At 37.4% G+C, this 72,089-nt stretch overlaps 1 protein-coding gene and 1 pseudogene across 1 annotated transcript; one reads left to right on the forward strand and one right to left on the reverse strand.

Annotated features, from left to right (window-relative positions):
• Positions 1 to 29,272: 29,272 nt before the first annotated feature.
• LOC121993506 lies at positions 29,273 to 29,415 on the reverse strand (annotated as a pseudogene).
• Positions 29,416 to 31,852: 2,437 nt separating this feature from the next.
• Positions 31,853 to 48,296, forward strand: LOC121992360 (uncharacterized protein At2g24330-like). Its single transcript, XM_042546679.1, has 5 exons — positions 31,853 to 32,276; positions 44,167 to 44,311; positions 45,623 to 45,732; positions 47,284 to 47,692; positions 47,814 to 48,296. Exons 1-5 carry the CDS (start codon positions 32,013 to 32,015, stop codon positions 48,056 to 48,058), a joined length of 1,173 nt encoding a protein of 390 aa, XP_042402613.1. The 5' UTR covers positions 31,853 to 32,012; the 3' UTR covers positions 48,059 to 48,296.
• The last annotated feature ends 23,793 nt before the right edge of the window (positions 48,297 to 72,089 follow it).

Raw genomic sequence — 72,089 nt, forward strand, 5'->3', positions numbered from 1 at the left:
TATAGGTTATTATTCGGTTTATTGAACTAGCATACATTACAGGGAAAGAAGAGTGCAAAAAGTGTTGGGATTTTCTGGCCGCAAAAACCGCTTTTTCGCGTTGCGGAAACCCCAAATCTCCCATGCCACCGGATCCGTTCAAAGTTTATAAAAAAAAATTTCATGTACGAGTTTACTAAAGCCTAGATCTACATTAGGAGAAGGAATTTACCCTCGATACAATGCCCTTCGCAATCCCGCTCGTCCAACGGTTCGCCAGATCTCGAGATCGTCAAGTGTACGATCCTCTAGAAGTATCCACATGAACAAACTAGGTGGAGAAGACCAAACAAAGGTGTGCTAGCACCTTAGATGGTTCGGCCAAGGAGGAGGAGAGGGAGAGCAAGAAGAGAGGAAGAAGATGGAATGAATTGGCTTGAATGAAAATTAACTCATCATTCCACCATAAGTGGCCGGCCACAATTGTAACCCCCATTCCATTTAATGTGGCCGGCCATTAAAAAGGGGATTTGTAACCTCCATGAGGTGGCACACACATGTGCTAAACATGATGATGTGTAACACCATTATTGGCCACTTAATGCCAACTCACAAATGAGGTGGCATATAGTCAAGTCAAACTTGACTTTTCCTCTTCCTCTCAAGTCAAGTCAAACTTGACATTATAACTCCCATGGTTAATCAAATCCAACCATTTGATTCAAGCCAATTTAATATAATGGATCTAATTCATTTAATTAAATTGATTCAATGAGTCATAATCTAAATTAGACTCATTGAACACATGAATCAACTTGAGTCCAACTCAATTAGTTCAATTAGGATTACTCTTAATCCAATTTGATTCATCACATGAATCTAATCCTCTTGGTTCATCATATGAACCTAATCTCCATCTAATTATCCTTTGTGTGTGACCCTATAGGTTCTTGTAACGTTGGCAATGCTTCTAAACCCATTTAGAAGCATAAGTAATGAGCGGTATTTAGCAACACATCATTACTACCCAAGTTACAAGAATGTTGAGATCCAATATCACCTTGTGACTACTAATTGTGACTCTTCACAATATATGACAAGTGTCATTCTATCCTAGACATCTATATTGATAAATATGAGGCATAGACCGTGTCATCCTCTAATCAATCTAAATCTTGAACTCCAAGTAGACTTACTTGATCAAATGAGCTTAATATCTCATATTGACTCATTTGGGCATGACCATGCACTTAGTGGTCTCACTCTATCAAGAATATCGATGTCACTCCGGTCATATAGGAGGGATAGATCCCATCTACATCACTCACATCCCTCTACATAATTCGTTACATACCCAGTAATCGCCTTTATAGTCCACCCAGTTACGGGTGACGTTTGACGAAACCAAAGTACATAACTCCTTATGTAGGGAACCATGGTGACTTCAGGTCCAAGGACTAGTAGTCATACTAATAGCCACATGAGAAAGTATATGACACTGATATAACGATCCATGATACTTTCTCATGGCGGGTCATTCAGTATACATTCTCCAATGCATACCCATGTGTCAACTTGATATCTCCATATCCATGACTTGTGAGATCAAGTCATCGAGTTGACCTACATGCTAGTCTCGTCGCATTAACATTGTCCCTGAATGTTAATACTTGACTAGGAATGATTAAAAGTAGTGTTCCCTATATCATCTCACTATCGGTTTAATTAACCGATTGATATAGGTAAGAACCCTCTACTCACGGACGCTATTATACTTTGTTATTTCGCACCAATACAAGTAAGCATAATAACCAAAACAAATGCCTTTATTTATATATACAAGAATATGATACAATGAGTCCATACAACAATCATCAAATGATTGACTCTAGGGCTCTAACTAACAATCTCCCACTAGCAATAGTGCCAATCAATGTTGGCTGGTTCCTAACATCGCAAATCAATGTAGGCTGGAGATTGCCTTTATTTATATATACTAGCAATAGTGCCAATCAATGTAGGCTGGTTTCTAACATCGCAGATCAATGTTAGGACCAACCCTAGAGTTAGGAACCAAGGCTAACTCTAGGGCTGAAAGTATAATGATTGCCTTTATTTATATATACAAGAATATGTTATTTGGCACCCTGACTGTGATCGATAATCATCCTGGTCGGTCTGGAAGCTGGCATCACTATAACCCTTTATAGCTAGCTCGTCATCGCCTCCATATATCAAGAAATATTCTTTAGTCCTTCTTAAGTACTTAAGAATAATCTTGACTGCTATCCAGTGACTTTCACCTAAATCTGACTGGTATCTGCTCATCATGCTTAAAGCATACGAGACATCAGGACGAGTACATAGCATGTCATACATGATAGATCCTATGGCTAAGGCATAAGGGATCTGATCCATGCGGTCTCTCTCCTCTCTAGAAGAGGGACCTTGAGTCTTCGAAAGACTCACGCCATGTGACATCGGCAGAAATCCCTTCTTGGAGTTTTGCATGGCAAACCAAAGGAGTACCTTGTCAATATATGTATTCTGACTTAGGCCAAGCAACCTCTTAGATCTATCTCTATAGATCTGTATCCCTATAATGCGAAATGCTTCACCTAAGTCCTTCATTGAGAAACAACTCCCTAGCCAAGTCTTGACAGACTGCAGCAAAGGGATGTCACCCCCAATGAGTAGTATGTCATCCACATACAATATAAGGAAGACAACTGTGTTCCCTATAACCTTCTTGTAGACACAAGGTTCATCTTCGTTCTTGATGAAACCAAACTGTTTGATTGCATCATCGAATCAAAGATTCCAGCTCCGAGAAGCTTGCTTTAGTCCATAAATGGACCTATGCAGCTTGCATACTCTGCTAGTATGCTGTGGATCTACAAAACCCTCAGGTTGTGTCATGTACACATCCTCGAGCAGGTTTCTATTCAGAAATACGGTTTTGACATCCATCTGACATATCTCATAGTCATGGTATGCTGCAATAGCAAGCATGATCCGAATGGACTTAAACATCGCTATTGGAGAAAAGGTTTCATCATAGTCAATACCATGAATTTGCTTGAAACCTTTAGCTACCAAGCGACCCTTATAAATAAGTCCATCCATGTCAGTCTTTCTCTTAAAGACTCACTTACACCCAATGGGTTTGACCCCTTCAGGTGGATCAACCAAAATTCATACTTAGTTAGTGTACATGGATTCCATCTCGGATCTCATGGCTTCTAGCCATTTCTCGGAATCTGGTCGCATCACAACTTTCTGATAGGAGGTGGGCTCATCCTCTATGAGCACAACGTCATCATGGTCAGACAAGAGAAATGAATATCTCTCAGGCTGATGACGTACCCTATCAGACCTGCGAAGAGGTATGTCTACTTGAACTGGTTGTTCCTCAACTCTTTATGGAACAACATCATCCACAACACTTTGTGGTTCCAGTTCAACTTCCATCGAGGCTTTAGTGCTATGGTCCGCATCTTGAACTTCTTCAAGATCGAACGTACTCCCACTAGTCTTTCTAGAAACAAAGTCCCTTTCTAGAATGCCCCCAGTCTTTGCCACAACTACCTTGTGCTGACTGGGAATGTAGAAGTAATATCCCTTAGTTTCCTTGGGATATCCAATGAAATAGCACTTGTCAGATTTGGGTCCCAATTTATCCGAGACTTGACGTCGAATGTAAGCCTCACAACCCCAAATCCTCATAAAAGACACCTAGGCATCTCTCCCAGTCCATATCCTATATGGTGTCTTTATTACAGCCTTAGATGGAACTCGGTTGAGAATGAAAACTGTTGTATCTAGAGCATAGCCCCAAAGAAATGTAGGAAGATCTGTGTGACTCATCATAGACCGTACCATATCTAATAGAGTACGGTTCCTCCTTTTGGATACACCATTCTACTGTGGTGTTCCAAGAGGAGTGAGTTCGGATAGAATCCCACACTCAGCTAGATAGTCACGAAACTCATGGCTAAAGTATTCTCCACCTCGATCTGATCGAAGTATCTTAATACTCTTGCCAAGCTGGTTCTGTACTTCATTCTTGAATTCTTTGAACTTTTCAAAGGATTCAGACTTATGTGTCATTAAGTACACATAACCATATCTACTGAAGTCATCAGTAAATGTGATGAAGTACCTATAACTGCCTCTAGCAGCGACATTGAAAGGGCCACATACATCACTATGTATAAGTCCTAACAAATCAGTCGCTCTTTCGCTGTGCCCACTAAAGAGAGTCTTGGTCATCTTGCCTAGTAGGCATGACTCGCACGTCTCATAAGATTCAAAATCAAATGAGTCCAGTAAACCATCCTTATAGAGCTGGGATAAGCGCTGGTCATTTATATGACCTAAGCGACAGTGCCAGAGATAGGTTTGGTTTATGTCATTTGACTTGAACCTCTTGGTATTTATGTTATAGATAGGGCTTTCAAGGTCTAGAATGTAGAGTCCGTTCATCGGAAGTGCACTACAATAGAACATATCTTTTAAATAAACAGAACAACATTTGTCCTTTATTATAAAAGAGAAACCTTTCTTGTCCAAACAAGAAACTAAAATTATGTTCTTAGTTAAAGCAGACACATAACAATATTCATCTAATTCTAATACAAGCCCAGAGGGCAGAGATAGAAAATAAGTCCCTACAGCAACAGCAGCAACCCGTGCTCCATTGCCTACGCGTAGGTCCACCTCGCCCTTCGTCAATGCCCTACTATTTCTCAGCGCCTGCACATTAGTACAAATGTGAGAAGCACATCTGGTATCTAATACCCATGATGAAGAAATAGATAGATTGACTTCTATAACATATATACCTGAAGTGGAAGTCTCACTTCGCTTCTTCTTAAGATCTTCCAGGTACATCTTGCAGTTCCTCTCCCAGTGCCCGGTCTGACCGCAGTGGAAGCAGTTAGCATCCTTGGCGACCCCTCATTTAGGCTTTAGTTCTTTGCTTTTTCCCTTGGCTTGGGACTTTCCTTTTCCTTTGGGCTTGCCCTTGCCCTTATGTTTCTGAACCATCAGAACAGAGTGGGGCTTAACCTTCTTAAGGTTCAGCTCGGGCAGTGGCTTGTCAATTTCATTAATGTTGTAGTTTAGAACGAATTGACTATAGCTATCCGGCAAGGATTGCAAGATCAGGTCAGTGGCCAGCTCTTGGCCAAGTGGGAACCCCAATCTCTGTAGGTTTTCTATGTACCCAATCATCTTGAGTACATATGGACCTGCGGGAGCCCCATCTGACATCTTGCACTGAAATAGTGCCCTTGAGATCTCAAATCTCTCGTGTCGTGCTTGTCCTTGATACAGTTGACGAAGATGTTCAACCATATCGTTAGCACCCATCAACTCATGTTGCTTCTGAAGCTCAGAGTTCATGGTCACGAGCATTAGACAGGACACATCTAATGCGTCATCTTGATGCTTCTTATAAGCATTTTTGTCAGCTCGCGTGGCAGTGGCAGGAGGAGCCTCCGGAATATGCTGCTCCAGGACGTACAGTTTCCTTTTCTGAGTGAGAATGATTCTCAGGTTCCTGTACCAGTCCAGGAAGTTTGCTCCGTTGAGCTTGTCCTTCTCAAGGACAGAACGCAGGGAGAAAGAGTTCGTATTCGACGTCATGACAATCTACAACAGAAATAAAAGAAGAAAGTAAATATCATATTCTTTTTATCATTTAATTTGGCCTTTAATTAAATGATACTCCTACTGAATTCTATAACTCATGTGGGATAAAATCCACATCATACTAACCCTTGAGTTAGCTTTGGCTAATACGCCCAAGATTTAGTATGATCGGTAGGTAACGATTTACCAATTACATCTCTATGCAACTCTTGTTTATAGGATCATTATCCGCAGTTATATTAAAACTTGAGTTAGCTTTGGCTAATACACTCAAGAATTAATATAAATGTGATTTATGTCCTATCTTTCCAACCGTTGGAAGAATGCCTACAATTAAACTCGATTTAACTAGTTGTACTCAATCAAATTGAGTCTCTACTCACCCATGCGTTGATAGGCGGGACGAAGATTGTCCCTCCGTACTCAATCAAAATAATGTCTGGTCGACTCGCAGTTAGGTATAATAGACTTCCTATCGCACTTCGATAGTATTTCAAATCTACTGGTTTACATTCTAAATCTGAGTCAATTTTAGCATTTGTAGCCATTGGTGTATTAATTATTTTTGAGTTCTCCATGCCAAATTTTCTAACAATTATATTCCTTAGCATATTTAGTTTGATAAATATAAATTCCATCTTTAGTTTGCTTAATCTGTAAACCTAAGAAAAAAATTAAGTTCTCCTACCAGACTCATTTCGAATTCATTTTCCATTAGTTTGGTGAATTCTTTTAGAAATTTAGAGTTTGTGGAACCGAAAATAATATCGTTGACATAAATTTAGGCTATAAAAATATCATTTTCTAAGGTTTTTACGAAAAGGGTTGGGTCTATTTGATCTTAGTTAAATCCTTTTGATAGTAGATAATTGGACAGACGTTCATACCAAGCCCTAGGTGCTTGTTTTAGTCCGTATAGGGCATTTTTTAATCTAAAGATATAATTTGGTTGTTCTAAGTCCTCAAATCCTGGGGGTTGATCTACATATACCTCTTCTTTAATAAATCCATTTAAAAATGTGGATTTTACGTCCATTTGAAATAACTTGAATCCTTTATGTGCTGCATAGGCCAACAACATCCTAATGGATTCAAGTCTTGCTACAGGGGCATAGGTCTCATCATAGTCTAATCCTTCTACTTTACTAAACACTTTAGCTACTAACCTAGCTTTGTTTCTAACTATTTCACCTTGATCATTTAATTTGTTTCTAAAAACCCATTTAGTGTCAATTATGGACTTGTTAACGGGTTTAGGCACTAATTCCCAGACCTGATTTCTTTCAAATTGGGCTAATTCTTCTTGCATTGCTAGGGTCCAATCTGGGTCTGGTAGGGCTTCTTCTATGGTTTTGGGTTCGATTTTTGAAATCAGGGCTATTTGACTCTGGTTTCTATAAGATGATCTAGTTCTGACTCCTATAGTTGGGTCACCCAAAATTTGGTCAGATGGGTGATTTGTGCTTGTTCTAGTTGGTCGTATATCATTTGAGTTAGTGATTTGTTCTTCAGATTCAATAAGTTCAGGTTGAATTTTGTCATCTTCTCTGTTGATTGGGTTAATATTTTCTGTATTTTCATTTTTATTTATTGTGTTGGATAATTTATTTTCTTCATCAAATATTATATTTATTGTTTCTTCTACTTTTAGGGTATTTTTGTTATACACTCTATATGCTCTACTGGTTGTTGAATACCCTAAAAATATTCCCGGGGTTGTTTTTGATGTAAATTTCCCTAAGTAGTCTTTAGTGTTCAAGATGAAGACTTTACACTCAAATACTTTTAAATAGTTTAAGTTGGGAATTTTATTATAATAAATTTCATAGGGTGTTTTATTTTGAAATTTGTTAATTAAAATCCTATTTTGAATGTAACATGCTGTACTAACTGCTTCAGCCCAGAATTGATTAGATAGTTTATGTTCGTTTAACATGGCTCTAGTAGCTTCTTGTAGGGTTCTGTTTTTACGTTCTACTAAATCATTTTGTTGAGGGGTCCTAGGGCAGGAGTATTCATGTTTGTACCCATTTATTTCACAAAATTCAGTAAAGTTGTGATTCTCAAATTCTCCTCCATGGTCACTTCTTATTCTTTTAATTTTAGTGTCTTTTTCATTTTCTATTAATTTACAAAAATTACAAAAGACTTCAAAGGTTTCATCTTTTGTCTTTAGAAATTTTACCCAGGTGAACCTGGAGTAGTCATTGATTATAACTAAGCAATACTGGTTCTTGCTTAGTGACTTAGCTCCATGTGAATCAAATAGGTCTAGGTGAAGGAGCTCAAGTAAAGAGTTGGTTCTATCTAGATTGGTTGACTTATGGGTTGACTTGGTTTGTTTTCCTTGTTGACAAGGATGGCATATTGTATTTTCTAGGTTTCTTAATTTAGGCAATCCTCTAACTAAGCCATTTTGACTCATTTTCGAGATGAGTCTAATATGAGTGTGACCCAGTCTTCTGTGCCACAATTTGGTTTCCTCTTGTTGTGTCAAGAGACACTTTATCGAGGGTGTGGGTAGGTCAATGGTGTAGATATTATTTTTTCTAAGTCCCTTAAGCGTGATTTCAGGGTTTTCAATATTTTTAACCAAGCATCCAGAATTATCAAAGGTAACTAAGTATCAGTTATCACACAATTGGCTTATACTTAATAGATTAAAATTAAAATTTTCAACCAATAAAACTTTTTGAATTATGAAATCGGAACTAAGTTCGATATTACCTTTTCCGATTACTTTCAGTTTTCCATCGTTGCTGAATGCAACTGATCCTAGGTTCTTTAGTTTTAGCTTAGTGAACTTCAACCTATCTCCAGTCATATGTCTGGAGCATCCACTGTCCAACATCCATTGATCCAATTCAGAGGGGTTTGTCCCTTCGGAAACGGATGCGGATCCGTGGTTCTCTCGGACTCGGCTTCCGATTCGTCCTCGCTTTCAGATTCGTTGGTGTAGTCCCGGGCTGTCAATGCGATAAAATTCGTCTGCTCGAGTTCTTCGTTGTCGGATTCCTCGGAAGAAGACTCGCCCCATGTTGCCTTCAAGGCCTTCTTCCTTTTTGGTTTCTTTGGATCCTTTTGGTTCGGGCAGTTTGCCTTGATGTGCCCCTTCTGATTGCACCCGTAGCAGGTCACTTCGAATTTGACCTTTGAGCTTGGTTGGGCTTCTTTGGACTGGATGGCCTTTCTGACATCTTTTTTGTTGAAGTCCTTCTTTTTGTAGAGTTTCTTTACCAGGTTACTATTTCGGTTGTAAGCTCGTCGTCATATTCTGAATCTGGTTCTTCTTCCGACTCGGTTCGGTTCTGCGCTTTATCTTTGATTCGCGCATTCTCCCTGTTCCTGCAACCAAAGCCAACCCTTTCTCGGTCGGGCGTGCATTAATCTATTCATGAAGTTCGAATTCTGCAAAAAGTTCATCTAACTTAATAGTAGACAGGTCCTTAGAAACCTTGTAGGCATCTACCATGGATGCCCACAAGGTGTTCCTTGGAAAGGCGTTTAAGGAGTACCTTATGATGTCTCGGTTATCTACCTTCTGTCCAATTGCATGAAGACCGTTGAGTAGATCTTGAATCTGGGCGTGGAGTTGGGCAACTGTCTCACCTTCCTGTAGTTTGATATTAAATAATTTATTGAAGATTAGGTCTCTTTTACTTACTTTGGTGTCGGACGTTCCTTCGTGAAGTTCAATGAGCTTCTCCCACAGCTCCTTGGCACTATTGAAGGGGCCAACGCGGTTAAGTTCTTCTTTTGATAGGCCACACTGGAGGGTGCAGGTCGCCTTGGCGTTAGCTTCCACCTTCTTAATCAGAGATGCGTCCCAGTCCTCATATGGTAGTGGCTTGCCGGCGCTATCAGTTGGTAGTTGGAGTCATGTTTTGACGATCATCCAGACTTTAAAATGAGTCTGGAGATATGCCTCCATCCAACCCTTCCAGTACCCGAAGTCGTCTCCGGTAAATAGCAGGGGGCGGGCTGTACTGTAGCCTTCTTGAAGGGCCATTTTAGACCAACCATGAAGAAAATAAACAACAAGAAAATTCCAAGACTTGGTCCTGGATTAGTAGTGCGGGAAGTGAAAAAAAATAGAACACGAACTCGGGTGGTGTTGCACCAACCTCGAGCAAAAAATCGAATTACAAAAAAATGGATTGGAAAATGGTAAGAGTACCGATTCCAATCGACTCCTAAAACTAGAAAATGCCACGAAAGATGCTTGATTGGTGGTTGTACCAGATCAAAGCTACCCCGCTCTGATATCAATTGTTGGATCGAAAGCGCTAGGGGGGGGGGCGGTGAATAATGCTCGTGACTTTCACAATTGATTTCAGAATCATAAAAGTAAATGCAGCGGAAAAGAAATAACACAAACACAGAAGACACGAGGAGTTACTTCGTTCTGAGCCTATCTCAACTCCTACTCGAAGGCCCGCGGTCGTTGACCGCTTTCGGTGGGCAACAACTATATAGCGCAAATCTTTACAAATAGATGAGTACAAGTATGAGCTTAAAAAGAAAGATTATACCGACAAAATACAATATATTAAGAGTGGTCACTGATTGTCGGAGCAGCAGGGCGTTGTTGAAGCATACGGAGCAGCACAATAGAGCGCAGGAGATCTTCTGTTCGAGAGTTGTACTGAAGCTGCACCTCGAGGCCTCCTTTTATAGCTCTGCAAAGTCTGATCCAGATCCCTAAGCTTCGGGATCAAGTTTGACCCGACGTGGATCGGTCGACCGATCCCAAGGTTCGGTCGACCGATCAGGCGATCTCCTCGTATCTGATCTGCCCGATCCTCTCGCTCTGCTTCGATCCGGTCAAACTCTATCCGAGGTTAGGTCAACCGATACACAGGTTCGGTCAATCGATCAGCTGTTCTGACTCAACCCAGTCAGCCTGATCCAGTCGACACCTAACCCAGGTTCGGTCGACCGATCCCCTGGTCGAGCCCGGTCCAACCTCTGGAGATATGATCTGCTGGCTTGTGGGTTCGGTCGACTGATCCCAAGGTTCGGTCAACCGATCCCGGTCACTTCTAACTCTGCACAAAAACATTAGTCTCCTGCAAAACAGAGTTAGAACACAATAGATAATATATAAACAAATAAACTGACAGCCTTCGGACTGTCTGAGTCTGACTTCGGGTTTCCGACCGAAAACTCTAGGTCGACTCGACGCCTACTGTTCCCTCTACGGGGAACGCGTCCTCACCTACTCCACTCAGGAGATTTATCTTTTGCCAGTGCGATCCTCCAGATCGACTGGACTTTTGCTCGGCGTTCGATGCCTCCAGACTTTTTGTTGGACGCCCGCTTCCCGACCCGTCCAGTCTTCCACCTGGTTCACGACATCAGGATTTTCCACCTAGGGTTACCACCCCCTAGGACTTTTGCCTGAAGCACTCGACCTGCCAAGACTTTTCGCATAGGGTTACCACTCCCTATGACCTAGGGTTACCACCCCCTAGGGTTTTTCCCTTGCCTAACCGCACCTAGGACTTTCCTGAGACACTCAATCATACACATTAGATAACAATTAAACTTAACTTTGAATCCCTTTGCCATTATCAAAACTTGAGTTCGATCGTCGGATGCTTCCCGCACCAACAATCTTTTCTTGCTGCTGTAATTCTGGAATTGAGTAGCTAATTACTTTAGTTTGTTGTGACATAAATTTTGTTTTGCTTCTTGCATATGTGAAGCAATATCAGAATCCAGAATATGTGGACCATTTGAGATTCTATTGCTACGATTCTGAATTTACTGGAAGTTTCAATCAGTATTCAATATATTGGATTGAAGATTGGTGTTGCGTGATCCATGAATCTTAATCTTGAAAGAGAATTCGAGTTATTGTATTAAAATTGATGTGCTGATTTCAGAAGTTGCTGAAACTGCATAGTTTTACTACATTGCTGGAAATTAGAGGCTGCTGTAAGCAGAATTTTAAAGCTAAAGTTTGAATTCTGGAAGTGCATAGCTGTTAAACAACTAAGGAAGGTTGTATCTTTAATGTTTAAGCTAATGTGGCAATTCAGTATCTGAAAAGAAGTAGTCAAGACAACATTATGTGAAAACGTGTGCATCAAAATTCTATACTGATACAAAATCAGGACAGTAATGAAATGGAACAGGAATTGAAGCTGATTTTCTGAATTCAATGCTTAACTGAGAAGTTTTGGATATATGCTTTTAAGAAGATTTAGTTTTATATCTCAGTAAGTGTTATATCCGTGCTGTCATTTGAAATTAACTTGAAGAAGTGCAGGAATTCAGAGATTTGTATATTCAACAGTGATAAAAAAATGCTGAAAACTTTATGAATTTGAGGCAGTTTTACAGTTTTGCTATTTTTGAATTTAATGCTGGAAATTTGATTTCTGAATTTGGTTAGTTGGTTCAAGAGCTAAGTGATGGAATCTGAAGAATCAGAAACAGAGAAAGGAAGAAAAAGTAAATTCTGCAGAAAGAAAGAAAAAAAAACAATGGCTAGAGGTGTTTCAACTTGGATTGATTGGAGTTGTATTGCCCGAGACGACCAATGCTTTAAGTGTGGGGGAGGGAATTATTCTTCATGATTTGAGATTATTTTTGAGCTTCCAAATGCTGGAATGGAAGTGTAAGAGCTGGAAAAAAAATAGTGAAAATAGAAAAAAAAAAAACAGAGAAGAGGAAATGACAAGATAAAAGAGTATCAAAGTTGGAGATTGAGTATCAAGATTCTTTGTTAGCCATCAAATTGAAGGAGAGGTTAGCTTGATGTTTTGAATTGGTAACGACAAATGGTATTCATCTCTTTTTACATCAAATTGGTCAACTCATCAAGTATATTCCTCCAATACTCTTATTTTCTCATTTACTTCACTAAATTCTTTTCTTTTGCCATTTCATCTACTTTCATTGTTCTTTTTGATTCCATTTCAATTCTTGTTGATAAATCCTTTTGATTCATGTATGCTATGTTTATAGTGGTGGAGAATTAGAAAATAAGCAAGCTTATGGTAGTGAAATGTTGTGAGTGACATTGAGTGAGCTCCACTAATATGCATTTTTGAGTGTGAGGGCTAGAATAGGTGAATCCCTTATGAGATTGCAACTTGCTTAATTTTTCAATTGGATTGAAACTACCATACCTACTGATTATTGTTTGGATTGTATTCATGATTGTTTGTGATCTTTAAGATGACCTTAGTTAAATTCTTTTTACTATCTTCTAAGTATTGCTAGGAAATTTGTGTGGAGATGATTTTTAGTTTTCTTGACTTGAACGGGACGTCCAAGATTAAGTGTGGGGGATTTGATAACCATGATTTTGGCTATATTATCTTGATTCATAATTCATGTTTTTAATGATATTTTCATAGCTTAAAGTCATATTTACTCTATATTTCATAATTTTATTTTATCTTGGACTTAATTGTAAATTAGCCAATAATCATGGTATTTGATGCTAATATTTGTTTATTATTTTGTAGGCATCAAAAGGGTCATGGACCCAATCAGATCAAGTCACATTTGGGCTCAAATCAAGGGCTAATCAAGTCGATCAAGCCTTGGAGTGTTTTGGACCGTCCATTGAAGATCAAACATATCTGGGCCATCCGTTGAAGATCCGGCTCATCCAACTTAATGAGGAGTAGATCTGGACTGTAGATGAAGATCAGTGCTTTTGGATCATGTTTTAGGCGATTTTCTACCGTTGATTAAGTTTCGAGAGTTCTAGACCGTTGGATTAGTTTTGAGGAGGATTTAAATACCGCGAGAAGCTACAGTGCAGATTGGGCTCGGCGAGATCGCGATTTTGCTACAGTGTTCTTCTTCCTTCTTCCGCGACGTCGAGACTCCATTCCCGATTCCAGATCCAGCTTCTTCTTCTTCAACGACGACGATCTCCAACTGCCGACGTTCATCCTCCGAGGGCAGAGAGCGGTAGAGGGAGGTTTCTCAGACGCGATTCAGATTCTGTTCCACCGCCGTAATCCTGATCGGGGAGGTTTCCGATCATCGATCTCCGTATCCAACTGAGCTCAGAGGGAGGTTTCTTTGAGTTTCAGATCTTCTTCCGACTTCCATTCCACAGCTAAACTGGTTCGATCTGATCAATCACATTAGTTTTGGCAAAACACAGAATCGAGCTCTTTTTTTCGGCTGGTGAGATTATCAGACGGTTGTGAGCTTAAGGGGAGGTTTCCAAGGGCTGTGAGCATCCTCTGGTGATAATTGGAAGCTTGGTCGATTGTAGTTTGATGCTTGAGGGGAGGTTTCCGATGGCATCTTCTGTTTCACAGCAGGTTGAGAGGAAGTTGAGTTCGGGATTTGGTTGTGGAATGTTAGGGTTTAGTTTTCTTTGTTTTGTATTTGAATTGTTCATGTTCATGCTCAGATCCTCAGATCTGATACTTTCTTTTGCAATTTCAATTTCTGTTTGAGATTTTGTGTTTCCGATTTCAATTCCTTGCTTACCACCCCGACTCTAGATCTAGTTTCTATTAAGTTTTGTAATACTGATACTATTAGTTTGTAGGTTTTTGTGATCTAGTTAGTAATCCTTTGCTCTTATTTAGATCTTGTACTTGTGATCTTGCTTTAATGAAGACTGATAAACTCTAGCTATGATTGTTACCTCTGTTCATTGTAATTGAGATTGGGCTTTTGAGTTTAATTGTTTAATTAGATTGTAATTGTAAATTGGATGATATGTAGGCACCTACAAGTTTGATTGAACCTTTGAGTTTATTTGTTACTATGGTTAAGAATAGAAAATATGGAATTGAATTGTTTGATTCAATGGTGCATTAGAATCTAAATTTAATTGATGCTAATTTGATGAAATGGAGGTGATAATGTTTAGAGGGGATCAACATTACTTGAATCTAATCTTGATCTTATTATAAGAACTCAATTTGAATTGCAAGTTAAATGGAAGTGCTAGTTTGACCTTGATTATGTAATAACTCAATTTGTATCGATTCTAGGATATGCACACATTCACTAGTTCACCTTGGAAAAAAAATATGACTTGGGACTCCTTATTACACGTGTTTCATTTAGTTTATTTGAGTTCCTGATTTTTATTAATTTGATGTGTCACGTGACATGCAAATGGCCAACACCACTAAGTAACAAGGATAAGGACAAAGGAAAGAAGCCTGTCCAAACAAATAAGTACAAGACTTTAAAGGCGACATGAGGCGAAATGTCATCTGAATTAGAAGTTGAGGCATTCTCCGGGCTTGCGTTGATGGCAAGTCAACAAGATGAATACAAAGAAATCTCTTCTGAAATGAGCATCGATGAAGGGGGAGCAATATTGGAAGAAAGCAGCAGTTCAGGGGGAGTCACGGACAACGAGATCGATAAGGTAAGTCATGTACGATCTCTCCCACCTGACAAATTGTTTAAGTTTGTAAAATTATTAACAAAAGATTGTTGCAAACTTGAATAAGAAATTAAAAATTAAAAATTAATTTTAGCAAAATCTTGCCCATTAGAAGAGTTTGACAAAATAAAATTAGAAAATGATATTTTTCAAAAAAAAATAAGCAACTTAAAAAATCATGCATGCTCATATAATACAAGTTTTAGAAAGTTCAATAACCTAAATTGGTATTTTAGATACCATAAAGGACAAATTAAAAATATTCTAAAGAAATATATCTCTAAGAAATACCTAATTAATCCAATTGGTTGGAACCTATATTGGGTTCCCAAGTTTTGTCTTACTTAAACTTTGTTTAGACTTAGAACTTTCAACAAGAAAATTAAACGTTTAATTTCCTTATGCGGCTTTGTCTAGAAGTGGTGATCTAATAACCAAGAAGGTCTAGTGCCTCATCACAGTCTGGAAGCCAAATATTAAAATAAAATATTTAATTAACTAACAGATAAAGTATTAAAATTGAAATTAGATAATGCTTTGAATAGTTATTCATTTTTTTTTTTGCAAATCTATCTTTCTTTAGAAATTTTTTTAACTTAGAAATTGTTTAAAAATATATTTTACTTAGAAATTTTTTTTACTTAGAATTTTTTTACTTTATCAAAATTTCTATAAAAATTAATTCTTGAAAATTTTCTTTAAACTGAGAAAAATTTTCATTAGAAAATGTTTCTAAAATTATTGCATTGTTAGTGCTATCAAAATTGTTATCAATATTTCCAAAATTAGAGTTTACTTAGACATTTTTTTTACTTGAAAGTTTTTTTAATCAAAATATTTTTTAAAAATTGTTTTCAAAATTTTAAAAATTGATAAGTTTTTTCAAAATTATTTATCAAAATTACCCTTAGATTTTTTCTTTATACCCTATTTTTTTATGTGATCAAAGGGGGAGAATGAAAATATTAAGTCTAGGGGGAGGTACCTTAAAACTAAATTTCCTACTTTTTGTGCTTTATTACAAAATTTATTTTTTCTTTAACTTTATTTATTTACCTTAGCTTAACTTGACTTGCTCACAACAAAAAGGGAGAGATTGTTGGAACCCCAAGGTTGTTTTGATGTGATCAAACAAGTTAAGTTAGGTCATGTTGGTTTTTGATCCCTGTGTCTAAGTGTGCAGGAGCATAGAAGCACAGGAAGTTGAGCGAAAGACGCAGTTAGTGAGAAGGACGACACAGGAGAGAGCCGATGCACTCGATGCGTCTGAGGGATGAGGTGTCGCGGAAGAGTACACCGACGGACGAGAAGAACGTACGCGACGTTCGAGGGACGAGAAGCCGGAGTGGAAGTCTACTCGAGGAGAAGGCCGAAATTAAGTTCGGGTGAGCCTTATTTCAGTTTGCTGAAATCACCCAAGCAAACATAGTTGGAGTGGAAGACCTGGATCGAGGCGAGCAGCACCGGAGCAGAGGATCCGAATCGAAAAAAAGTCAACAGGGTTGACTTTGAGAGTCCGAGCGCCCGGAACCCAAACTTTATCACCATTGATGTGGACGTTGACCATTGCGTCGGGGATATATTTCTATCCCACTCCAGGGCCAGGCGCCTGGAACGCTTCCAGGCACCCCGACCAAGGTTATAAATACAGCCTTGGTCCAGAAGCTTTATATCAACAAGTATTCTTGCAACAACACTTGTACACGCTCTAGTTTTATTTAGCTTCTAATTTTTTGTGCTTACACTGCTGTAAAGAGGCTTCTCCACCTGAAGGAGAGTTAGTGCATTTCACTTCCTTGGATTAACAACCTCCCCGGTTGTAACCAAGTAATTCAGGTGCCTCTTTCTTTTTAGTTCATTTTCTATTCTATCTTTATGCAAGTGTTCTTTTAAGTCCGAGAAGGGGTTGTCTTTATTTTTGCAAGGCTATTCAATCCCCCTTCTAGCCGGCCAATGGTCCCAACAAATTTAACCCTAGGTTCATGTCTCAATCAACTCCCACTTAGTAGATATTCTAAATAGGCTTTTCCTAATCCCATAAATCCATCCCCTTCAAACGTGTCATACAGACTCTATTTAAATCTTGATTTTTTTTTAAAAAATTCCAATAAGGTTATTACTCCAGTAACAATTATTATTAAATTTACCATATCTTACACCTATCCTTGGCCAACCGTTGTGATGCGGATAAAGTTTTATCTACATCCAAGTGCTCGGAGTCATTCCAGGCATCCCGAGCAACTCGACCAACAGGCTATAAATAGAGCTTTTGTCTCAGTAGTTGAAACAACACACTTGGTACTTAAAATTCTATTCTGTTTTCACTTCTGAGTGTTATTCTCGTGTACGAGGCTTCTCCACCTTCGACGTTTTGTTTGAGATGGAGATTGTCTTACTGAGTTTAATTTTCTTGAAGTAGCAATCCCCTGATTGCCAACCAAGTAAACGATGTGTCTTATACTCATTCTTGTTGTTCTATTTATTACTTTTAATTAAGTGTGTAATTATGAAGCTTGATTGTTTGAGAAAGGTGTTTGTTTAATTTTATTATGTAGGGTAATTTACCCCCTATTGTCGGCCACCAGGGGACCGACAATTGGTATTAGAGCAAGGATGCTTCAGAAGGAAATATAAAGGAGGTCTGCCCAGAACTCGAAAAGAAAAAAGAAAAGAGGCCTAAGCAAAATAAGCACAAGAATCTCAAGGCCACTTGGGACGAAAGCTCATCACTCGAGTCAGAAATAGAAGCATACTTCGGACTAGCACTGATGGCTAGCCACAAAGGATAAAGCACCTCAAAAGCCAACATCGATGAAGGGGGAGCTACTTCGGACGAATATAGCGAAACAGGGGGAGAATCAAGCTTCAGATCCGATATGGTAAGTGAGGTTTGCCTCTTACCACCTGATCAACTGTATTTCAATATTAAATCAATGGCAAAATCAATGTGTAAATTAAAATCTAAAAATAAAAATTTAAAAGGAAAATTTAGAAATAAAAATAATCATGGTAAAATCTGGCTTAATAGAAGATCTTGAAAATTTTAAAATTGAAAATGCTAATTTAAAAGAATAAGTAAAAAATTTAAAAAATTCTGCATGCTCAAATTTTAAATATTCTCAAGGGTTAAATTTGTATTATACACTTCAAAAGAGTCAAATTAGAAAAGTAACAAAAATAAACATTCGTAGAAAATTCTTAATTAATCTAGTAGGAAGAAACCTATATTAGGTTTCAAAGTCATGCTTAGTTTAAAATAAATTTCCTATTATGATAAAATAAATTTCTTCGTATAATTTCAGTTTAAAATAAATTAGTTGTTAATTTTTCTGAAAAAGAGGATCTTATTTCCAATGTGTAAAAAAAAATTCAAAAATTTTTTTCCGTTGTATTATTTTTCAAATATTATAGTTTTCAATTTAAAAATATTTCACAGAGTTATTTTTATAAAATTTAATTTTTGATAAAAACTTAGGGGGCGTTTGGTTCTTTCCTAGGAATAGGAATCGGAATGGGAATCATTGTATTGTGGAATGGGAATGGGTATGAGCATGGATATCACTCTTAAAAGCAATGTTTGGTTAGTTACATATTTTCTATCGGAATAAATCAAAATTTCCTTTTTTACCCTTAAAAGAAAATAAGAGAAAAAAATTAGATGTGAGAGAAAGATGAATGTGAGAGAAAAATATGATGAAAGAGAATGATGAGAGAGAAAGTCTCATGAGAGAGAAAGTGTGATGAGAAAGAATGAAGAGAGAGAAAGTGTGCTGAGAGAAAATGAGAAAAAAGAGTGTGATAGGAGAGAGCATGATGAGAGAAGATGAGAGAGCAAATATGATGTGAGAGAAAGTATGATGGGAGAGGATGAAGAGAGAGAAAATGTAATGTGAAAAATGAGGAGAGAGTGATTGATGAGAGAGAAAGTATGATGAGAGAGAAAATGTGATGAGAAAAAAAGAGAACAGTGAGTGATGGGAGAGATTAAAGAGAGAGAAAGTATGATGAGAGAGAAAGTGTGTTGAGGGGAAAAAAGGAGGGAGTGTGACAAGAGAGATTGAGGAGAGAGAAAGTATGATGAGAGAGAAAGTATGATGAGAGAAAAAGAAGGAAGAGAGTGCAATGGAAGAGATTGAGTAGAGAGAAAGTATGATGAGAGAAAAAGTATGATGAGAGAGAAAGTGTGATGAGAAAAAAAAGGAAAGAGAGTGTGATAGGAGAGATTAAGGAGAGAGAAAGTGTATGATAAAATGATGAGAGAGAAAATATGATGAGAGAGAACAAGGAGAGAGAAGTGATATGAAAGAAAAAATAAATAAATAAATATATTTTGATATTTGATATTAAGGGAGAAAATTTTAGTTTTAGGTCAAGGGTATTTTTGGAATAAGGGAATATTTTGATTGATGAAAATAGGGTAATGAGTCATTGAAGGGGAGGTACATGGGAATGAGTTATTACCCAATTTCAAGGATTCATTCCCTTATTTGCATTCCTATTCCTATAATCCAAACATTAACAATGACAATCAATGATTCCCATTCCCATTCCCTACTCCTATTCCCCTAAACCAAACGCCCCCTTAATTTTTTTAAAAAATTAAAACTTAAATTTTCATTAACTTAAAAATTTATGTTAAAAATTAAAAATTAAATATTTTAACTTAAAAAATTTATTAAAACCCAAAAAAAAAATGTGGAGTCAAAAACCAAGGGCGGGCGCCCCTGGTATACGGACCCGAGGCGCCCGGAGGGGATCCGGGCGCCCCGCCCCACTTGACCCCGAGCGCCCGGAACAGGTCCGGGCGAGCGCCCGGACTCCCCTATATATAGGGGGACAGGGCGCCCCCTTCCTTTGCACCTCCAAGCTTTCGTTCAAGCTTTCTCCAAGCTTTATTGTGAAAGCATTCAAAATTAAAAAATTTTCTCATTCTACGGTTAATACACGGTCGCGAATCAACCGAGGTCGTCAGTTCTAAAATTATTTTAGCAATGGCTCCTCGGTAAAACTCTTGTCTTCTATTTAAAGTTTATTATTGCCTGTTTATTTTCTTTAATTAGTATTATTTTATTATATAATTTAGGAAACGTTCTAAATCTGGTGTTGGGCCCTCTACTCCCAGTGTTGATCCTAGGTTTCCCACAGATGAGCTTAGGATTAAGTTTGAGTCAACCATCTACATAGCCATTAGGACCAAATGTATAGATAAAGCGTTCTTTTTATGCTCTTGCATTCCAGCTATAGAGGCCATCAACCACTACAACCTTCAGAACCTTGTTGAATGTACTAGCTCAGTAAACATAAGTTTGTGTGTAGAATTTTATAACAACCTAGTAAAAGTAGACGACTTTACCTATACTACTAGGGCAGCTGGGACTGATATCACGTTGTCCCCCACTGCCATCAGAGAGTTTTTGGAGTTACGAGAGTCTACCTGTCCCTTTCAGTGATATCCTCCCAAGGAGCTACCCTTTGGAGATCCCTACTCGTATATCACTCTTGATACGATTTATTCGTATTTTTTCGGGGGCGAGCGAGTACCCACAGTGACCCAGTTTAGGTCAGTTACCCTTCGAGTCCAGAACTACGTCTTTTATAGGGTCTTAGTCTTTTGCATTCTACCACTGAGCACTCGCGACATCGCGATGATGTGCCCATTCCATTCCTTTCTCCTCTATGCTCTGTGTCATAGGCTAGATATTGACATTAGCCTGCATATCTTTTCCACCATCATTTACTCGGTCGGATATGTGACGAGTGGGCGAGTTCATATGCCCTACTGTCACATTCTGACAGCAGATATGTCCTCTTTGGGCATTGATGTCACCAGAGGTGACATCCGCTATATGACCAAGTTTGACATTATAGGAGCTAGGAACTTTTCCTAGCTAGTATTCATATAGATGATGAGGGTATCATGACCTGGCAGAGGGAGGCATAGCACCAGCCGGACCCAGACACACAGCAGGAGGAGGCCGATGAGTTCTTTCTCGCACTCTTCCCTGACAAGGCCGCTCCTGCCCCAGCACCAGCTCGAGCCCCACGTTCCACTCCTCGCACTCTAGCCGATCGAGTATCCGGGCTAGAGAGAGCCATGTCGAGTCTCCAGCACGAGTCCTCTGAGTTCCACCGAGATATACGACGAGAGGTCTCCGATCTCCGACGAGAGGTGCGACAGGAGGTCTCTGATTTACGGCGAGATGTGCGGCAGGAGATCTCTGACCTACGACGAAACCTACGAGAGGACGACCGGGCTCGTCACACTGAGATATTGGCACTGCTTCGGTCGATGGGTTCCGGACCACCCCCGTCATCGTCTCAGTAGTCGTGATTATTACGCAGCGTTGTTATGACACTATTACAACTTTTTATAGTACATATTCTATTAATCTTCATTTTCAGATCTGATTGGTCATACTCTAATTTAATAGACTAGGATTTTCAAAATTCTAATCTGTTTTAAATTCTAGGTTAAATTTGTTGTCATTTGTTTTAAAACCTTCCAACTATTAGAATTTCAAAACAACTTTAGCCTTAGACTAGAAAAATCCCCTTAGAAATCATGTTCCCCCAGGACTAGTATTTGAGCATCTCACCAACACCCTAAGATTACCTTGCTTGTGATTGACAAACTTAGAAAGGGGTGAGATGTATAGGCCAATTGCTTGGACTTAAGATGCTTATGTCAGTACATCGATATAAGTCTGGGCGTTAAATACAAAACCTACATTAATCAAGTTAAGTTATTCAGCTTAGTCAACCACTAACTGATCACAATAAACTTAACTTGACTAACCAAGTGAAAGCTGTCATCTTCTGATAGTCAGTAAGTAACTAATTGGTTAGACAGCTATTTTAGATGTCAGGTTTAGGGGGAGGATTAATTAGTCTCATATTTATTTTTCCTTTACTAAAATTAGTTTTCGAAAAATACTTTCTTAAAAATATTTTAAATTTATTTAACAAATCTGACTTATCTTTATAAAATCTAATAAACTTGGTCTTGAAAATCTTACTTTTGTAAAATTATCTTTATAAACTTATGTTTAAAAAGGTATTCTAACTCTACAAGCTTATTCTGAAAATTTCAATAATTGGATCTAGCTTTAAAGTTTGATTTGAAAATTAAATTTCACTTCATTTTGAAAATCTGGATTTTGTAAACTTAGACTTGATAAATAAATTTTTTAAGTAGATTTTCAAACTTAATTTTGAAATTTTGATTTTGAAAACTCATGTTTGTAAAGAATTCCAAGTTGACACTTATTTTGAAAATTCAATTTCTTGAAACTTGGATACTTATGTTTGAAAATTAGACTTATACTTGAAAATTAGCTTTTAAAAAAAAATTTACTCAAAGTATACTAAGTTATTTTTCAAAACTTAGTTATGTTACAAAAATTACTATGTGGTGAAATTTAAAACTCCTCCAAGTTAACCTGACATCATTTCCTACATTTTTTTTTATGTATTCTGTATATTTAAAGGTTTAAATTATATCCTTGTTTGATGAATGCCAAAGGGGGAGGGATAGGTAGTTAAGTTAGAAAAATAAAATAAAATTAAAAACTAACTTAAAACTTCATGCTAGAACAAAATGTTTAACCTTTTTACTCGCATACTTTTACTAACTTAACCAGGTTGTCATTCCATCAAAAAGGGGGAGATTGTTGGTGCGGTTAGCACTAACGGTCTAACTCGGGTTTTGATGAATGACAAATTGGATTAAGTTAGGTTTGTTGTGATCTAACACTCTGACCGAGTGTGCAGACGAAGTCCAAACAGGTCGACGGGCTGACCGGATGTCTGGTAAGAAGTCCAACTAGGTCGACGGGCTGACTGGATAGCTGGCGAGAAGTCCAAGCGGGTCGACGGGCTGACCAGACGCTTGGCAAGAAGTCCAGACGGGTCGAAGGGTTGACCGGACGTCTGGCAGGTAAGTGAAGATAAGTCACTTGAAGGGAGTGACTGTGAGGACGCGTTCCCGGGAAGGGGAAATTAGGCGTCGATCCGGCTTAGATCCATTTCGGATCTCTAAGTTGAGATCGTGACTAGATTCCGGTCTCGGAAAGACGGAATCTAAGTCATACTTTTTATGTCAAACTTATGAACTGTGCTAACACTCTGTTTTGCAGGATATACACTATCTATTCACCTCGGACTAACCTTGTCTTGCAAGAAAGCTGGTTTTTGGAGAAAGGTGGTCCGGGCGCCCGGAAGGGATCTGGGCGCCCGGGAGGTGATTTTTATCTAGATCACGCGTCGCCACGTGGAGCTCGTTGGTTGGACCTGCCACGTCTCACCAGGGCGCTCGGAAGGGATCCGGGGTGCCCCGAGCCTCATATAAAAGGAGGGTCAGAGGGGAGCTTCAGAACAACAATTGAGAAAGAGATTTTCTACTGCTTGCCCTGCTGCTGCTCTGCGCTCCTGCGACGCTAACGAAGCTCCGACAACTCGCTCCTATTCTTTTAATTTCTCCTTTGTCGGTATAAGCTTTGTTTTATTTTTCATTAGCACTTCTGTACTTAAACTTTCTGTAATCAAATATTCGAACTGCTAGTGGATTGCCCAACGAAAGCACTCAACGAGTGTGGGCCTTGGAGTAGGAGTCGACACAGGCTCCGAACCAAGTAAAACCAAACTGTGTTAGCCTTGCCTTGATTTCTTACTTTATCTTTTCTCTATTTCGTTGTGCGCTTAACTCTTTTCGAATGAAAGTTTTAATCGATATTCACCCCTCTATCGAAACATCACGATCCAACAATTCCAACTTGAGCGGGCTACTTTGCCTTGTGTATGATTGCCGGTTGGGAGATCATCAACGATTCCGAGCATTATTCGTCCTCTGGTTTTTCAGAGCAAAACAATTCTTTATGTAATGAGTCCCTGACATATGATAAGTACACCACCTTCTTGGGATTTCTTGTGGCATTCCCACATACTGCACCGCTTGAGGCCTGAGTTCAGGTTGGTGGTGTGGAGGAGGAGCTACACGAGGTCCCCTAGGTGGATGAACAGGGGTTGTGGATTGGTCGTTAGTTGGAACCGGAACAGGTACAACATTTTCCTTCTTGCAGGCAGCTTGAGCCTCTTCAACATTAATAAATTTAGTAGCTCGCTCAATTAATAAATCAAAATTAGTTGGAGGATTTCATACTAGGTCCTTGAAGAAATCATTGTCATTAAGCCCTTAAAAGAAAGCACTCACCAAAATTTCAGTGGTGGCATTAGGAACATCAATGGCTACTTGATTAAACCATTTAATATAGGTTCTGATGCTTTCCTTAGGCTCTTGTTTGATAGAGAAAAGACTCCAAAGAGTTTTATGATACCTTCTATTACTGGAAAAATGATGAAGAATCACTTTACGAAAATCCTTGAAGCGCCGAATAGAATTTTCTGGTAATCTTTTGAACCATCTTTGAGCTGCTCCTCCAAGAGTAGTAAGGAGCATCCGACACTTAACCCCATCAGAAAACTGTTGTAGCAGAGCCGCACTCTCAAATTTAGAAAGATTATCTTCTAGATTAGTAGTTCCAGAGTACTCTCCGATATTTAGATTCTGATAATGTTTTGGCAGTGGATCGTCAAGAATCCTTTGAGCAAATGGTGTAACAATTCTCTCAGAGGAACTATCACTGATCACCACCTTCCCCTTGTGTTTCTCTTTTACCGGTGCTTCACCGAAAGACTCTTGGAGCACTGGTCTTCGTCCTCCTTGCTCCATGGGTGTACGGAAAAAAGCTCGGGGGTGTCGAGTAGAACCAGGAGCAGGGGTTATATAAGCAAGATCCTCTTCTTCCATACCTCTGTTTTTTCGATGATCGTGGTCGAAATTGTAGGATTTACAGCTACAGGCAAGGTACCTCCCGTATTCGCTTGTCGTTGTTATTGTAACGCCTTTTGCACTCTTGCACTAATGAGCCTCTTCAATTCTTCCTGAGTTAAAGTAATAGTCGTAAAGTTTTCCAGCGTCCTCCATCACGTAGTCTCAAATTCAAGTGAAGATTCTCACAGATGGCACCAAATTTGATCCTGTCTGAAAGCTTGATGCGATGAAGAGCTGGGGACGGTGAGTGGAAACTTCGGAGAGAAGGTAGGTGACGGCTCCAGGGAAGATGAATAGCCATGAGTCTGAGAAAACCCAAGCAAATACCAAAGAAACCCAGTCAAAAATACCTTCTAGCGACGAGAATAGCAAGTGGAAATTAGATCTGAGAAACCCAAAGTAGATCTAGGGAAGATTCCGACGAATCAGAACATCGTGCCAAAGAAAACCACAGCTCAATGTTTCGACGGACGTTGTCGCCTCCTGCGCACTACGGAACCAACCAACAAAGCGTTAGTGACCTAAGACCAGGGTGGGAATCCCTGACTAGACCCTTTGACGCTCAAGTTAGTCCCCTCTACTCCAAGTGGGAGGAAGAAGAAAAGGTACAGTAAACTGTAGTGGAATTAGAGTTACAGTGATGATGTTGCGCGTACTTGGCCAACGGAGAGGATTTCCCTTTTTATACCACTTCATATAACCTCCGTAGTCATGAAGTGGCCCCCGATTTGTTAGAGTTTATTATGAGATGACATAAGTACATGCAATAATAGTTTAAGGAATCTTTTTTGTACCCCAGATGTACCTTCTTTGTCGTCTAGCGCACTTACAGAAGTTTCTAGAAACTGTTTCCCGCTAAATTAACCAAACTGTCATATGATCATATATTATTCTTATATCCCTCTCATATTTAATTGTAACACTCCTCACTGGCTATATTTACGAGGTTTAATGAACATGAGTGCCCTCATGCCGGGCCAGATTTTACCAGGTCGATATCATACTAATAACCTCATAAAGGTGCGTGTTGATATACCTGCCCGGGATTATATTATCGAGTGTATTGTGCTTATGTCCGACCGAATATTTTCGAGCCGAGTCCCTTCTGACAACCTTGATTTGTATGTTGGCTTGGTTGCCCGAGATTACATTACCGAACGAGTTATGTGTATGCTCGACCGGGCTTATTCTACCGAGCATGTTAAGCTGTGTCCCTTCTGGCAGCCTTGGTTTGTATGTCTGCTCGATCGCCTGAAATTACACTACCGAGCGAGTTATGTGTATGCTCGATCGAGCTTCTTCTACCGAGCGTGTTAAGTCAGGTCCCTTCTGACAGCCTTGGTTTGTATGCTTGCTCGATCGCCCGAGATTACACTACCGAGCGAGTTATGTGTATGCTCGACCGGGCTTCTTCTATCGAGCGTGTTAAGTCGGGTCCCTTCTGACAGCCTTGGTTCGTAAGCTTGCTCGATCGCCCGAGCTTACACTACCGAGCGAGTTATGTGTATGCTCGGCCGAGCTTCTTCTACCAAGCGTATCTGAACGCGTTAATCCTTTGTCTGTTTTAGTTCAGCCGGGCTTATATACTTGTCCGGACGTATATTTTCGGTCGGTGTTTCATGCTTGATTGAGGTTCCCCTGCTGGGCGTAGGTGTGCTTTACTAACACTTCACCCATTTGGGTTCGTCCGACACTATATGCTTGGTCGAGCTTTGTCTGGCGAATATGCCTACTCACATCGTGCGCTCCGATAGTTTTATCCCAGCCGGTCTATATTCTTGACCGGGATTTGCCTACTGGGCGCCTTCATCTGACCCAGGCCTCCTCACTTCTTCTCTCTTCTCCTCACATCCCCTTTCACATTATTACGTGGGATCCACTCCTTACAATCTATATCAATTATCATTGGTGATTCCTCTACTTCGATGCATGGGAAAGTTGGGTGGTTCATTAATAGTGATGAAGTCTTTTAATTTCATTTTTATTTTGCATTTGATGCAAAAAATTATGACAATCATATATTTACTTTGTCATGTCTTGCAATAAAAATCTCTTGATATCATCAATGCAATAAGTTTGGTCTCTACAACTAAAGCACTTCTTCTAACATTGAGAAATGATGGTTTTAATATTCTTCTTTCATATATCAAATCATTTTGCATAAGTTTGGATGTTTATATATTGGAGATAAGTACTCGTTATAAGCATTCTAGTTATTCATGCTAGCAAAAGGATACCATCACAGTTGAACATCACTTTTATTATGATATATTTAATGTCGCAATAGATTTTCAGTTAAAAGAGTTGAACTATAGATTCAGTTATGAGACATAGAACTTTTTATGCTTAACTCTGCTTTGGATTCAAAAGATAATTTTAAATAGTTCAACATTGATATGATTTGTACTCTCGTTGAGAAGTATTATCCCAAGGACTTCATTGAACAAGAAATCCATAATTTGATGTGTCAACTACAACATTATGAGCTCGATGTATTTTGCCATGAAAAATTTTAGAAAATGTCCACTATCTTAGAATTGTGCCAAGGCTTATTTGAAACAAAAAAATTATAATACTATAATTTAATTAACAAGTTGATTCGTCTAATTTTAACTTTGCATGTTTCTACGGCAACTATAGAGTCTGCATTTTCAGCTATGAAGCATGTTAAAATAATTTCTCGTAATAGAATGAGAGAGGATTTTCTAGCAAATTCTATGATTATCTATATTGAAAGAGAGTTTGCTTTAAGTGTTGATTCAGATTCTATAATTAATGAATATTATACTTTGAAGAATCGTAGATCACAATTTCAATAATATATATATATATATATATATTTATATATATAATCTTATATCGTTGGAGTTTGGTGTTGAAGTATGTATAAGGACTTCATTATCCAGGAAATGCATAATTTGTGACTCTTAGCTGCAAATAAGATTTTGCCATGATATCATGATTAATGTAATTTTTAAATTAAGATGAATTTATTAATTTTTTCCCTAATGCCTAGTATGAATTTTGTAGTAAGATCATCATAAATATTTGATGATGCTTGTGTAAGTTTCTGGTTTCAAGATAATTCACTCACTCATTATCAACTTTAGTTATTTAAGATGTTCTCTTTGCATGAGTAAGACTTCTCAAACTATCTTACTATGCATTCAAGTAAATTTGTATAATTTTTCTATGTTGCTGATGTAAAATTGTATTCCATACTCTTGATTTTAAGTATTTTCTAACAATTTCTTTGGCATATTGTAATTTTTTGTCATAAGAGATTATGCGAGAGACACCCTTTATTTGAGATGGAGAGTTCATCAAAAGGTTGAGTCAATTGCCGTTTATGGAGAGGAAAATGAAATGCAACTTCTATTGTAATATTTTAAAATTGCTTTTGAGAATTTAACTGTAGGATTTCTCTTCTCAAATAACTTAAAAATTACTTCTTTAGTATTTTAAATATCACCACGGCTATTACAAGTTTATCAATTCATTCTTCTTTTATTTTGAGCTTAGTGGATTTCTCATCATATTTTTTTTTTGTCAATTTGTTCTAAGATTTTCTTATGTCATTTACTTAAATTTGTTATTATTTAATCTTTTTTTTTTGAAATTATTCATCATGAATTGTAAATGATTTTTGTTGTGAAATTTATTTACCCATCACATTGTAAATTATTTTTGTTATAGGATTCATTATGCTAGGTGTCTTAATGTCAAATCCCTCAACCATGTATTTTTTTTTTGTTATTTTTGGTTAAAAATTTTTTAGCCCGGGTAGAACTCAATTCCTAGCTCCACCCTTGAGTAGGAGGAGCCATTGGTTTAATTTTGTCTTTATAACTTCTCTTTTGGAGTTTGAAATGTGATATTTAAATGAGTTTATTAATGAACATGTTCATGAGTCTCTTAACGAACATGTTCACAAGTCTCTAAATAAACATATTCGCTAGCTTACGAACTAAATATTATTAAACCCAAGCTTGACTCGATAATATATTCGAGCTTGAAATCAGGCTCAAGCTTGGCTTGATAATCTATTCAATCTCGAATTCAGGCTCATGCTCAGCTCGTTAACTTAATCAAACAAACTCGAACGAACTTTTTTTTTTCAAACTAAGATCCGAATAGCTCATGAGGGCTTGACTTATTTACACCCCTAAATACAAGTTAAAGATTAGAACCCTAAAGGTGCAAACGGATCGAACTTGTTCACGAGTTTTTTGAACTAACTGGAATTTTTTTTATTCGTATATATTTTTAAAATTATTGAATCCGAGTCGAACTCGAACATGTTCGATACTTTTTCGAATTGAATTCAAATATATAATATTTTATTTGATCATTCACAAGTCATTGACTTGTGAGCCAAACTTGAATCAAATTGTAATTATTTTTATATATTTTTAATTTAAGCTAGTCATTGACGCTCGAGAACCCCAACAATAAGTTACTATAAGACTCTCTCTTATAAAAAATTAATTTAATTTTTTATATTAGATATTAAACTGATAAGAACATATACTATACTTGATCTTATCTAAAAGACCAAGAAAGGTATACTTTCTAATTTAGCCAACCCAAGATATTTATAGAAGTTTCTCCGCTCGTGGTGTTGCTAATGCTAAGATGTGGGATAAAATAAAATTATAAAAGTTCATATTTTTTATATTAAAAATAATCAGATAAATTACTAATAAAATTTAAAATTATTTTTAGTGTAAAAAAAGATATTAATAAATTTCATTTTAGACTTTATCAAAATTAATTATTAAAGAGTCTATATTCTTAATTAAATAGTAAGATATGCTAAATTAAGATTGAAATAATCTGAACTTAAATTAGAGTCATTTTAAATTATAATTTAAATTCTGTTCGAATAAAGTTGGAATAATTCGATCGGAACTTAATTTTATTTTGAATCGATTTGAGTTAAAATTATTTATATTTTTAATATCATATATTTTTTTTTAGTTGGAACTCAAATGTCATTGCTGCTACTTATCTCTTTATTCTAATACAATGTTTACTCCGAAGCGGAAAGGAATGACCTATGGAAAATTACCATCGAGAGAAGGGAAGAAAAAGGTGAAGGAAAGTAGATAAAAGAAAAGAAACGACAAAAAGGGAGGGAAAGGAATTTATGGCCTGTGACCTTTCACTCCGAGCTCAACTTATGGACGCCGACAACGTCGCCTCAAATATGCTCATTTTCACTGCACATGCTGGCGAGCACGCCAATGCCCTATCGCTCTTCACCAGCCTCCACATCGCTCTTCACCAAGGCCACAAAATACTCCCTTTCATTTCCTCATCTTTTTCGTGCATTTCACCTTTGCTCAACCTCAAAAAATATGGAATCGTCACATCAACTGCCTCCTAGAATCGGTCCCACGGATATGAAGGAAGGTAAATATAGGTACACAACTGAAAGCATATAATCGGGACGCTAACCCCAGACAATGACACCCCAAAGATCGAACCTTGAACCTCTCAACCACGAAATCATGTGCCCCGAGCTGTGCTACGCCCTAGGGACACTTTTGCTCAACCTCAAGCTTGGCCTCACTGTGGCTACAGGAGCATGCAGAGAGAGAGAGAGGGGAACCGCTCTCTTCGACTGTAGCTCCGATCGGGACATTGCAGGGACCACTCTCTTCGATTGCAGCTCCGCTCGACAAGCTCCTTGGATCTTCCCTCTCCGACATTGGTTTCGCCCGCGGGCAGCATCCTTGGGAGGTCTGTTAGGTGGCGTCTTCAAGGAGACCGACATTGGTGAGCGGTTCACTGATTCCATTATTGCGATCAACCGATTGTATTTTGGTTGTTGGCAGGATGAGAAGTAAGAGGAAGATGATGAAATTGGAGAAATTCGACATCTCTATTTTGAATCCTGTTGTGAATCGAAGGTTTCGTGTCAATTGATCTCAATTTGCTTAGAATGTTGAGAAGTTTGGCGAGGATAAGAAAAGAGGTCAATTTTTCACGGACTCGATGCCACCGACTCTTCAAGCGAGGAGGAAGATGCAAACCATAACAATGGACCTGAGAAAAAAAAGATGAGTTACTTTCATGATTCTCCTAGTACCGGAAGGAGGTATCACACTTAACTTGGAGCTGATGGAAAGGGTGTTTGTCTTGAAGGAGTGAGAGGAGGTGGCAATGACCGAATCGACTTTGAAATAGGGAAGCTTGCTCGGTGCTACAAGTAGAGTGCTCTAGTGAAGAGTCCCGTAGAAGGCAAAGGGGATTTTGAGATGACTCACTCTCTCGCTTCCGTCCGCTTGCTTCTGCCCATTTTTGAGAGGATGAAAAATAGAAATAAATCATCATGGAAAATCCATCCTTTGTTTTATATATATACAAGGAAAAGTAATCCATTCCTTTGCATGTTTGTTTATCTTGATAGAGGAAAGTCGATATATGCGACATAATTTTGTAAATTAAATATGCTACATGCCTCATTTTATAGGTACATAGTGTAATTTTGTGAGTTAAAAGAGAGTACATATATCATTTTTTTTATATATAGTATAATTTTATGAATGAAAAGAGATACATGCGTTATTTTTTTTCATCCGTGCTTTCTATCTGATTTTGAGATGATTAATTTTAATTTAAAATTATCCATTTATCTAAATATTTTAATGAAGTAAATCATAAAAATTCTTCTACTATGATTTTTTTTTTTTTTTTTTTTTTTTAATTTTACTTTCTCTCTCTCTCTCCCAAGTAAACCTAAACTGATGAGCCCTGATCTCAGCGTGGTTTTGTTTTACGGTGTGATGTATCATCAAGATAACACAACTTCCAAACCGAGCAAAGTCGTGCAAGGTCAGAACTATGCGGAGCAAAAAAAAGTCATAACTTAAACTACGGAGGTCGACCGCAAGAGGTATTTCCGTAATATATCGATACTATAAGGGTTAAAATAAAATTTCATCGAACAGCCATTCAATCAGACACTTCGTGTGCGGTACGACGCGCAATACCCAAGCCGAAAGGTAAGAATCCAGAACCTTCTTTATCCCTCTTCCTTCCCTTCGTCAAGTTCCGTTCGGTTCGACAAAAGCAATTCCCTCTCCTCTCCAATCCGACCCAAAGCTTCCCTTATTTTCGCATCCCCTTCCTCAATATACTTTTCTTTTGCTTCCCTATATGGCCGTGGAGGATGCCGTCCCTGTCGCATTAGTGCAGCACACATCGGCTCCGGCAGAGCCGTCTCCTCCCCCCAAGAAGCAGCGGAGGGGCTTTCTCTCTAGGCTTTGGCGCGGAATCTTCGGGCGGGGGAAGGAAGACTACGAGAAGCGGCTGCAGTACCTGTCCAAGGAGGAGGCTGCAGTGCACTCGCGATTGAAGCGGCGGGCGCAGACTTCCCGCCGGATCGTCCGCAATCTTGTCGTTCTTTCCGTCCTATTGGAGGTGGATCTTTCTTTCCGATATTCTGGTGTTATTTTGGCCAGATCTGTGTTTTGGATTGTAGATCCTGGTTAATTCTGGATGGAATGAAGCATGTAGTTGCGCATTGGTGTGTAACTTATGATGGTAGATCATGAGCGGGAGTTGAACGATTTGTCTCCGGTTTGTGTGAGGTTAGAAGAGTATGTGTGCCTGAAACAAATATAGTCTGGCAGAGCGTCTGGCTCTACGTGTGATCTAGCTTGAGGAATTAGAGACCGTTAGATTCTTGCATTTACAGAATGACGACTTATGTTCACTCCCTAGAAGTAGTTGTTTTATCCCCTGGTCGTCTGAAGGGAGTTTTCTTCTGACCTTTTGAACTGGTTTCGTGTAAGTTTCCAAGTCCAGGTTGTTTACGCTCTAATGTGGCCAAGCCAGAACATAAGTTGGTGATTTGTATTCGGCAGTTAAGCTTGTCTAATTCCGTTTTGTCAGATATCAGTTAGTCTTATATATTTGTTTTAAACTAGAGTAAATTGGTTGAGATAATGTGGACATGCTCAAAGGAGATCACTTTAGGTAGAAGAGTTGAACTAATTAGAATGGAAAATAGAGGGAAACAAAAGAAAATCTTAGCTAATGGAATAAAAGATGATTTGTAATGAATTTTCATTATTGCTTGTGAGATAGATTTGCACGGACCTAAATGAATAACCACACCATATATTAGTTAGGAAAATTACATCTTGATGATGTACTTTCCTTAGAAACTGAACTTGTCTCTATTGAAAAATTTTCAGGGATCAGTTAGTTAGTCCACATAATTTCAACTTTGATATTGTTACTATTTGTCTCGATAATCAATTATCTAATAGATTGGTTGATTTTCCATGTTACATTTGTGGACTTATAACATTCTTAACAAAGTAACTCAATTAACTGACTAGATCAAGTTGAGTCTTTGGTGAATCTTGGATGATCAGCCTTATTTTGAATCCTCATTCAGTTTAGATTGCCATTTTAATTTGAGCACTAGGAGCAGAGTCTAGTATCACAGATCTTAGCAACATTAATACAAGGCATGATGGATGTTGGATAGTTTTGTTTGCACTTTTCTTATGTAGAACACTAGCGTGCAAGCTTTTATATGTACGTAGTATATTTTTGTTTGATGTGACATTTGTTTATACTTTGTTGAAGTTTAGTGCTTTCATCATTATTTTACATTACAATATCTTGTGGAGGATTAATTTTTACCCTAGTGATGGAAACATGTATAAATTAGGATATGACTTTAACACAATGATAGTTAGCTTTCCTAAGTGGATAGTTACTGTATATAAGGTGACACATTTTTTTTTGTTTTAAAATTCTGTTATTTAAACTTTAAGGCCATTTAGAGTTATTTGGGTGTTTGTTTGAGTTTGTTTAGGAGCTTGTAAGAGTTTTTTTTGAGATAACCCATTCGTACTTTTACAAAGAACCAATCCTAATACTGGTTTTATAAAAGGGGCTAGGATCTCTTGTATGAATTCATCTTTTGTCAATATTATTTTTCCTCTTTGGTGGAATTTGAGTTAGTCTTGATGTTGCGTCAAGTGGTGTCAAAGCCATAATTTCCATTCAGTTTGTTGGAACAATGTCCCACCTATTCGTATTACTCTCTTCTCCGTGCCTTGCCATCACTATCTCTGCATCCTTTTGTAATCAAAGTCAACTTCCCACTATCGTTGCTTGGGTGATGGGTATGTTGTGCGAGACTAGCACAACATTGGGTCACATTCTACCTTAGCTCGAGTCGACCTTCATGCCCCCTTTTCTGTGAACCAAGAGCTTGTAAATGCGTGCGCTAATCCGTGCAGCTCATGAAATTGGAAATTGGTTCCTTGGTTGCCATCGCATCACCAAGCAAATTTGAAATCTAGGATAACAAGTGTGCTGACACATTTAGTTTAGTACTCATCCTATACAAGATGGAAACTACATTAATATGTTTTGAACACTGTAAGGATGAAAGGCATCTAAGGTAGGAATCATCATGATTTAGCTAGCTTTATGATTAAGAATGATTGCCTATTTATGGACACTCATTTATGAAAGGATAACTAATGCCCATGTCCTCAAACATCTTAACCATCCTAAATTATTCAAGGTACCTTGTGATGCATTAGGATATGTATTAGAGGGAACATAAACTTAGAAAGGCACCCTGTTATTTTCTTCAGTGAGAAATTTCAAAAGTCTTGACAACACTGCTCCACATTTGATAAGAGTTTTAAGCTATTATCTAAACTTTGTTTCATTTGTCTCAAATAAAGTTAAGCACCAAAACATGCCAAACATGCTAAGTGAGATTAATTCCTCCAAGAGTATACTTTTATCTGGCTTACAAACTTAGAAAGGACAACAAGTGTGCTAACGCATTTAGTTGAGTAGTTGTCATCCTATACAAGATGAAAACTACATAAATACGATTTGACCACCTTAAGGATGAAGTACAGATAGGAATCATCATAATTTAGTTGGCTTTATGATTAAGAATAATTATATATTTGTGGGCACTCATTTATATGCTTTGTAAACGACACTTAGGGTCTTTTTAATGTAGGAGTCAACATAAAAGGTCTCCTAGGGCATTTTTGAAAAGACAAGTGTCATCCTTGAGATGAACCAAGGTTAGGATCATGTAACAATGTTATATGTGTTAGATAACTAAGAAAAACCTAGGCCTCTATACATCCTTACCACTTCCTCAACAGAAACAGAAAGGTCTTAGCATTAACCTTGCTTTAAGATTCCCTACTGTTGCGGATAGTGTTTCTTAAATTTTATCCTAATTTGCTAATAATGGTTTTGTAAACCATTCTATGGATAAAAGCCTATTTGAGATTGTATATGAAGGTCTTAAGCTTGTTACCCTTTCAATAGTTTTTTTTACCAACTATTTCCTTACCTAATATCTTCCACCCTCCTTAATTAGCTGAGAAGTTTTTTTATATGTATTTAAGATACATAGCAATGTTAAGAGAAAATCTACACTAAGTAATGAATTTTGTAAAATTCATGTAAATGCACATCGTAAACAAAAGGAATACAATGTAGTATATTGTAGGATATTGTGTTTATTGACATTCACACTAAGTGATATCTCAAGAACTCCCACAAGAAGCTTTATGCTCGATCTGCTAGTTTTTTTAGTATTGTGAGAATGATATATCCTAATACATATATTATTGAAATTGAACATTAGTTTACTTTTCAATATAAAGGATCTAGTATCTTATCAAGGATATTCAATTTCCCTTCTTTGTTAGTTGATATTCCACAGCTAGTACTCCAACACTTCAGTGTCGGGTCTTCCTTGTTATAGTTGACCTATATGATTGATGGTTGTTGATATGCAAACAATCCTAGCTCCCCACGAAAGCACTAAAAAATATATGATATATTGGAAAAGACTACTATATATAAAAGATACATGGATCACAAAAGAGGAACTATAACACATCACACTAACGTACTTGCTGAGATTTAACAAGAGACGTAAGAACCATCTTCCACAAAGATACTCTGATTGTTCGCCTTGCTTGTAAGCTAGATGTCATAAAACTTGATGGAACATTCTGCTTTGTTACTAGGTGGAGAAAGATGCAATTTTTTAAAAAAGATTTTGTTATTGAAATTTCAAAAAAGTTGTTTAGATTTATTTGGGTGATTGTTAGAATTTGGTTTGCATTTATTTGTGAATTTGTTAGTGTTTATTAGGACAACCTAAGTTACATTTTTACAAAGAATTAGTTCTAATATTGGTTTCTAAAAAAGGTTAGGATCCCTTGTATGAATTCACTGTTAATACTATTTTTCCTCTTTCATGAAATTTGGTTGTTTTGCATCAGAAGTTTTAGCATATTTTTGAGATCTTCATACAAAAAATGTGAAATTTAAAATTGACCACTTAAGTTTGATAATAGACTATAGATGAATGGGCTCATTAGGAGAGATACTAAAATCTTTCTATTCCTGCGTAGCTTACAAGCACCATAAATTGAGGTTCGTAGGCCCACTCAGTTGAAATAAGGGTCTGTAGCTTTTTTCTTGCTCTCGTATTCAACATATTTTATGGCCAATTTTCTTAAAACCTTAGATTATAATATTTGGAAAATAATTTTCAACTATTTGAATTTTAGCATAGTACTTGTTACAGTTGGTCAGTGTTAAAATTGAAGCATTTCAATTAGTGTTTTATTAAATTCACCAGAGAACCTTAAAACCTACTATTTTGTTATCCATTTTTTAGTAGGTTAGTGAAGAAAAGATTCATGTTTCTGTGATGATTTTCGATTCAAGTATTGGCAATTGACTTTGTTGAAGTCATAAGAAGTTTGACTTGAAGCGTGAAATGGTAGGATTAATCGGAAAGTAAACTTGACATTGTATGCCTCATATAGTGGGGGTAAAAACACAATTGGAACTTATTCTAATGCACGTTTGCAATATTCTTAAGTTCTTACCGAGTCATGTTGAACTAATTTTTTATTGATTTTATTTCATATATCACAAAGATAAGTTTGTTGGATTGTGAGACATAGGGAGGGGTGAATAGATGTCATTCGAGCTCATTCTTGTTTCTGCAATGTTAGTTTGTAGAATGGAAAAATACAAAGCACTAGACAAGAATAGAAATACAAACTAATGTACAACACAAGCGTTTAACGTGGTTTGGCAGTCCCCTAGTTCCTATTCCACAGCACATGATCATTCAGGTGCATCACCCCTCGAAAGCACTACTAGTTTTCTCCTTCTTTGCCAACATTTGTAGGTGGAGAAATCTCTGACAATATCTTCTTACAATAAGGGAGATAAAGCACAAGAAGATTATAATAAGAGAGCACTTAAAAAGAACAAGAGTTTTGAGCACAAGAATTTAAATCCACAGGTTTCCCCTTTTCATTCCTGCGACTTCGCAAGTTCCTATATATAACCATAGCCATATAGCCTTTTTGTTTGTGATCAGGTGATTCATCCATGCCATTAATTGATTGGTTACTTGAATTCGTTAGCTCACATCAATCTATTGATATTGACTATTAGTCAAATATTGACTACCTCTTATGTATAGGTTTCATGATCATCACCTTTTGTACTTGTTAATATGTTCAATATTTTTTACATTGGTTATCATTGGACTCCTATGAGTAGTCAATTGACTGAAGCATCAGTCAACCGCCCAACGAACAAAAAGTTTGGTCATGAGTCGACTCCTTAGTCACCCGAAAACCCCTTTCAGTCAATTGCATCTCTAATTCCAACCACTTCTTAGGCTGAGTCCGTTCCTAAATTTAATCTCATTCGTTCCCTGTATACATATACACTCAAACTCCTTTTCACAAAGCTTACCCTTCGTATTAAAAGGCTCTATGCTTCTGCCTAGTACTTGGTCTTCCTAACCTAGTGGGACTTCATCTTCTTGCCTAGCATCTAGGCTTCCCGATGTGCGGGGTGACTAACATTCGATCTTTTTGACTTATTGGGACTTCATCTTATTGCACCTACAACACGTTATTTTGTTTTTTTTTGCACATGTATACTCAACTCACATGTGAGATCAATAAATATTTTCCTAACTTAAACATTGTCCAAATGTTAAATCACACGTAAACTACATGCATGGTCACACCAATCCATTACAATATTTGACAACCGGTTTAAGTTTAAACCATGTTTCATAAAAGCATTATAAAGACAAATTGCAATACAAATGATGCACAAACAATACTTCTAATCACTTCTCCCCCTCGACATACATGGCCCATGATTAAGGTAATGTTTTCTAACTTAAACTCATCATCTCTCCCCTTGGCCCATTGACATTGATAAAAATGAAGACACCTAACTACGCATCACAAGCATAATAATCCATTCATTTCTCCCCCTTGAGAATTAGTCGAATGCTCAACCTTAAGCTCTAGTGTTACCAACGATACTAAGTGTTTGCCAAGCATGGTATTTAGTCACAACATAAGTTCCTCCCCTTAATTTCACATTCTCCTTTAAATTGCACAAATAATAACTCTTTTAATCCATAAAAGAGTTGTTGAACACGCTTCCCTACTTCTTGGTAATTATATCAGGTACATGGGAATAGGGATGAATGCTCAAAAATCCATTTTCAGTTGAAAATAAAACACTGTACCTTTTTTGCAATTTGTGTGCTAGTCAACTGATAGACCTAGTGAGTCAAACTCATCCCAACATAGTTGACTCATTCCAACCTAATTGACTGCCATAAGTGATGCATAACTAGTGCTGTCTATTGAGGCCAAAAAACCATTTCAACCGTAAATTTAAAAATCTTTAAAAGTTCATGAGACATTATGAACACACTTGGTATATTATTATCTTTCTTTGAAAAAAATACATTTTTATGAAAATAAACAAATTTTCAAAATTAGCACAAAGTCAAGAACTATGAAAACTGTAATGTTTCGCGTCGAATTTTGTATTATCCAAGTGCTCCAGTTCAAAACTGGTTTCCTAGAGTTTTAAAAAAATATTTTGAAATTCATTTTGGATTGAAATTTTCAATTATCATCTTTGGGTTATATTTAGATGACTTGTACATAAGCTTTCCCACAATTATTTTTATGATTAATGTGTGTTGATTACACTTAGTTTATCTTGTTTAAACATACCAACAAATCAACCTTAAGTTGTGATAAGGCTTCAAGTGTCCTCTCTAAGCTAAGGTGATCATATAAGTCTATACTACAATCCCAATTAACACTCCTACCTAGGATTAATTGTTGCCATCATCCTTAGTCCAAATTACATGATATGAATTTATCATGACTTGATTAAAGCATATAATTCATCACATATATATAAATTAAACCAAATCAACACAAATTAAGCATGCTTAATCCTATCATTATTAATTCCTATCAATGTGCCCAAACCAATTTTGGCACACTTATGGATTTCTAGAGAATATATCAAACTCTCATCTTAGAATTCCTTTCTATGTAGTGTTGACATAAAACTCTAGCTAATTTTCCATCTTAATGCATAAACAAATCTTAAGTGTCTAAACACTCAAATTGACTTTTCCACTTATCCAAATTTATTTGACACACTCTAGAACCTTATAGGAGTAGGCTTATGACATTCATTTCCTAAGTATCCCAATTACACGAATATTCCTTCGAGGAGTCGACTTTGTCGCGGTTGAGATAACTCCTCTCCCAAAATAGATGACACATCCTATACCATTTAGCATGGCGGAATCACATTCTTTGGGATTCAATACCTATTGGAACTCCTTGGGGTTTTCAACGTACTCACAAGGGATAACCTCCCTTAATACCTTTTTAATAACTTTCTTAGGCTTCTTAGAAGCCTTAGCCTTGATGGTCTCATTAAGTTATTTCTATGGGACCTCCTTTGATATATTGGTAATAGATTTCTTTGACTTTGTTCCATAGTCAAAAGGAACCTTATGATAGGTTGACACACTATCATTTGACTTTGGTTTGTATCCTAGACCTTTTTTTTTGTTGGAAACCTAGGTCTTGCTTCTTAGATCCATTTGTCATTTTAATTGACCTCAACTTGATTTTTCTACTTTAACTCCCTAATTCTAGATTCTTTTTGCCTATCATGCCTTGATCTAGAATTAATCCTAAGAGCATCACTTTTTCTATTCTTATTATATAAAGGCACCTAGTGCACTAAGCCCTCACCAATGTGGGCCCCGGGGAAGGATTGGACCATATTGGATTTATTGTACTCAACTTTATCTTATAATAAGGTACATCATTCAATAAAGCAAAATTGCAAGATGATCATACCATAGGAGCCCCCCTTGTCTTGAGCTTCCTCTCCTTTGTTTCTTAGGTTGCCTTCGATTGGACCTTGGTTGTCGTAATGATCTTTGTCAATTCAACAGAAGCATACTATGTGCCCCTTCTCTTTTCGTACTATAGGTGTGACTTCTTTGGGTTTATCCTTAACCTTGGGAGCCACTTGGATCTTCTCCCTCACAAGCTAGGATATTATTCTTGCATTGTACCATTTTCCTACCATTAAAAGCATATTATATAAGTTTTGTTAATTAAATTCAATATACCTTTAAATGTTAGATCCTTAAGACTTAGAGAGGTAGAGCTGGAGCTCTCGTATTGCATACTCTTGGATGAAGAGGTCAATGGTTCCTCAACTTTTATCTCGGAGGTTGAGCTTCTCTCATCCTCCGACTCGTTCTAGAGCCAAAAAGGCTCTCCTGTAGGCTTTGTTTGTGCTGATAATGATTTTTAAATTTTTTTTTACTAACTTCGTCCATAATTCATGAGCATTCTTGTAGTCACCTATTCTGCATACTCTGCACAAAACATTGTTAGACAAAATTTTTAATTAACAAATTTATTATTCTATCATTTGCCTTAAATTGATTGATTTTCTCCTCGTTCCACTTTTCTCTGTTGAGAACTTTTCTCTTTTTGACCCTTAGAGTTTCAAAAACTCTTTTCTCAATGCAACGAATGTTCGATGTTGATTTGTGTGAAAGTCTCCATTCTCAACCTTCATTGAGAAAATCCTCCTACTCTAGAATGTGGAGAAATTCAAATATCAAAGCCAAATTTGTCTCTAAAATCCATCTTAGTTTCGGTTGATCTTGCATCTTCTTCTAAGCCATGCTTTATCGATGGTTAGTCTAACTAGAGCAACCTTGCTTTAATTCTAATTGTTAGATCGTGAGATGCGACTAAAGGGTGGAGGGTGCAGTGAGTAGACTACATTTGTGCTTGATCTTTTTTCCTGAATGTTAGTTTGCTAAGCGAAAACATACAAAACAATAGACGAACAGAATTACAAATTAATGCATAACACAAGAACACGAGTTTGACGTGCTTGTGGGCTCCTTTTCCATGGCCTATGATACTTCAAGTGGTTCATCACTTTGAAACACCACTAGTTTTCTCCTTCTTGGCCAACAACTAAAGGTGGATAAACCTCTTACAAATATCTTCTTAGAATAATGGAGATGATGCACAAAAAGATTACAACAAGAGAGAACTTAGAGAGAACAAGAGTTTTGAGCACTGCAAGCACAAGAATTTGAGTCTACATGTTCTCCCTTTCCATCCCGAGCCTTCACAAGCTCCTATATATAGCCATAGCCTTCATATTCAAATTTGTCTACGAAGTAACCTTTCAACCGGTTTCTTGTGTTCGTTAGCTAACGACACAGTAGTCGTTTTGGTTATTAGTTGAGTGATAAGTTCTTAGGTTTAGTTATCTTGACCATCGCCTTCTAGACTCATCAATTTAATGATTACAACTCTTTACAGGTTTTACTATTTGTTGTCAGATTGCTACGAGGAATGAGTTGACTATCCACCAAATAGAAATATTTTGATTGTTTATTTAGTCACGAGTCAACTCCTTAGTTGACTAACCAATCGAATGAAAAGTCCTCTCAATCAACTATGCTCTTAATCTAACCACTTCTAAGGTTGAGCCTTAAATCTAATCTCATTATTCATTCCCAGTATACATATACACGTCAACTCTTTCTGATAGAGATTACCTTGGTACCAAGGATTACCTTTGTGCCAAGAGGCTCCATGCTTTCGAGACTTCATCTTTTTGCTTGGCATCTTGTCTTCCTGACCTGTTGAGACTTTATCTTACCTTTATCTTAGTTCCGGACTTACTAAGACTCCATCTCGCCTAGCATCTAGTCTTTGAGACACACTGATACTTCATCTTGTTGCACCATGTCAAACTTTACTGTATTTGCATACATGGCAACAATTATTTTTCTAACTTAACCTTTGCCTAAACATGAAAAACCTTTTGCAAAGTTAACTAGATAACCAACTATAAAATATTAAATTTTAATTCAATGACTTCATATTGCTTGATTTATGCTTGGAAAACCAAGGGTTGAAGCTAGGAGAGATCAATTATCACTTCCGGAAGGCCCAATTACAAGACTGCGGGCAAAGCGTTTCAAGGAAGCACTAAATGGGCTAATCAAAAAATATTGGGCGGACTATGAGCAAGGAGAGACCAAGATAATCCCAACTGCTAGTTGTGGCCTAATCCACATAATCGGGCATAACCATCCATGACTCGGCCGTGCTTAATGAAAGAACGCTAATAAGCATGGGAACTCGTTCATGCATGAAGACTTAAGTATTTTAGATTGTTTAATGAAGCATGCGACTTGGGACTCTAATTGTGCATGCATTTATTTTGTTTTGGGTTCCTAGATAGCTTGCATGAGGCATGCCACATAGGGACTCTAATTGTGCATGCACTTATCTTGTACTTTTCCTTGTTCACTCCCATTAAGGGAGGGACATCTTAGTATGAAGGAACTTAGTTTTTGGTGAGATTGTGTGCTCTCTTAGTTCTTGAAAGGACTTTCTAAACTTATCGAGTTTACTCTCGTGGCGTTCAACCCATCGAAACTTATCACCCCGGGTGTGACGTTTCTTTCCATCGTAGGTTTGGTTCATGCCAATTCTTGGTTACGGGTGAAGACTCACACTCTTGTCATATAGTTCTTGGGGCTCTATCCATCTTTGTCTCGGGTTCCATCACATTTGTTGGTGGGGTTCATATCACTTTATCTTACCTTTATCTTAGTTCCGGACTTACTAAGACTCCATCTTGCCTAGCATCTAGTCTTTGAGACCCACTGATACTTCATCTTGTTGCACCATGCCAAACTTCACTGTATTTGCATACTTGGCAACAATTATTTTTCTAACTTAACCTTTGCCTAAATATGAAAATCATATGCAAAGTTAACTAGATAACCAAATATAAAATGTTAAATTTTAATTCAATGACTTCATATTCCTTGATTTATGCTTGGAAAACCAATTTTAAAGATTGTTTTTTTCAACGTGCAGTTTAGTGTCCAGATTTCTCTTTCACACTCACCTACACTTGTGTGCACCCATGTATATATTCTTCTTCAAGTTTATTTTTCACCTTTCGTTGCACTTCTATCATATGCTTTATTCAAATTCTTTTTTCCCTTTTGTTCCACCTTAATCATTTCATCTACCACTCCACCTTGGTTTTGCCCTGATGTTACCTTCTTTTCTCCCCCTGTTTTCCTTGCTACATTTGCGACTTGCTATTGCCTCTTTAGTGGCTTCTTCTTTACTTTCTATCAGCTGTAATCTGGATAATCCTGCCTTCTGGTTCCTAGGATCTGGGAAGGGATAGCAATGAGTCAAATTTTTTTAACTATCTGACTACCTGATCATCTGACAGGTTAAATTTTAATTTCTTGATTGAGTTTCCATTAATCAGTTCCACATTGACTTTCAGGTAGTATATGTCCATATGAACATTTGCTGGACATAGCACAGGCTTTATGAATTCATTAGATAATTACTAGTTCTGCACATAAATAAATAGTTCTAATTGAGGTTGTTAAAGGATTCAGTTACTCAGTAATCAAACTCCAGTTATTCGGCTAGAGTTAGTGCATATCTAGATAGAACTATGACTATCAGATTAATATGCACTAGGTATTGTCTGAGCTTTGCCACAAAGAATGTATTTTTAGCTGACATTTGCTAATATTTTTTTTTTAAAATAACAGTGTAAAATCCATGTATAGAATTTGGTAATCTTTTATTATTTATTTTTCTGCCTCTTGTATCTACTTGACTTGCTCTAAAAAGAGAACAATGGTGCTGCTATTGCATGTTGTTTTATGTTTCCTATTTTTTATTCCACAGTTGTGTTTCTGCTATGTCAGGAAATCTCTCTAAAGTTCAGTACACATGCATATTATTTTGATGATCCATTGGAATAGTTTTGCAAATATTTTATAGTTACTAATCCATGCACAATAACTTTAACAAAGCTTTTGATGTTTTGCCAGGTTGTAGCTGTCGTTTATGCTATCATGACAACTAGATATGCAGATCTGAGCTGGCAGATGAGGGCAATTCGAGTTCTACCTATGTTTGCTTTGCCTGTTTTATCTTCTGTTATCTATTCAACACTTGTAAGCTTCACGAGAATACGTAAATATCTCTGACTCTACACTTGAACATGATCTTCCTATTTCTCATATGTTTCTTCAATATAAAATTTTTAGAGCTTCCTTTGATAATGTTTCTTGCAACACAGCTTATGTTTGTTTTTCTTACTGTTTTTGTGCTCATAGTTATAGACAAGATGAGGCTGTTTGTGACACTCGTGACTTGTGATGACAAACAGCATCAGCATATGAGTGTAGATTCACTTGTAATTTTACTGCAGAAGGGAACTTTTAACACATTGTTACTGAAATTCCTCACATTCTAATTGGATATGAAAACATTCTGACAAGTTCTTGCTAGCTTTCAATTCTGTTTCTCCTCTACATTCGTATCCTGGCTTTTTCAGATCATTTCAATTAAAAATATAACAAATTACCCTGCAATTTCTGATATAAATTATGAAGCTATTTGAACAATTTAGAAAGTAACAAGGTTGACCTAGACATAGCTCTTAATTATTCAATCATTCATCTTCTTAGGAAACAGGCCGTGATTCTCCAAGATTTCAAGGTCCCTCTTATTTTCTGCAGTTTCTTTTCTAAATCAGTTTATGATTTGGTAAATGTTGCCTGACGTTGGAAGTTCTGTGGCCTAGTATTTGCTTGATATTTACTTTCAATTTTTGGACCATAACAATAGGGGATTTTTCTATTTGATGGCAATATTATCAAATTTGTTCACTAATTTGACAGAGTTAAATAATTTGGAGAACAATTTTACCTAGAAAGATTTGTGAAATTGACTTTCATCCTCCATGCCAACTTATAATTTATGGTTCTGCATTGTTACCAAAACATGGGTAGGCATAGTTTTATAGAAAATACAGTTGAATTAAGCAGCATACTCCAACAAATATAGCAGTTGTCTGCCTTTATGCTTGATTTCATAAAAAAATGGAGGCAAATCAAACAGAAACAATGTTAATTTGTGATGATTAATGAGAAAGTTCTATCTTTTCTGCCAGTTGATGTGTGGGCTACCTACTAGTTTGCAAAACTTTACTATCAGTGCATCTTGAGAACTAAGTATTTATCCATTTTGAAATCTGATGGTAAAATTTGAAACAATTGGATGTAAACTTTTTTTTTTACCATTAAAAGATGCAATATGAGATTAATTTATCAAGTGATTTCATTTTGTAATTCTAGCAATTTGCATTTCCCTGAAAATAAAACAACATTTCTCTTGTGGCTCTGTTTGTGAATTGAGTCTCTCTTATGTTAAAAGCATTAGATGCCTCAAGAGTAGTTTAATTATCATGTTTCTAAGTGGATTGTCTGCACTCACATGCAGTTGATCGCAAGGACCAGAAAACTCTGGAAAAGCTGCGAGCAGAGAGGAAAGCGAAGCTTGATGAACTCAAGGAAAGAACAAACTATTATGCGACACAACAACTTATTCAGGTAATTGGAATGATTTTAGGTCACAGCTTATTTCGTTGACCCTGATACATGGTAGGAAACAACCATGTTTGAGAATCACAGCTTAGAAAATCCTTCATTAATTAGATTAGATCCTGAAATTTTAGGTCACCTTTGGTAGGGTGGGATAGAATAGGAATGTTTTTTCTCCTCCATCATTTGATTCCAATGTTTAGATTGATAATTTTAGATAGAATAAGCTTTCCAAGAATACTCGTTCCATTCCACTCATTTTGAATTTGAGAGGAATGTTTGTTTTCCATCACCACTAAATATGACACTACTTACAATTTGAAATCTCAAATACAGATAAATGGGATAAATAGATTTGAATAACTAAACCTGAGATTGAACTTGTAGGATCATGTGGTACGCGTCATGAGTGAGGCAGGTTGGATTGATGAGAAGAACTTGGCTAGCAGGATGATCAGTGTTTTGAAAACCAAACCAGAATGGGACTGGTAATACTATTGGGTTGATAGTTTGACATATTGACCCAAAAAATAATGTCATAAATGTAATTTATATATTTTTTATATGTTTTAAATATTTCATAAATATATGAACATATTAAAAATACATAATGAATTATTTAAAATATACAAAGTTTTGATACTAAATCTTAATCGAAGCTTTTTACAATTAAAGCTAAACATGCCTGCACACACACACTATAGTAGAAAGCTAATGAGAAAACTATGGATAACTATAATAGCAATTAATTAGATTAAACTAAAAAAATAACTAGAATTCTAACAGAGACCTATCTATGGAAGCCCAAGTGCAGAAGCCCTATCATCAAACCATTGTTCTGGTTGACTGATTTTTGGTTTTGTAATCAGGTCTTTCCAATTTTGCTGGTTATGATATAGACCAACATTTGTGTAAGTCCAAGCCAGATTTGTTCTCATTTTTTTGGTTGGACCAAGATGCCTGGTCCAGTTTTTAAAACATTGGGATGGTCCAGGTGGGTAGACAGATTGAGTGGATTAGACCAAGTGAATCAAATAATAAATCAAGTGGGTCAAGCAGATAGGGATGCTATGATTAGATGGAGTGAACTGGATATGTTGGACGGATTAATGAGTTGAGTGTGCAGAGTGAACTAGGCAAGTAGATGGGGCAAAGCCTAGTGGATCAAGAAAAAGGGGACAAATTAGGCAAATTGGATGAGCTAGACATGTTCTTAGACTAGGAGTGAGTATGTTAAATTGGCCAGACATGCCAATATAGAATGAATCATTTGAATTGTCCATTCCATTAATGCAACCAAACAAAAGAATGAACTAGATCATTCCACTTATTATCTCATTCTATTTTCATTCTCCATTTCCAGTCCCTTTCTTTCTGTTCTATCCTACCATACATAGCCTTATGGAATATCCAACATGCTGAGTCCACTCAGTTCCATCATATGTAAAATGTGGCATGTTAATTGTAAAATCTACCATATGAAATATGGAGAAATGTTATCCCTATCTTCCTTTTCTGTGTTCTTTTGGTGCTTCGTACTGAAAATTGGCTGACTTTCAGAAATATGATCTCGATCCTGCTGCAAAGGCTGCAGCAGCAACATTTCTAGCATCAAAGTTGGGGGCTGACACTGGTCTGAAAATTTCTCTTGGAGACAAACTGAATACAAATCCTCTTGTAGAAAGCAATGATACAGAGCCTGTTCAAACCTCAGGGCTCAGGAATCGGAAACAACCACATGCAAGAAGCAATACAACTGGAAGTACCACTGCTACTACATGGGCAAGTGAATCTGATGAGGTTGGGACTGAACAGGAAATTGCAGCACAGACTCAGAAGGTTGTTGAGCACTACAATGGCTCTGGCTCCAATGATGGTGGTTGGGTTGCTCGATTAGCTGCATTACTTGTGGGTGAGGATCCTTCACAAAGTTATGCACTAATATGTGGCAACTGCCATATGCATAATGGTAAGGAGTGTGGATATGCTTGTGCTTCAGCTATATGTTATAACTGTGGATTTCAAAAGCTGTCAGTTCTAGCAAAGCTGAACGAGTCTGGTGTTGCTATATATTTATTTTATTTCTGCAGGACTTGCTCGGAAAGAGGATTTTCCTCAGATAACATACTACTGTCCTCATTGCCATGCCTTGAATACATCTGGACAATCAGCGGAGTTGACCAGGGGCATTCCATCCTCTACAGTTGAACAGAATTCTGGTGAAAATGCTGCAAAGAATGATTTTACAAGCAGCATAAAAAAAGTTCCTGATGAGCCATTAGATGACCACCAGGATGAGGACAAAGCATCTACCTCCCCAAAAGCTAGTTCATAAGTATGGTTTATAAACACTCGTGGCTGCACTCTGTTCCTTCGTTTGTAGTTGATGGACAACTGCATCTTATAATGTACCATACAACCAAAAGTGTATATTTTACGGAAAGTGCCATTTCGACGTTAGGGGTAATCATTTTGAGGTATCTGCAGCAATGTCAGTTCGAGTTTCCCCGAGTTAGATCAGATTTTATCCCACAGCAGTTAGTTAAATTTCATGTGCTCTCTGAATTGAACAAGTTTCATCCTTCTGTTTGAGAGGTAATTAAGATTTCAAACTAAATCTCCTACATCCTTTCGAAAATTTTAAATACAATATTGTACTAAATCTCCTTCTTTAATATCATTTATCAGTGCAACAAATATAAGAGACCGATTATAACTTTTAGCCTCCGGACAATGGTGGAGTGGGTTAATTGAATATTTAAGGGTTAGAATTTTAATTGTGGTATATTGTAGGAATTTTTTTTTTTCCGTGGGATGACAATTTTAAAAATGCTTGGACTGGGCATGGATGAGTTGTGGCTCATGAAATTTTTTTTGTATGATTGGACTGATCATTCCCTCTCAAATTCCAACGATAATTTGTCTAAGATTATTAAAGCAATAAAAAAGAAAAATAAGAAGCATTAAGAGTGATATATGTTGAATCAAAGAGATTGAAAGAGATTATTATTATAGTAAATTTGTATAAAAAAAATATGGAACTCTCACATCAGCAGCCTCTCGAGAACCGATTTCACGGATATGAAAGGAGGTAAATATAAGTATATAGTTTAAAGCACATAGTAAATTTGTATAAAAATATTCATGCGTATTAATCAAACAAAAACTATTATTACAATTTAAACACTCTTGATCCACTCAATGAATGAGATTCTAATTGCTTTTATAAATTGTTAACATTAACTTTAATAGCTTTTTCTAAAAATATTAAATAATTTTTTAATTTATCTAATAAATTTCTAATGGACCTTTTTTTAAAAAAAATTATTCTAATCCAATTCAAATAATCCATACTTTATCTAAAAAATTATAATTGATCTTTTTAAAAAGTTATCCTAATAAAACTCTAGTTATCTCAAAAAATAAGAAGACCAAGAGGTGGTGATTCTTGAATACTCTTTTTACCGACTACTCTCTCTTAGTGTATATTTGTATATCATGTTAGATTGCCTTTTGAAGTCTTCAAACTTTGCACCATTAAGTCTTTATGAATTTGTCTGAAATTTGGTCTTCGATCTCCATTCTTTGCTTCAGAATGTCTCTTCATGTATCTGGTTTTGAATTCTAATTTTTAGGTCCTGGTTTTTAGATTTTTTTTTTTTTTTTTTGCATTTTAGTTTCTGTTTTCTATTCAGGGTCATGGATTTTTAGGTTTTGGGTTTCAATTGTTTGCTATTGAGTTTTTAACTTTTGGGTAATGAGTTCTGGATTTTCGATTCTCATTTCTAGTTTTATTTTTAGATTCTAGTTTATTTTGGATTTTAGTTCTTTTTTGCATTCCTGTTCTATTCTTGCTAGTGGTTCTATATTGGATTATGATTCTGTTTTAGGTTCTAGTTCTATTATGAGTTGTGGTTCTGTTTTCAATTGTGGTTTTGTTTTGAGTTATACTTCTATTTGGATTCTAGTTCTGTTCTGGGTTCTAATTTTATTCTGGATTCTTTCTACGCTCTAGTTTTGTTCTGATTCTATTTTTTGAGTGATTTCTTCAATCTATAACTTGTCTAAAGTCTCTCCTGTAATTTCTTTTTAATTTCCTTTGAATTTGATAAAACTTCGATTTGAGGAAACCACCACGGTAAAGCTTTATCAAATATCATATTTCAAGAGATGTAACATCTTCCTGTTGTAGGGTCAGAATGCTTTCTCAAATGGTGAAACAGATCCTAACGATACTTGTGGCAGTTATTAGTCATGTGTATAGTCTTCATGCATTCTACCCAAAATCGAGGTGAAACATTTTTAGCATGTAGTATGCTCTTGTTGCCACATACAAGGTGATTGTACTTTTTTTTCCTATTACTTCATTTTGCCATGGAGTGTTAGGACATGTTAACTGCTACCTTATCTTACAAACTTGTAAATACTTCGTGAACTCATGAAATATTTGTCACTTGTCGATACGTAAACATATAAGTTTCTAATTAAGTTCTCCAACTGTCTCATTGAATTCTCTAAACTTACTTTATGCTTCTGATATCTCCTTCATAAGATATATCCATGCATACCTTAAGAAGTCGTCGATGAAAGTTATCATATATTAGATGTAAGTTTAATATGCATGTTATATTGGCTGTTAGCTCACTACCATCCGCTGTTAGCTCACTACCATCCGTTTAGGGTCTGTTTGGAAGGAGATGAGGGAAGGGGAAGGAAGGGGAAATAAGGGGAAATGAAATTTTGAACCTTATTTGGGAAGGAGTGAGGAAAGGAAAGGAAAGATAAGGAAGGGTAAGATTTAACCTTTATTACTCATGGAAAGAGAGATTTTCTTACACCTGAATTGGGGTGTAAGGAAGGGAAGGGAAAACAAAAGATTTTTTATTCCAATTTTATCCTTGTTCTTAATAGTTTAAGAAATGTTCCAATTTCTAATTTTACTATGTTGCCGACGTCCAATTTTCTTGTCTTCTTCACAGCTCGCTTGTTGCCAGATTATTAGAGGAGGGGATCCGATACATCTGCTAACTGAATTGAAGAAAAAAAAATTATTTTTGTCATTAAAATTTAAGAGGATATCTATTATTTTTAAAATTTTCATTAAAATTTAATAAGTTTTTAAAGAATAAGAATTCTCGTTATCAGTGTTATCTTTCAAATTTTTTTATTTAAGATTTCTAAAATCATTATTTTCATTATTTCTCATTTAATTACTTGATTATCGATGATTCATTATTTTATTATGAATAGTATAAAAGATTAATTTTTTATTAAAAAATAACTAATTTAAATGATAATATAAAAAATTAATTTTATTATTAAAAATATCTGACTTATATTTATAAAATAAATATTAATATTATGAAAAATGTCTAATTTAAAAAGTAAGGATATTTTTGTAACTTTATATATTTAACATTCATTCCTCTTCCTTTCCTCCCAAAAAAAGTAACACATGTTACGTTAATGAACCTTCCCCCCTCCCAGAGCTAGCAGCGGCAAGAGGAAGGTGACCTCTCCCCCACAGTGCGAGGCCTAGTGCGAGCTCACTGTTGACGATGGTGGCTGAGAACAGAAAATGGTGGGAACATAGTTTCACCCCAAAACAACGAGTAGCCTCGGAAAGATGGGTTTCTCTGGATTGAGCAAGGATTTCAACCCAACTGGGGAATCACAGTGGAGCTAGATCAATTATCGATTGTGGGAGGCGGAAAGGAGGAGAGGGTGATACTTCGGGGAGAGAGAGCAAATGATACATCATGTGGAGGATTGTGGAGTATGAATATTGGGGGTTTTTTGCTTGAGTCCAAAAACTGCAGCGATAAGCATCACATTCTTCTCCGGCAAAATTGCCCAGCTTAGGCCAGCCAAACCAATGCTACCACACAAGTGAAGGAGCCCCCTCCCAAGCGATGGTAGTCTCCCTTTTGATGTAAATCTGGACCAAGCGAGTGCATATGGAGGAGGGAGGCGGATTTAACTTGTCAAGGTAGACGATTGCCGAAGAGGGGGGGGGGGCGGGGGGGTTGCTAATCGGAAGAAATGTTGCTTGGGGAGCTGCTGCAAGGGCTAAACGCAAGGATGAATCATGCAACGTCCAATCTCAGTTTTGGAGGGCTATCGACATAGAGTCGTTCACATCTTTTGCTAGTGAGTTGTGCCCCTCACGGGGGAGTGCGATGGGCGGCTGGAATGACGACAACTTGGCCGGAGTTTCGCTGAAATCATAGAATAGATGGAGGACCAGGCTGAGCTGAAATGTGGTGTGATGTTCTTTTTCAAACTCAGATGATCACTGGAGAGGGCTACCAGACTTAATGATAGGCTGATGGTTTCTTGGGGTGTGACTAGGAGTTGTGGACGATCATGGAGGCAAAGTGGTAGACGGATGGGATCATAGAGACGATGTTGATAGTGCATCGGTGGCAATGGTGTATTGGTGTGTATTGTGATTGTGTTTGTATTTTATTTTTGATTATGTTCAAAAATGATGTAGGTTGGTGTTTTGTGCCTACACCAACCCTTTAGCGGTGCCATGCGTACTCTCTCCAATCTAGCAAATGTCAACACGTGATGAGTAGGAACCAACGGTATCATTAATTCTTGTATGCTTTTTGATGATATATATTTACGCTTTCATAAAAAAAAAGCATGTCATATTATTCTAATTAATGAGAAACACTTATAGTGCCTTTAGAAAGATAATGTTTCTACTTGTTGTTTGTGTCTACTGTCACCAAGAGGATTACAATGAACCACCCTTTCATTCACGAGCCAAATCCCTAGATGTTCCTCTTGTACAAAAGCATTAAAAAAAACCCCTTCCTTGTATCTCGTTGCTTTTGTTACTTGGATGCTCATATATAAATGATATATGGGAAGGCAACGTGTGCCCACTACCAGGCAACGTGTCCCACTACGAATATCTTTCACTCGTCCAAGTCAAGTCACAAAAATCAAATAAGAACATCTAATTTATACATAAGGAAAAATGATTTGTGCGACAATAAACATATTGACCAATCGAAGCTAAGAAAGTTATACTTTACATAGTGGCTCATCATAAATTGGAGACACTAATATTTTGCATTTACCCCGGATTAAATTATTTACATCAATATGTGTTGGTGCAAGTTGCACCAGAATCAAACCTAAGTTTTGATGTTGTCAAAGGTTCAAGTCAAGTCTTGTTGTGATCTAACAAGTTGACTAAGTGTGCATGTTGTTTACTTAACCAAGAAAGACCTAGTTAGAGGCTAGGCAGGAAAAGTCTTAGCAGATTATGGAACCCAGCTGAAAAGACGAAGTGGGTCAAGAGGACCGACACTTGACAGTGAGATCGAGAGGTCTAGAGGACCGAAGATCGAGAAAGTCCTGGCGAGCCGATCAAGGCTAAGTGAAAAGTCCAAACAGATCTAGAGGATCAAAGTTTGGCAGATAGGTTGAGGTAAATAACTAGAGGAGCGATAGTGAGGTTGTGTTCCTGAAGGAAACAACCTAAGGTCGCTGATCCAATTGAAGAAACTGGAAAGGTTTCCAAGTTGAGATCAAGACAATTGAACTGTCTATTATTTTTACTCATGCATTTTATATATTACTGTGCTAATCTCTGTTTTGCAGGAATATACTGTTTAACTCTGTTTTGTAAGTTCAACTTGATCGATTGACCAAACAGGAGGATCGGTCGACCGAACCAGACTAACTTAGAGCAGACACAAGTCCAGACCAAACCAGAGCGAAATCCGATCAGAACCTGATCGATCGACCGAACCAAAGGATCGGTCGATCGAACCCTGACGATGTGGCACAGATCAGTTCAGTCAGAAGCAGAGAAGGAAGCTAAGCTGATAGGTCGACCAAACTAGCAGATCAGTTGATCGAACAATACCTCATCAATGCAGCATTAAGTGAGAATCTTGGCGAATAGGGAAACTCTCTATTTGATCGACCAAAAAAGGTGATCGGTTGATGGAACACTTTAATGACAGTAAATGCCAAGATCGAATCATAGTCAAATCTCAGCGAAGATGGAAGGGAGCTAGTTCGGTCGACCAAACCTGGGGATCGGTCGACCGACCATCGACGACTCCTATAAAAGAGAGCTCAAGGTCCGAGGTTGAAATACGAATTCTGGTTGATTGGAAGATCATCTCTATGAAAGCTGCTTGTGTTACTGCTACTACAACTCGCAAGCAACTACATCATTCAAGTGTCGACTGAGCTTCAACTTTAACATACCGTTGATATATTTTTATTTTACTGCTTGCATTGTATTTAACTCAAGTAAGATAGTAGGTTGTTACTATCTTACTCATTTTCTTATACGCACTGCTTCTTTCCGAGGTTTTCGGAAAGAAGAGTTTTTAGTGATTTGCCCATCGGTGCGATCAAGGATCGCGGGCCTTGGAGTAGGAGTCGACCTATGCTCCAAACCAAATAACCGAACCTGTTATCTACTTTTCCACTGTACGATTTTGTTTTAAACGAGTAAAAGAAATTTTTTTAAAAGTGCGATATTCACCCTCCCCCTCTTCTATCGCACTCATTCGATCCTACAATATGAACATCTCTAATGCTTCATAATGATTATTATTTTGAGTGCATATATAATATCTCCAATCAATATAATTATTCACAATCATATTTTATATACTCAATAAAAAAATATAATTGATCGACTAGTGAATAATGTCAAAGATGTAAATCTATTTTATTTTTTCCTTTTTAGCTAGAATGCATTCCTTTTTTTGCTATGTTTCATAAACTGAATCAACTATAGTTATTAGGATACATACTAAAGTAGTAGTCATTGATTAGAACTTTAAGTAGACAACTAAAAAAATCATTGAGGACAAAATTGAGATTACCTCATAATCTTAGTCTCACATAGTAGAGAAGTAGGAATCCATTCTTCTACAAAACTTCTTGTCGCTATAGCATATGTGGTATGAATCACATACTACGATGTTATTATCTTTACTAAAAAGAGCATATGTTTTTCCCAAATTTAACATCGTACAAATTTTGATATAGACATACCTAATGCTTAATCCTAAATTCAACATATGAATTCTCATCTGACATCTAAGAGGTTTAGTAAATGATGGGTACATTTACTCTGATCATTATCAATCAACAAATGATCTCATCTTGATACAACTATTAAGGTGACCCCAAGTTATAGGTATGTCTCCATTCACAGCTTCATTAGTTGTTATAGGGTGTCTCTATGTGTGTTTTAAAAAATCTATTTCGTAAACAAGTAGTGGAAGCATAATGATTATCTAGATTATTATAACATGGACATCATATGTTGGTGCAACCTTAGGTCAAGGTTGACCTGGTTGACCCGACTCGAGGTGACTTGACTCGAGTTGTATTTTGATGTTTGACTTGGGAAGATTGTCGGTGCAACCTTAGGTCAAGGTTGACCTAGTTGAGTTGCATGTTGATGTTTGACACTCGTGAGAGAGTTCTATTCTTGATGTGAGACAAGAATAGATGGTTGGGAGATTATTGGTGCAACCGTAGGTCAAGGTTGACCTGGTTGACCTGATTCGGGAAAAAGTCCAAGTATGGAGACTTGGCACTGGAAAAGTCCAAGCAGGGAGCTTGGCACGCGAAAAGTCCAAGTATGGAGACTTGGCACGGGAAAAGTCCAAGTATGGAGACTTGACTGGAAAAGTCCAAGCAGGAGCTTGGCGAAAAGTCCAAGTATGGAGACTTGGCACGGAAAAGTCCAAGTATGGAGACTTGGTACGGAAAAGTCCAAGCAGGGAGCTTGGCACGAGGAAAGTCCTAACTGGATGTTAGGCAAGTGGAAAGTCCCGGTGAGTGAAGCCAGCGGGAAAGTCCTAACTGGATGTTAGGCGTGTGGAAAGTCCTGAGTGCCAGGCAGGGGGAAAGTCCTAACTGGATGTTAGGCGGTTGGAAAGTCCTGGTGAGTGAAGCAGGGAAAGTCCTAACTGGATGTTAGGCGGTTGGAAAGTCCTGGTGAGTGAAGCTGAGAAAGTCCTAACTGGATGTTAGGCATTTGGAGTGGCGTGAGGGAAAGTCCTAACTGGGATGTTAGGCGGTGTGGAAAGTCCGGTGAGTGAAGCCGGGCAAGGAAAATCCAGATGGATCAAGGGTGATCGGACATCCGGTGATGGGAAGTCCAAGTAGGTCATAGGAGTGACCGGATACTTGGCACGGAGAGAAAAGTCTAAGTGGGTCAAGGATTGACCGGACACTTAGCGGGGAGTCCTAGCAGGTCAAGGGAGTGACCGGATGCTAGGCGCAATGTACCAACAGTCAAGATTGACCGGATGTTGGTTTGGACTTGGTTTGGGCGAAAACCATGGTCGGATCGATCCGGTGATCGATCCGATATCAATATTCTCGATCGGTGACCGATCGATCACTACCGATCAGAGGGGTAACGATCGGTCCGGTGACCGATCGGGCGTTCGAAGCCGAACAGGAGCGAGGTGCAAGAGGGCTGATCGGTCCGAGACGATCGGCCCTGATCGGTCCCGCCGATCAGAAGTTTCCGATCGGTCGTGGACCGATCAGAGGTTCGATCGGTCCATGGACCGATCAGGACGATACCTGATCGGTCCACCGATCAGGGTTCTAGCCGTTGCCACGCAACGGCTAGTTTCTTCGCTGTCTTCGCAGGTATAAGGAGACGAGGGCATCTTCTGTGCAGGTAACTCTTCCTTTTTCCTCCTTAGAACTTCTGTTCTGCTGCTGAAGTTTAAGCTTCGACTGAGCTTTGTTGAGCTCACTTCCGAAGCCCCGCATGAGCTTCTTTCAGCTGAGTTGCTTGTTGGCATTCGTCCGTGAAGTTGTTGCTTCCAGGACTTCAGTCGACGACAAGAAGGCAAGCTTGTATTGTTACATTCATTGTATTTACTTCTTGTATTCTCTTGTACTCTTAGCTTGCTGTTGCAAGTGATTGTGGCGAGGTTTCTCCACCCACAAGGAGTTGATATTAGCCGGTTCTCCGGGGACTCATCCACCGACGGATTGATAGGGCTCGTCCACCTTACGGACACGCCGAGGAGTAGGAGTATCATCTCCGAACCTCGTTACATCCTTGCGTTGAGGTTTGATTTCTTCTCCTGTTTTCTTTCTGCATTTAGTTTCCGCTGCGCTAACCATAGATTGTAGAAAGAAACGCGAGCAATTGGGGTCGGCTATTCACACCCCCTCTCTAGCCGTACGAAAAGATCCTAACATCATACACATACATGATACACACATGTATAGATATAGCCATAGAACAAGAATTTTAAAAATGAAATTATACTTGTTGGATGACGTTAAGCTGGAATGACATTAACTAGCAAACTTGACCAAATTTGTCTCTATTGATATCCACACTAAGATATCTTCGAGATGGCTTCGCTGAACCACAAGTTTCATCTCCAATTTGGTACTACCTGAAAGAAGAGACAAAGCAATCCAAGAGATATCGTCGGCTCAACTTTGTGCCCAGCAATAAGGGCAACCCAGTGACACAAAGTGACGGAAGGGAGAAACCCACACACTAAGGGACAACAACTTGGAGTTGCTGTCCGGTGGTGCTTTGCCTCTGTCCGGGTAGCTTGGAAGCAGGCAGGAGATAGCAGGCAACCGACCTCGAGGGTCTGGCAATAAGGACAGGTAGCTAGAGGGTTGCTGGAAGCTAGCAAGTGGCCAGTGACAAGTGAAGGTGCCTTGTGGTAGCAAGCAAGGAGGACCTTCCTCCTTGTTGTTCGAAGGCTAATGTTTGCCTGGAAAGGGGCTGCTACCGATGACTTTTGGGCTAGCGGATGGTGGCCAACTGTGGGGCGGCTTGCAGGAAGCAAGTGGTTGTAAGGCCGATGGCGACAGTAGCTAGAGGCGCAACACAAGGAGCTGGTTGGGCTACGGAAAGAGAGGGCGAGAAGAGAGGAGGAGAAGCCCTAATCCAATTAGTTTTTAAAAATGAATCATTAATTAATTCTCTTCTCCTCATGAAGGGTTATATATATACCTCTTCATTATTCCCCCCTTGCTACAAAGGGGAGCAAGTAATCTCCCAAATCAAAAACCTAATAGCAATCCAATCCATAAGCATGAAGTTTGGTTCAAAATCAAACTATCTCGGTTTATAACCAAACCAATTTTAGTTCATAACTAAAGCAAACCAATTTGGTTTATTATTGAACCATAATGAATTTAACCTTGCTTTCAAAAGGCATGACCCACCATTGCTTCAGTCTAACAAATATCTTCCATATTTGCTCCTCATCTAGTCCTACTAAACTTAGTATCTCTCAATCTGAGAATCTAATTCTTAAACTTATTTTAAATCTTTCGGATATACTCGTAGTATGTGTGAGCCAATAAGTTTCTAATTTATGTTAGTCATTCATAATTAGCTATTAATTATAAATAGATCATGAGTGACACCTATTAGTAAATCGTGATCCTTAATTAGCCAAAAAATTATAGTTGATCCCAGAACTAAATCTTAAACCTTTCAGTAGCTATAATTATCAATACGTCTATTCCTTTCACTCATCATATATCCACTTAGTTTAGGACATGATCTATGTGTTAGTCTCCACTAGGCTAACTACATCACACCTAGCCCAAGTAGTAATTCCTTATCCTGTGGATTCAAATTACTCAAACATATGTCCAAGAAGACCATTTTCTTGATATGTAATTTTTAGCCAAGACTTATGAGTAATAATCATGACAAAATACTATAGGAGATATGTCTCCTTATAAAAGTAGTGGTGAATCCTTTATGGGATATTCAAACACCTTTGGACATAGTGACTTATACCCAATCATCCTAGACTTGCACTTCTTAGGAGATGATTTCCAAGATATTAAAATATAAGATTCCATGACCAAGATGACTTGAATACCTTAAGTCTAAGGAAACTTACACTTGAGCTGCAATGAGATCTTAATTGACATGTATAGAACCTCATGAGTCTTAGAGTTGGTCATACTAATGAACTAGTTACTCTTTACCAACATCCATATGTTAACGCACAACATCCCAATTTTTCCAACTAGTGAAGATCGACTACATGGATAAATCAAGGTGTATAACATACTAGTTTTATAGATTTGATGATGTCTAATCTCATCCATTCATTGAATATGGAATATTTTAATATGTACATAATTACATATGGAGAGTTATCCACTAATTATGATCCAATTATAATTTTTCTCTCATACTATGTATTGTGTTGTGGACTTCATTATTGAGTTTAAGATCAATATCATATACATATAAAATGCATACTCAAATAAGAAATTTTTTTATCCAATAAATAATACAATATCTAAGGCGATTATCTTAGAACACTTCTCAAATATAAGATACTCCCACTTGACCTAATGTCAATTCCCTTGGTATCTAATACCAGAAGACTCGACGTGACTCTCAAACTTACTTTATGGTAGAGCTTTTGTCAAAAGATCTGCTAAGTTCCTTTTGGTGGAAAATTTCTCAATTTGTATTTCTTTCCTACTTATGATCTCTCTAATTAAATGAAAGCGGTGAAGTGATGGATAAATCCACAAGTGCATAAAAATATTGTCAAATAATGAAAGATCTAATCCATAGGGACTAGTGATCAAGTACTAGCTTACTACTCCGACTTAGTTGTCTAGACTAATCGATAATGTGAGTGTTATAAATGAGAAAATTAAGGGAATAGTGATGAAGAGAAGAGAGTGAAAGAAAGAGAATGCTAGGCAGTAGAGGGCAGAAGAAGACAATCAGTAAAAGCAATTCTACGATTTTAGTTTCACCACATTGTTAGTAAATGCTTGATCCATGTTTAAGTTCCTATTCTCAATGGTGATTCATGTAGGTAGACTATCCTATGAATCTAATGTAAACTTTTGGAACTACACTAGCGTACCAATCCTAATTAACACCTACTTTTAGAACGGTCGAAATTAAAGATCATTTCCTAAAGGGGGGAACATGTCACGAGATCCTACAATCCCAAGTGACCAATTTCCTACTATGTGATGATGAATTAGGGTTGATCCATTAGATTCTATGATAGCCTAGGGTTCTTCGTGGCACATCTATCTACTTTCGCAGTTGATTCTCCATGTATCAGTTTTCTATGAGTCGAAGGACCGAGTTTCTCTTTTTGTCCATCCCTGATTCCTCGTAAGATACCAATCCCATGATTTTGGCATCAAGATTGTATTTACATGGCAAATCTGGACCACAATTCAACATAACATTGAAATAGAAGAAATCAAACATGCATAGATTGGTCAAAATAGTGTTTACATCTACTCTTTAATCCTAGAATCTAGAGTTTACCCATAGAGATGGGATAACAACCACAAATCATGTTCAAATCATAGAAATTTGAATACAAATTCAAAAATTCAGAGAACGAAGAGAAAAGCTTAGGCTTGATGCTATCAATCTTCCTCCAAGTGGCTCTCAATCTTCCCTCCTTGTGTAGAAGGCTTCGGATCAGCTTTAGGTCACCTCTTGGAACTTCCTTAGGGCCCTTGGACGACACCTGGTTGATATCTCTCATCTGTAAGTTTGAATCAGCCTAAATGGAAAAGGATTGATTACCCAACACGGGTCATGCCCGACGGCATAGGTGCCCGTGTCGGGCGCTGACTGATTTCAATGGCTTCGAGCACAACCTATGCCAGTTGGCACGTGCCCTCTAGTTTGATGTCCAGTATGAAATATGGCTTGTGCCCGCTAGCATAGGCCCTCTGGTCTAGTGCACAAAATGAAGCACGACTTGTGTTGATGGGCATGGGCTATTTGATTTGGTGGCCGAATGGGACACGACTTATGCCAGTTGGCACGGGCACTCATGTCAAGTGGTAGAGCCTCCAAAACTTGATCTTCAATCTCTGTTTTTGCTCCATTTTGTGCCATATCACAAAAATACATGAGACGGTATTCCAAAATAGAATTGTATCAAAACAAAGCATAAAGATAGAATATCATGGAATACATGCATGCAAAGTAGGTCAAAAGGTGCGTCAAAGCATAACAAAACCCTATATAAAACATGCACATAAAAAATCCCTTAGACCAAACCTTTGCTTGTCCTCAAACAAACAATAATTTAAAATGCATGTGAATTCTCCTAAACTTTAATATAGTATCATCTTCAAGTGAAGGCACTCAATCAGTTTTACTAAGCCTATAAGCTAGTTACATACACGGTGCATGGTTTGTTCCTAAGGGTTTAAATTCCTTTCTAATCAAGTTGTCATTCAATTTTTCTCCCAATGTTTCCAGCGTTAGGCACTTACCTGCCAAATATGAGGTTCATCCCCTTTTCCTAATATAAAGTCTCAAGGGCATGCTCGGTATTGAGAAAAATAGATAAATATTTTTTCAGTAATCTAACTCAGTCTCAAAGGGGCATCTTATTCTTTCCACCCATAACAACTGTTTTCTATCCTATTATTGCAATTCTTTTCTTTTCCATTAATTTTTTTCTTTCACTCAAATATTTTATTGCATCACACTATTTTCAATCTTTTTTATAGGAGATTTTGATTTTTTTCAAATGGGCTAACACAAATTGAGTATAATCCAATAACTAAGAGGTTGGAAAAAAAAATCACCTATAGTCACCACGGTACTAGTCCAACCAAATGAACCATGACTAGTGTACTAGATCCACCTTTCAGAATAAACTACAAGTAAAGTGTAATGATTAACCATCAATTAGGCTTATGGTGAAATAAAAAATGACTCAACAATGCTTCTGTGAAATTTTACTATAAGATAGGAAGATATGAATTACCAAAATTTAAAGAAGACATTCACATGGTATTATCAATGGCAAATTGGGTAAATCAGGTTTCAAAGGACAACTCAATACATATTATGCTTCATCTCAATTTAAAAAGATTAAGAAGCCTAAACAGTTCTAACATGAAACTGACAACAAAATCACACTTAAAGAAAAAGAAAGAAAAACACCTAATCATATTTATAAAAGAAAGGTTTGAATACTAACCTACTCTCCTCAAAATGGGTTAGGTAGTTCAGTGAAGAATTGTGCTTTGCCTTCCTCCACTTGTATGTCTGAGTAGTATTTCTTCAATCTCTGTCCATTCACTTTAAATGTCCTTGATGTTTTGTCCCAAATGTCCATGGCTCCAAATGAATACACCTCAGTATTTGAAAAGGCCATGACCATTTGGATTTCAATTTTCTAGGAAAAAACTTAAGTCTTGAATTAAATAGTAATACCTAGTCACCCTTACAGAATTCTCTTCTCATGATGTGTTTGCCACGCTATCTTTTACCTTATATACTTTGGCATGCTTGTATGCATCCTGCTGGATTTCTTCCAACTCACTTAGTTGAAGTTTCTTATTCTCTCCAGCTATCTTCGGATCAAAGTTTAGCTACTTAATAGCTCAATAAGGCCTATACTCTAGTTTGACTGGGAGGTGACAAGGCTTCTCATAAATAAGCTGAAAAGGAGTCATTCCGATGGGGGTTTAATAGATTGCCCTATATGTCCACAATGCATCATTTAACTTAAGAGAACAATCTTTTCAAGATGTTAAGACTGTCTTCTCGAGAATACTTTTAATCCCTCTATTTGATATTTTCACATGCCTACTTATTTGAGAATGATATGGGGTGGCTATCTAATGTCTCATGATATGTATAATCTGCAAGTGCACGGTTGCCGTCAAGTAATAAAATATCGATCCCATGAGTACTGTTGATTAAAAACAAATTGACTTCATACGGTGAGTTATTTAGACAATCAAAATATGGTTCATAAAGAGAGAGAGAGAGAGGGAAAATAAGTGAGTAAAGGTGAAGTTGGATTTGAGGGAATGATTCTAGGAGTTCTATTTCACTATGATGCTAGTTAATGCCCCTATACATTATTCATCTCCTTACCTCCATCCTTATGCACATGTAGAAAGTCTAACTAAATACCGACACTACCCCATGATGGTCATGTCGGAATACTACTCCTATTTGTAACCTAACAAGTTCGGTTAAAGGGATACCCTTGTCACTAGGGCCCCCCGGTCTTACAGTCGTTAGATTATACAAGAGACTTATTAACATAGGATTAGAGATAACCCATTAAGCCTAATTAGATTTTTTCTTGTGAGGAATTGTCCTCCCTTTCATGGTGATACTCTAGATGTCTAGTTAAAGGGATACCCTTGTCACTAGGCCCCCCGGTCATACAATCTAGAGTATCCCTTCTACGGGATGAACAATCAATACACATCTACATGTTTACACCATTCACACATTTCATCAAATACATAGAAGGCATAACACACATAGCATAAACATTTCATTGAATAAGAAAATATTCAAATAAATAGTTCATACATCTCATCACTTCATAATTACTTCCTACATTGTAGATTGAGAGAATCTACTCCATAGGAAAGAAGAAACAATCAAGAGACAATATGTATATATATCTACAACTTAAAACATGGATTGAGAGAGAAAAGAATGCTTATCGATGTGCCCCCAATCTTCTAGGTTGGACTTCTTGTTCTGGAGATGGATGGGTTGTCAAGGAATAGAGGTGGGTGGAAGCTTTAGGGTTTCCCCCTAAGGGAACCCTTCCCCTAAGCAATGGGGTGGAGCCCCAAGCACAAGATGAGTAAAAGGGGAGAAAAGCCCCTTTTATAGCAAGGGGGCACAATCCCCTTATTTTCTCTACCACGATCGTGCTTTTTGGCACGACCTAGGCATGAATTGTCATGGCCAGGAGGCACGACCATGCTAATTGGCATGGCCAGGGCGTGAAGCTGCTCTGCACAAATGACAAGGTAGTGCTAATTGGCACAGCCAAGGTGTGAAGCCGCTTTGCTAAATTGGCATGACCGTGCCTTTTGACATGACCATACCCGATAGGCTATGGAGATTTGGCACGACCGTGTGATTTTATACGACCATGTCTCATGGCCTTGAGAAAAAAACTTGGCTCTATCATGGCCCTGACATGACTCTGACATGACCCTATGAAAAAATCTTGACCTTGGCATGACCCTGACATGGGATTAGCATGGCTCTAGCATGACCTTGTGAAAAAAACTTGATAGTGGCATGGCCTTGGTATGACTCTGGCATGGCTTTGGCATAGCCCTAGCATAACCTTAGCATGGTCATGTCTCATGGAAATTTCTTTTAGGCCATCTAAAAGTGGTTTTATCAGGTTTAAGTCTTTATAAAAGTAGATCTTGAAGTTATCTACATTTTGGTATCTGGAACAACCCGTAACTCCAACTGAACAAAAACTTATGGTCATTTTAATTTCAGTCTATAGTGCAGAAAATTTCACACGATCATGCCTTTTTTCAGACACAACCGTGCCTAAGAGGCATGACCAGAGCTTGGTAAAATTTGATTGTCATATGGTTGTGCTTCATAGGCATGACTCAGACCTTTTGGAGGTTTAGACTCAGTTTAAGCTCTATTTTCTGTCAAATTTCTTCCATAGGATCATGCACGTGTCAAGGAACATGACTAGAGCATATTCCTTGATTAAATCTCCAATTTAAAGGTCTTTTGAAATCCTTTTTCTTTGTGTATATTTTTTGTGAGCGTGCTCCTTCCTCTGACTTCACATTTTAAGACTTTTTACTCAATTTTTGCTCCGAAATGTGTCCTATCAATAAAAATATGCAAAGAGCAGATCTCTAAATAAATAGAATTAAAATATGACATAATAATGAAATAGGGTGAACTAAACATAGATTATATACATGAAATATAAGTAGATGTGCGTTAAAGAATACTTAAAAATATATATAATTTATGCACATCACACCCCCAGACTTAAACTTTTACTTTGTTCTCATGCAAAAATTGTATCTAAACTCATGTGGTTAAATAGTACATCATAATCTCTAACAAGTCAATCTAATTCTATCAAATGATTTTATTGTTGAGCAAGATACAAAAGTTGTTTGAGTACAACCTAAGTAATAGTTCTCCGTGTTCAGTGTAATAGTAGACTAAAATTGTCAAGTATCAATCCCTAAGTCTAGTCAAGTCATCATATCACTATGTTCTTTATGCTCCCAACGATATACAACCTGCCACATGCTTGGTTTATCCATCTCAATCTACCTAAGGTCTCAAAGGTGTGCTCAATATCAAGAGAAACATAACAGTTATTTCCCCAGTAACCTAACTCGATCTCAAAGGGGTAACTCGCTAGTTTCCACTCATGATAACTATTTTTTATATCTCTTATTCATTTTTATTTTTAAAATTTTTTTCTAAGTGATTGCAAGGTGCAACCCTTGAGCACAAATGCACATAAATGCAAATATAGGAATATTTTAATTTTTTTCAAATGAACTGACATGTTTTGAGCCTTATCCAGTAACCAAAAATATAGTTTGAGAAATTACCATGGAAATACTAGTACTAATCAAGTTCTATGAATCATGATTACTTTTAGAGTTATTTACCATCAAAACTAGGCATAGTGTATAGAGATCCTAAAACAAAGACAATACTTACACTTTTATAGTGAAAATATTGCTCACTTCATGCTGTTATAGAGAAAAAAAGATAGATCACTAAACATACTATCACCATAAGTAACTAATAATCCACATGAAATCTAGTACAAATGTGCTACTATTTTGCATTAATGAACAAATAATCATGATGTGATGAATGATGCAATTAAAAAAAATTTATTATGCAAAAAGAAATGCGCAAAATCTAAATTGCAACCTAACACATCCCTCTATACTTAAAATTTTTATTATCCCAATAAAAACTAGAAATGTAATATGAAGGAGATTTAAAGTAAGAGAAGTTACCAAATGATACATGTAAATGCCCAATTCATTAATTTCTCTATCGGGTAGCCACGCTCCTCCTAATCTTTGAATCCTATACAAAGAAGATATATATATAAAAAAATAAATAGAGGATTTAGGTTATTAAAAATAAACTAAAAAGAAACTAGAACTTAAATGGAAATATAAAGAACTTAGTTGCCTCCCAAGAAGTGCTTGTTTTAGGTCATTAGCACAACCACCTCATTAAATTCATCTAAATCTTGCTCTTGGAGAGGTAAGATATTTCTACATCCTCTTACCAATGACTCTTATTATGAAGAGAGCTTTTATTATAGGATATATAAAGTGAAGTATCGCTCTCTCCATCTTCGTCTTCTTGAAAGTTCTTTCAAGTGGTCGAAGACGATTCAGATTTAGCTTCCAATTATAGGCCCCATAAAAATCTACACACCCAAAAGAAAGACACACCTCCCATAAACATGTAATATAAGAAAGAACTAGAACCATATTAGGATGATCCAAGTATGTATTAAAAATTGAATCACATCCAACAAAATTAATTATAGGTATCTCTACGAAATTTTCTAAAATATCACTAAAATTACTAACCTTGCAATACTGAGAGGTACCTGAAAGTTCTAAACAAGTGGATGTGACTACTTTTGGATCAAATGATGGTTTTAGCTTTGGCTCAAGTGGTGGTGCTGCTAAAGAAGGTCAAATTCCATAATATCAATTGGTTGTATTATCAAAGGAGGTGATTCTTGGGACATTGCTTCCATAGAAAAAGTCCCTACACTATCATCCACAATATTAATAGATTTAGAAGTGGTAAAGAGTACACCAATATCAATATCATCAATAGAAGGATCAACAACATTATCAAAAATTTATTATAATATCCATAGAACAAGGATCCCCCGTTATACCATTATCTCTTCGAAATCTTGTGTTGTGATCTTCTCTAAGTACTTTGATGTTAATTGAAAATGGTTGTCAGTTTGGAGAAGAAAAGTAAGAAATTTTTTTTGTATCATCCGACTCAACTCCAGGACATAACAGTTAGTCCGAGGGAGCAAGATGTAGTATTGGTAGGGAACCATTAGGTTTGACTTCACCATCTCTCTGACACAGCTGGCTATGGAGGGGAACACCTCCCTTTCAAGGCCAAGGCTCCTAGTTGAGCCATGTCAAAGGTTGAGCTTGAGATATAAAATAAGCGCTCTTTGGGAGGCACCCCAAGAATTTTCTTTTCTTATCTTTTTCTTAATTTTCTATTTCGTTGAGCCTAATAGTTTTATCTTTGTACTTTGTAGGTTTTTGGACTTGGTCGTACCATTTGGCATGGCCTGAAGAGAAAATAAGGCCATGCCCGTGACATTTGGCATGGGCAAAGGAAGGACAACAGAGTCATATTGGCTCTGCCCATGCGTTTAGGCATGGGAAAACTCAGCTTGAATAAGTCCCCATGCCCCAAGGCACAGACTTATGGGAGCAAACAGAGCTATTTTGGCTCTGCCCATGCCATTTGGCACAGGCACAAAGCAATAAAGGGGGTTGGCCGTGTCAATTGATACAACCTCAAAATAAGAGGCAGAGCCATAATGGCTCTGCCTGTGTCAAAATACATGGCCACATAAAGGGCTGTGTCAATAACACACTGCTGAGTTATAAACCTAGCCATGGCCATGCCCTAGGGCACGACGACACCTTCCACCCTCTTCTTTCTTCTACTATTCATCTCCTCTTCTTCCAAACTCCTTCCATTCTCAAAACCTCTTCTTCCTACACGAGATCTACTCTCTCCACTCTCAAAATTTCCTCTATTTCTCCCAAATAAGAGTAGATCTTGAATAAAATCTTTCTTTCTCCACTCAAGATCTAGTTCTCTATCCTTTTCTCTCTTCTTCCTGCCTTTTCTAGTGTAGATCGAATTTTCTTTAATTCTAAATAAATCTTCCCATCTTAGATATATTTTGATATATATAACATTATGAAACACATTCATAGGTTGGGTAGATCTGGCAGAGGGGATGATTCGAAGAAGGACAAAGGAAAAGGCAAAGAACCCATGAAGGAGAAGGCGCCAACAAAAGGAAAAGGAAAGTGACTTGTTCAAGACAAAGGTAAAACTAATGAATTCGGCGTTGTTCTTAGAAATGATGATCAGAAGTTTAGATTTGATAATTTATATAGTCATAAATTAGTTTGTATGCGTTACATTAATATTACAACCATAAAGTGCTTGGGAATAAGAGATGATGTGGATTGGTTGATTGGTAATTTAGAATGGGGTGAATTGATGTGCACTAGTGAACCAACCTACCCACACCTTGTCCTCGAATTTTTAAGTTCCTTAGAGTCTAATTTCACTTTTGATGATGATCATGATAGAAAAATTAGTTTTAGATTAATAAATCATGGTTACCTTTGGACTCTTTATGAATTTAATAATTATTTTGGATTACCCACAGGGGTATCTTGCAAGTTTAATTACAAATATAATGATAATTCCTTTTAGAGCTTGATCACCGACTTAAGTGAACCCCATGACCCATCTAGATCTAAAGCTTCTCATATGTAGAACCTCATCTTTTGATACCTTCATCATTTTATGAGCAAGACTATCTATGGTAGAGGTGAGAGTGACAGTGTGGTAAGAAAGGTGGAGCTTTACTCTATATGGGCCATGATTAAAGTAAAATTTGATGGAGGGTTCCATTTTTTGCAAACTATGCAGAGAGTGAGGTGATGTGCGTAGATTATATACACTTTTATGCATATTTTGACGCACATTTACTTGTACTTTATTCATATAATGTATGCATATCACACCCTATTTCATTATAATGTCATACTTCCATTATATTCTGTTCGGAGATCTGCTCTTTGCTTGTTTTGATTGATAGGACGTGATTTGGAGCAAAAAGGGAACTTAAATGAAGTCTAGAGCTTCTAGAGTATCACGGGCATGTGAAACTAAGTTCTTCCAAGTTCTGTCCGTGTGGAGACCACATGGCCATGTGGGGGGCGTGTTGATGCCGTGTGAATGTCACACGGCCGTGTGGAATTTTCAGCACTGTAGACCAAAAGTAAAATGGACATAACTTTGTGCTCGGTTGGATTTTTGGGCTATTCTTTATACCAATTTGTAGATAACGTCAAGATATACAACTTTGATGAAGACTTTAACCAGAGAAAACTCCATCTTGATAGTGTAAAAGATGTTGCAATGAGACATACCCATGCAGAGCCATGCCAAGTAGACCCGACCCCGGGTCATGTCTGGCCCGGACCCAGCCCGGGTCTGGCCCGGACCCGGCCCGGACCCGGTCCGGGTCTGGCCCGGACCCAGCGCGGGTCTGGCCTGGACCCGGCCCGGACCCGGCCCGGGCCCGTAATGTTGGTTGCTACTCGGAAAGCCTATAGGTTCCACTGTACAAAAATTTTGTACAAAGGTCTGAACCTTTTCCTAGCTACTATGTGTTCTTTTAAATTAAATTTTGGATCTCCTGCGGAACTTAACACGTTTGATCCAAAACTTAATCTATTTGTTCTTTTAGGTTTTGACTTGGATCTCCTGCGGAACTTAACACGTTCGACCCAAGTCTCCTTAAGTTATTAATTCCATTAAATATCAATTTCCATAAAAGGTTCCCAGTACTGACGTGGCGAGGCACATGGCCTTCTTGGATATGGGAGCAACCACCACCGACTAGACAAAACCTTTAATAGAAAGCTAATATTTAATTTCCTAAAATAACTTTAGGTTAACCAAAGAGAACAATCAAATCACAAGGAAAAGAAAGAAACAAAAGAACACAACTTCGAAAAAACATATTCGAAATACTAGAACGTAGCCTCTTGTATTTGGTATTATTTCCATAAATAACTAGCATGATGCGGAAATAGAAATTACTAGTTATACCTTGTAGAAAAACCTCTTGATCTTCTACCGTATTCCTCTTCTAACCACGGACGTTGTGTGGGCAACGATCTTCCAAGATGAGAAACCACCAACCACCTTCTTCTCCTCCAAGCAAGGTTCGGCCACAAAGGGAAACTTCACCAAGGAGGAAAAACAAAATACTAACCAAGCTCCAAGAGATGCTAGCTTTCTCTCCTTCTTCTTCTTCTCCGAGTAGTATCCGGCCACCACAAGAACTCCAAGGGAGAGGGAGAGGTTCGGCCACCACAAGAGGAAGAGAAGGAGATGATGGCCGGCCACACCAAGGAACAAAAGAGGGAGAGGAATAATAGATGTTGTATCTTGTGAAGGCACCCTCACCCCTTCTTTTATATTCCTTGGCCTAGGTAAATTAGGAAATTTAATTACAACAAATTTTCCTTAATTTCCTTGACATGATTTAATTGAGAAAATAAAATAATATTTCCCCAATTAAACAATGATGGCCACATCAAGAGGAAACAAATTGGACAAGTTTTAATCAACAATTAAAACTTTCCTTATTTGTTTCAGAAATTTTAAAAATAAAATTTCTCTTTAAAATCTCTTCATGGTTAATAAAAGGAAATATCTATAATTTTAATTTTATTAACATGTGAATAATTTTAAAGAGAAAATAAAAACTCTCAATCTACAAATAAGGAAAGAGATCTAATCTCTTTCTTTAATCTTTGTAAATCTTTTACAAGAGAGATATTTTAATTTTAATTCTCTTTAAAATATATCTTCCACATAATAATAAAATCTAAAATTAAATTTCTTTTTATTTAATTATGGCCGGCCCTACTAGCTTGGGTTCAAGGCCGGCCACCCTAAACAAGCTTAGGCCGGCCCTAGCTTGGTTCCCAAGCTAGCTTGGCCGGCCCCCTTTAGGTGGGTATAAAAGGTGGGTATATGTGGGTATAGTACTCTATAAATAAGAGGCTATGATAGGGACCGAGAGGAGGAATTGGTTTTGGTCTCCCGATAAAATTAAGCATCCCGTGTTCGCCCCGAACACACAACTTAATTTTATCAATGATAATTCATTCCACTAGAGAACTATCATTGAACTACCGCACCAATCCCAAATTACATTTTTGGGCTCCTTCTTATTATGAGTGTGTTAGTCTCCCTGTGTTTAAGATATCGAATGTCCACTAATTAAGTGAGTTACTGGCAACTCATTTAATTAATATCTAAGTCCAAGAGTAGTACTACTCAACCTTATTATCATGTCGGACTAAGTCCACCTGCAGGGTTTAACATGACAATCTTTATGAGCTCCTCTTGAGGACATTATCAACCTAGTATCACTAGGACACAGTTTCCTTCTATAATCAACAACACACACTATGAGTGATACCATTTCCCAATTTATCGGGTTTATTGATTCATCGAACTAAATCTCACCCATTGATAAATTAAAGAAATAAATATCAAACATATGTGCTTGTTATTATATTAGGATTAAGAGCACACACTTCCATAATAACTGAGGTCTTTGTTCCTTTATAAAGTCAGTATAAAAGGAACGACCTCAAATGGTCCTACTCAATACACTCTGAGTGTACTAGTGTAATTATATAGTCAAGATAAACTAATACCTAATCACACTACGACCTTCTAATGGTTTGTTCCTTTCCATTCTGGTCGTGAGCTACTGTTTATAATTTATAAGGTACTGATAACATCATCTTCTGTATGTGGCACCACATACTATGTTATCTACAATATAAATTAAATGAACAACTACAAACAAATGTAGATAATTAGACCAAATGTGATTCTTTATTCATAATGAATGTTTACAAAGCTTAGGCTTTCAGTATACATTCCAACAATCTCCCACTTATACTAATGACTAAGCTACCATATCTTCTACCATACATCTGATTCCCATTCCCTCCACATGCCGATCGAAAGCTTTCGCCGGAAGGGCCTTAGTGAAAGGATCTGCCAGGTTATCCGCTGATGCAATCTTGGCGATGACAACTTCTCCTCGCTTCACGATATCTCGTATCAGGTGGTACTTGCGCTCTATATGTTTACTTGCCTTATGAGCTCGTGGTTCCTTCGAGTTTTCAACTGCACCGCTATTATCACAATAAATTGTGATGATTTTGGGCAAACCAGGAATCACATCTAAGTCCATTAGAAAGTTCCTGAGCCATACTGCTTCTTTAGCTGCCTCAGAGGCTGCTACATACTCAGCTTCCATGGTTGAGTCCGAAACGCATTTCTGCTTAACACTCCTCCATGAAATGGCTCCACCTCCTAAAGTAAACACATATCCTGATGTAGACTTACTGTTATCCCTATCTGATTGGAAATCTGAATCCGTGTAACCCACAGGGAGCAAATCATCTGCTTGGTAAACTAGCATATAATCCCTAGTCCTTCTCAGGTACTTTAATATATGCTTTACCGCAGGCCAATGTCCTTGTCCAGGGTTACTCTGATATCTGCTGACCATGCCTACGGCAAAACAGATATCAGGTCTCGTACATAGCATTGCATACATTAGGCTTCCTACAGCCGAAGCATAAGGAACTGCTTTCATGTCCTCTATCTCTTTTGATGTCTTTGGAGACATCTCTTTAGATAGAGCTACTCC

This window comes from Zingiber officinale, chromosome 6B (assembly GCF_018446385.1).
Source record: "Zingiber officinale cultivar Zhangliang chromosome 6B, Zo_v1.1, whole genome shotgun sequence".
Taxonomy (NCBI): Eukaryota; Viridiplantae; Streptophyta; class Magnoliopsida; order Zingiberales; family Zingiberaceae; genus Zingiber; species Zingiber officinale.

What these genes read in the sequence shown, in the direction of transcription:
- LOC121992360 (XM_042546679.1), top strand. Translation starts at nt 32,013, where the DNA reads ATGGCCGTGGAGGATGCCGTCCCTGTCGCATTAGTGCAGCACACATCG. An exon ending in TTCTTTCCGTCCTATTGGAG is followed by an intron (nt 32,277 to 44,166) that starts GTGGATCTTTCT and finishes ATGTTTTGCCAG; the next exon opens with GTTGTAGCTGTCGTTTATGC. An exon ending in TGTAAGCTTCACGAGAATAC is followed by an intron (nt 44,312 to 45,622) that starts GTAAATATCTCT and finishes ACTCACATGCAG; the next exon opens with TTGATCGCAAGGACCAGAAA.